Source organism: Zea mays, chromosome 7 (genome assembly GCF_902167145.1).
Source record: "Zea mays cultivar B73 chromosome 7, Zm-B73-REFERENCE-NAM-5.0, whole genome shotgun sequence".
Classification (NCBI taxonomy): Eukaryota; Viridiplantae; Streptophyta; class Magnoliopsida; order Poales; family Poaceae; genus Zea; species Zea mays.
Window position 1 is genome coordinate 128316233 of NC_050102.1, and position 71258 is coordinate 128387490.

Genomic DNA, 71258 nt, shown 5'->3' on the forward strand with positions numbered 1-71258 from the left:
CCGTCGGGGCCGCCCGCACACACGGCGCGCCCACCCAGGCTGTCGGGCCGCGACACACGCGCCCGCACGTATAGCAGCAGGCTTTAGGTCTCTTGGGCCAACATTCCCCCTAAAAAGCTAGCCTCATAGGGGTTGCACCCTCAACCTTATAAACCATGCTTTCACACTCTCACCAGACAATGTGGGACTATTCCCAACAATCTCCCCCTCACACATTGTGAGCCGAGATTTGTCTGAGAATGCACTGGGCCAACCTGGCTCTGATACCAATTGTTGGAACCGGACCGCCGACACACGGCGTGTCCGTCGGGGCCGCCCGCACACACGGCGCGCCCACCTAGGCTGTCGGGCCGCGACACACGCGCCCGCACGTATAGCAGCAGGCTTTAGGTCTCTTGGGCCAACATTCCCCCTCTAAAAAGCTAGCCTCATAGGGGTTGCACCCTCAACCTTATAAACCATGCTTTCACACTCTCACCAGACAATGTGGGACTATTCCCAACATGGTATTGGCGCAAGCGGCGGTGCAGTTTCTTCGCACATGGTAACCAGCACGCCGGTTACATGTCATGTGGGCCTGGGCCCCCGTGTTGGACCGCCAGTAGCGGCGGAGCTAAGCGGGCGCACAGCCGTAAGACGGTTGCACGCTTCTTGCGTGGCGGTTCGCCTCTTTGACCGCTGGATGCGGCGAAGATGAAGGGGCGCCTAACCGTGGGGCGGTTGCATGCCCCTTGCGCGGCGGTTCGCCTTCCTGACTGCTGGTTGCCCCAAAGATGAAGGGGCGCGAAACCGCAGGGCAGTCGCACGCTCCTTCTTAGGGTTAGTTTGCATGGCATGCGGGGTCTGGTCCCCGTGTCATAAGGTGAGATCCTTGGTGCACGTCGGGGGAGACTTCACCCATGACGCTTCAGGGGCGCGAGCGGGGAGATCTGCCTTTAAAAAGGGGTCGATCTCCCGGGCAGTAGTCATGCCTCGCTCCTCTTGCGACCATCGCGCCCTTTCGCCTTCCGGGCCTCCAGATAGGGTGCACCGGTGTTCTCTGGAGGGATCCGCGTCAAGGCCGTCTCTTCCGGTGACTTCACCGTCGGAGAGCGTGCACTCGTGGTGGTGTCGCCGATCTTGTCTTCTTCCTGCTGTTGTTGGAGGGGTGCAACCCCATGGGAGTTGGCATCCTTCCACCACCACTTGGCTTCGAGGATTTTCATCATGCAGCCCGGCTGCAGTCCCCCGCCGGCGGTCACCCAGAAGGATGACCACCAGCCTTGTGGTGGGGAGAAGCAAGCTGGGCTGCGGCCTCTCCCCCACCCTTAGCTTCAAGGATGTTCATCATCCTCGCTGGGGTGGAAGGCGGGTTGAGCCGGGGCCCTACCCTCCATATGGGTTGGTGACCCACTTCTTCCTCCAGCATTCGGAGGAGAAGGGTGTTCACCAATCCTGCGGGGGGGACCTTGGCTACACGGGGCCGGCCGACTGCAGGCTGTCAGCTGCAGCGTGTCTGGCCCTTTGGGGCTGGATGGCTCTGGTGCCGCCTCCGACGTTGCCTCCTGCCGTCTGGTCGGGGCGTGGTTGCCCATCCACCGCACAGGCGACAGTCGCGCCATGCGTGGGTTTGCCACATCCATGCCTTCCCTGCCCGACGGGCGCACTGGGGGACCGTACAAGACGTCGTACGCCGCGGCGGTGGCGGCGGCGTTCTTGGATGGTCTTGTCCTCACTCCTGTTGGTCGAACGAGAGCGAGAACCCCTTCGTGCGTGCTGAGGCAGCCGCCGCCCATCGGTGCAGAGGTGGTCGCCGCCGCTGGTGAGGGCATCAGAGCCATCTGCCGCTGAGTTCCCGACTCTTTGGCTTTAATGGCCTGTTGTCGCCCCCCGTAGGGAGACAGGGGCGAGGTCCTACTCACAGCGGCGCACATGCTGGGATGATTGCCACTGCTGGCGAGTCGTCGGTGCAGAGGCGGTCGTCGCCGTCGGTGCTGATGTGGTTGCCTCTGCTGGTGAGCCGCTCGGGGCTTGTTATCCCGCGGCCCTTACTAGTGTGGAGGTAGTTCATTCCTGTAGAAATGGAGCTTGGGTCCCGCTTGTAAGGGAATGTAATGACATTTGCTTGAGAGCAAAATGTAATAACATATGTACACAGGATTTTAGCCTGGAAAGCCCAGTTATGTGTCCGAACCCCCTAGATGGTGGCTTTAAGTAGTAAGACACCTGCCGCAGGGCGGTGGAGTATGCAGGCTCACGGTACGGGACCAGGCTGAGCGACTACATGGTTTCCGGACCCCCCCCAGGAGACAAGTGCTCGTTCTTCAGAGCCGGACCTCCAGGTTGTTGGATGCACATGACTTTTAGTTTTAAATACTAGGACACCCGCCATGAAGTGGTGGAGTGTGCAGGATTTGGGTACGGAACCAGGCTAATCGGCCACACAGGCTCCGGACCACCCTATGGAACGGGCATCCGTTCTTTAGAACCGGCCCCCAGGCCTTCCCCTATTTTTGTAAAGAAATAAATATTGCCTTCTAAGCAGCATTTAGCACTTATCTGTGTAACGCCTGTTCCAGTAGTGTGCGATGTTGTTGACTCCTCCTTAGTACCTGGCCCCCCGCCTGGGATGCAGGCTTAATGTGTTGAGGTTGGATACCAGCGTTTCTGAAAAGGTTGTCAACAATTCTCGAGGTCTAGATCTGTACACAGCTTTTAGCTAGGGAGCATTAGTAGTACACCTCATAGGGTTCTCCGTCTGACATTAGTCGCCCTTTGATACATGCTCGAGACCTATAGGTTTTAGTCCGGGTGGCCAAGTTGCGTGTCCGGACCCCCTTGGGTCACGGTTCTAGATACTAGGACACTTGTAGCAGGGTGGTGGAGCGTGCAGGCTCACGGCACGGGACCAGGCTGAGCGACTGCACGTGCTCCGGACCACCCCAGGAGACTAATGTCCATTCTCTAGCTCTGGTCCCGAGGTTGTCGGACCCACAGGACTTATAACTCTAGATACTAAGTTCCCGTCACGGGGTGGTGGAGCATGTAGGCCCACGGTACAGGACATGGTTGAGCGGCTACACGGGCTCCGGACTACCCTATGGAACGGGGTCCCGTTTTCTAGAGCCATCCCCCAGGCTGTCGGACCTCCCTACTTTCGTGTCAGGGGCCCTAAACTGCAAGCCTGGCTGTTCAATTCGGATGTCGCCATGTCAGACAAATGGAAACCGTACGGGTGGGTTAGCTGAAAGGTATTATCTGAAAGACTGCAAGGTAGGACCATGGAGCAGCAAGATGGAACTATCACAAGAGCACGACTGAGGGGGGTAGTTCCTTATTAATAACTTGTCGTGCATGTGTGCAGACTAATAGTCCGGGTTTATGGGGGCAGACCCCACCGGGTTGTCATACACGTATGCGTCATCTAGTTACAAAAAAGGAAACAGACTCGACCCCTTAGTCTTGCTCTATGGATAGAACTTATAGAGATATTTGGCATCGGGGTAAGGTACTCCTCCAGTCGTAGCTAGAAGGTTGCCCCGGGGTCGGTGCACTCCTGTTACCTTGAAGGGTCCTTCCCAGCTGGGGGAGAGTTGCGGATCCCCTCTTGGTATGGCACTTATCGCGGGGCTAAGCCCCGACCCAGGGTTCCCGTCTGCATTTGACACAGGAGCCCTCGCCTCTAGCTGTGATCACTTCTGCATGTACCTGTCTGCAGCTCGGACCCGTGGGGGTCCGGAAGGGCCTCCGAAGGAAGGCGTGCTTCAGCTCCGTAGGCCGGGGAACACGGGGTCCCTCCGAGGTCCATCTAGTTGTCTTCACCGGAGTAGGAGCCTCCAGCGAAGATATCCTTCAGGTCCCCCTCGGGCGACTGATACCCAAGGTCCCGCTCAACCGTGGCTACCTCGTCGTCGTCCACCTTCTCTTTGTCGGGCCGTCGGCAAGGCGGGGAGCCGTCTTTGGAGGACTGTTCGCTGACGCATTTTGCGAGGTCAATGATCTCGTGACACTCTGCGGCGCTGTGGCGACCATGCGGGTGCACAGGGCATGAACCGCTGCTACCCTTCCGCGGTCGCGGGCGTTTGTTGCGGTCGCCCTAGCCTCCGGTCGCTGCTGCGACCACCAGAGAGGTGGACCGCGGCTTCTGGTAGTCGCGGTCCTTCTTCTTTTTCTTCTTTCCGTCCCAGAGGACGGCCCCCGAGCCACCCGACTGGGCAGCTCCAGTTTGTGTGGCCGAGTGCCATGCACGGCCCTCGGTGGCTCTAGCGCACTTGTCGGCTAGAGCGAAGAGCGTGGGGACAATTTCCACGTCATGTGTGGCCAACTTCTCCAACATTTTTTCATCACGTACTCCCTGTCGGAAGGCCATGATGATAGAAGCATCAGAAATACGAGGTATCATACCTCGTACCTTGGTGAAGCGGGAGATGAACTTCCGGAGGGTTTCCCCGGGCTCCTGCCTCACTGCATGGAGGTGGGCCTCCACACCGTGCTACTGGTAAGCACTGGCGAAGTTCACCACGAGCCGCGCATAGAGTTCTTCCCAGGAGTAGACTGATCCCGGGGTGAGGTTCATGAGCCAGGTCCGGGCAGGTCCAGACAAGGCCACATGAAAGTATGTTGCCATCACAGTGGTGTTTCCACCTGCTGCCGTGATGGCGGTAACGTACACCTGCAGGAACTCTGACGGGTTTGATGTTTCGTCGTATTTTTGTGGCACGTGCGGCCGGAACTTGGGTGGCCAGGACGCCGCGCAGAGATGATCCGCTAGTGCGGTGCAACCTACGCCGGCCAAGGGGACACCCGTTGGGGACCGGGTGCCCATTGGTGTCTACGGTGCTACCGCAGCGAAGTCCTGATCAAGGTCGCGGCCATCGATGTTTTGGCGGCGCTCTCGCGCCCTTTCCAAGGATACCTGAGCGTCCTCTCCCGCACGCCTGCGATTGAGCTCTGCCTGGAGGTCTTGGTCTGTGCGCCCCTTACTGAGGGCGAGCGCACAGACGTTGACGCCTCATGTTGGCACCGGGATGACCGCGTCTTCGACCTGGTCGAGGTAGAATGCACCATACCGAGCAGTCGGTCGACGTCGTCCCGCCATTGCTTCATGGCCCCTGGTGAAGCCGTGGAGCTTGGAGGGTGTCGTAAAAACTCCCTGGCTGCCGACAACGCCCCCGGAGATGCCCTTGATGGAGTCCGGGATGTTTGCGCTACCGTGTGCTGCCGTGCGGCGTGCGCAGCAGGAGTGGCTGGTGTCGGGTGACTGGGAGCCTGCGGTGTGGAGGAAGCAGCTTCTCCCTCCACCGCAAAGTCTACCGAAGTCTCGGCGCGGTGCTCTACGATCTGCACCATCATGCTTGGGCAAGGGATCAAGCGAAAACCTAATGCCTAGCCCCCTACCTAGCGCGCCAAATGTCGGAGAGGAAATCTCCGGCCGGGTGACGGAGTGCACCCGCCATAAATCCTAAGATGAGGAGGGGCTTAGGCGTTTTGCTTGATCATTGGAGTGAAGGGGAAGAACTCAAGAACACACAAGGGTTTAGAGTGGTTTGGGCTGCCGGAGCGTAATACCCTACTCCACTGTGAGTTGTATTGCTTGAGAGCCTGTATGAGTTAGCGAGTCTAAGATTGCGTGTGTGTGTGTAACGTCGCATGCCTCCCCTTTTATAACTGAAGGGGGGTATGCACAAAGGGATTGGGCCCCGACATGTGGGCCCAGGAACATAAAGAATATAGCACTTGGAGCTACTAATGCCTGTTGTCGAGACAATCTTCTCGTCCCTGACGCCCGAGATCTGCGTATCCTTGGCGTACAGAGGAAGCCTCTTGTAGGAGAGATGTTGAGTACAGTGTGCTGCCTGGCACAGCCGTAGTGTTCGCCAGCAGACCCAGCAGGCGTGCCGCCTACTGGATGACCTTGACACCGCCTGATTGCCTGCCAGCAGATGGGACGGGACGCATTAAATGCTGAGAGGGCACGTCGTCCGTCAGCGCGGTGGCAGGTGGCGTGTCCTTTCTTCAATAAATGCAGGGGCTGCACGACCTCACGTCAGGTTCGACCCAATAGCTTATGTCATGGGCCACAAGCAGCGGGCCTCCGCCTGAGCAGGATGTGAAGGGCAAGGCCCAGACACATGTCAGCACCGGACCCCTGCTCATACCAGGGTTCCCCTCGTTCCGAGACCCTGCTAGGGTTCGGACCTCCCGGGGGCTCTGGACTTATATGTATAGAGGTCCGGAGTCCCTCTGAGGGAGTTCGGACTTACTGAGATGTGTTGTCTCTCCTTGCCACATGGCGTCCTTTGGTCTGCCCATGCGGTGGGGTCACGCGTCGTTCCTTGCGTGGCTAGGGGACGTCGCATGGGTGCGGCGTCTTGATGCTGTAGAATAGGGTACCCCTGATTTAGGGTACCGACAGTCATGGTCATTCTCACATGGGCTTTGGTGTTGCCCTGCATGTCGAATTTTTTTAGATATTCCTCTTTATCTTTGCTTTGTTTATATTCAGTTAAGGAGACGATTGGAAAGTTGTCTTACCCCTACAAGCTGAGTTTTTTAGATAATCCTTTTTTATCTTTTTCTATTAAAAATATAGAATAAATAATGTCTATATTTGAATGGATATAAAGAGATGGTTGGAAAGTTTTCTTCACCAAAAATCTCTATTCCTTTAAATTAGGAATAGAGATGGCAATGGGGCGGGGCCGGAGGAGTGCTCCCCGTCCCCGTCGAAACCTATTCCTTGTCCTAGCCCTGAAATACTTAACGGAGAGGATTTCATCCTTATCGTCGTCCCCACCGAGGACTCAATCCCCACGGTTTTCCCACATGGATCATTGTTGAGTACAAATATTATGATATACGCACATAAACAAAGATTGTCACGTGAGCGAGCGGCAACCAAGTGAAGAAAATGAGGGTTAATGTTAGTGAAACTAGATTTTGCATCTTTATATGAGGTCACAATAAGGCAATTTATTCCGCACGAAGGAACGGTCAGACTCTTAATTCGAGTCCTCATCATATCCCTATGGGGAAAATTTTGTCCTCGTCTTGTACCCAGTCAACCCTGCAGAGGAAATTTCAACCTCATCCCCACTACATTCGGGTCGGGTCCCTGTCGGGATCTGTAAATTGCTATCCTTTGAAATATATTGACAGTCTCTTGAAGTTACTCTTTAAGTGCACCGTTGAGCTAGAGCTTCAGTAATCCGAGGGTTCGGATGAACCCAAGACTTCTTTAAAAGAAGAAAAAGATAATGTCTGATTTAAATTTCATCAATTTCCATTGACATTTTAGGACAGTTTATGGAGCCATTCCTAAACCTTTTGTTGCATGTTATAGTCCTTGTCACGAAGCAGTCAATGTGGCAAACAATTACTCGACTAATTTTAGGACCTTGGTCTCCAAACAAGAGATTTAATAAATTAGCTAATTGTTAGCTAGAAGACTAGCAAATTGTTTGCTCATTATTTATTTGACCTTGCTAATAGATGCTGATAGATTGTAAAAAAGAAAAGGGTATTTATTAGCCAAGACTCCAAACATACCATGGCCGTTCTTGACGATATACAAGAAGGAAGATGTTCCTCCTAAATTTGTAAAACCAATATCTCGATATACAAGAAGGAGGATGTTCCTCCTAAATTTGTGAATGGGAGGTCGTTCTTGACGACGGTGCAACTTTCTAAGTTGTCGACTCTAGAGATTAGAATGCATGAGTGGTACATGGTGGCTAGCAACAAATACAAACTTGAGGACTTCACATTTGTTGTGCCAGAAGATGCATTTTGGAGCAAAGATAATATAGATCCTGTGCGGCATTTATTCTTTGACGATCTCTAGTCGTTGTACCACCGACAAAGGATGGAAACCAACTACTTAACCCTCTTTTGCTTGTAAGTACCTCTAAACTTTCATATTTGTTAGTTTTGTACACGCACACATAATCGAGAGTATAACGATTAACACTTTTACACGTAGGATGCAATACATGGATGATAAGAAGAAACAACTTAAGATAGGGTTTCTTGACCCGTTGATGATATCCCAAGCTCGCTACAAAGAAGTTGCTTGAAGACATGGAGAAGAATACAAAGACTTGGATGATGCTGGATTTGAAAAAGCCGTCAAACAGAATCAGAGAAAGAAAATGAAGGTAATGGCGGCATACATTGGACGAGCCATGTATAATCATGTACAACATGGCAAGGACTTAATAATAGCTCCGCACCACTTTAAGTAAGTTCTCGACATGGTTTTGAACTACAAATTATGGCAATCGTGATATTAACATGTGTTTTCGTTTATGTCTATATAGTGACCACTACATTTGTATCATGATCTTTCCAAAGCATGGTAAAGTCGTGGTCTTCGACTCACTGAGAATGGAAAAGGCTACGTATAATGACTTCTTGAAGATTTTAGAGAAGTATGATTATTATTGCACACTTGTACTTATTACAACTTAACAAATGTATTCTTAATCTCACAATGCTATTCTTATATGCAGTGCATACTGTTTTTATTGGAAAGATCTTGGCGGCGAACATCCAGAGGACAAGCCTAATTTGTCAATATCATTATTTCCATATGGTGACAAACAACCTCCGGGTACTGTCCTGTGTGGTTATTATGTATGCGAATGGTGTCGTGTCACCTTCCATTACATGGTCAATCGTGAGGATGTAAGTTCGCTATCATTGTCTATGTTGCAATTTTCATGTTATATTGTTGCTCATCACATTACTCTTAGCACTGCTTGGTTTTTGCTTTCATTGCAGGTTCCTAAATCCAAGATCAATGCTGAATGGTTAGAAAGAGATATGGTTTCCGTCGGTGTGGCTAAGGTTGTAAAAGACTTGCTTTACTTTATGCGTCGTGAAGTTCTTCATCAACAAGGGCTATTCTACAATACAAATGGAAATTTACAAGACTTCCCAGAACTAAGTTTGTACACGTTATCACACAGTGTTTAGATCTTTAGTTAGGAACTTTAGATGTTTAGTTGTCTATGGAACTTTGAGATGTTGAGTTGTTATGCAACTTGATATGTGTATAAATCTGTGTATGATGGAACTTGATATGTGGATGAATCTGTGTATGGAAATGGTTATGGAACTTGATATGTATAAATCTGTGTATGGAATCTGTGTATGATGAATCTGTGTATGGAATCTGTGTTTGAATCTGTTATTAATTCTGTATATGAATCTGGAATCTGAATATGAATCTGGATTCTGTATATTGAAATACAGTCGGACTTATATTTAAAACCGCCTGTGATGTGTGGCTAACACAAGCGGCTAGGATTAGAAACCGCTTGTGATGTGTGTCTATCACATGCGGTTCCTTTAAACTGGACTGCCTGTAATGTGTATCTATCACAAGCGGTTTTTGATTGACCGCCTATGATGTTGTTTTACATCACAGGCGGTGCACCACAAGCGCTTCTTGGAACCGCCTGTGTAGAGGCTAACCGGACCGCCTGTACATAGGTTTACTGTAGTAGTGCTAATTGTTGCTAACTAATTATTTGTTAGCTAATTATTAACCACTGACAAATAATTAGACAGGAGGATCCCAACAGGACCATAATTGTGATGATAATATGTCATCACATTCTTAGACATAGAGGCTAAGAGCCTAAGACTGACGTTGTTGTGTCATCGTCAAACACTATACTTATCCATGATATCTACTACCTTTTGGAGCATGCATGCAAGCATATATTCAAGCGCATTGTGTGTACCTTTTTTCCTCCTCCCTTTCCTTCCAGCGGACTTTGCCTCCATATATAACTAGTAACTAGATGCCATGGTCAATCACCAAACTGCATTACACCACGATACACTCCACTACACCCTCTCGAGCAACACCAGGAACCATACCAAATCCCAAGTAGAGAAGAGCAAGGGCTGCAGCTGGCAAGAAGCTTTGCTCAGAAATGGAGTTCCTGTCGCAGATGTGGTCGCTCCTGGGCCTGCTCACCATCCTGCAGAACGTCCTCCCCACGCAGCTGCTCTCCTTGCTGCACTCGCTGTGGCAGTCGCTCCAAGACTCTCTCACGCCCTACTCCTACTTCGACGTGCCCGAGTTCCTCGGCTCTGCGGCCGTCGAGCCCAACGCGCTCTACCGCCACATCCAGCTCTACCTCCACCGCTCCCTCCTCCTCTCCTCGCCTCCGCCGCCACGCCTCACGCTCTCGCTGCCGCGCTCCTCCGCCGGCTCCGGCGGCCACGCCCACGGCGCTGCGCCATCCCCGCCGTCGGTGTCGCTCTCCCCAAACCACTCGGTCGCGGACACCTTCAACGGCCACCGCGCCGTGTGGACGCACCACGCCGACACGCTCCAGGACTCGCTCGAGGAGCGCCGGTCCTTCTCGTTGCGCCTCCCGAAGCGGCACGCCGCGGCGGTGCTCCCGGCGTACCTCGCGCACCTGGCCGACGCGGCGGACCACCTGGAGCGCTCGTCGCGGGCGCGGAGGCTGCACACGAACGCGGCGTCCCCGCGTGGCGCCGCGGCGTGGGCGTCGGTGCCGTTCTGCCACCCGGCCACCTTCGACACGCTCGCGCTCGACCCGGGACTCAAGGCGCGCCTCCTTGCCGACCTCACGGCCTTCTCCCAAGGGAGGGAGTTCTACCGCCGGACAGGCAGGCCGTGGAAGCGCGGCTACCTCTTGCACGGCCCGCCCGGCTCGGGAAAGTCTTCGCTCATCGCGGCCATGGCGAACCACCTCCGCTACGACGTGTTCGACCTCGAGCTCACCCGTGTGGCCACCAACGCGGACCTCCGCGCGCTCCTAATCCAGACCACCAACCGGTCGCTCATTGTCATCGAGGACATCGACTGCTCCCTCCACCTCACTGGCGACCGAGGCCTAGCCTCCGAGAGGCTGCACAAGAGACGCAAGCTCCACGCCGCTTCCTACAACGACGACTCATCCGACTCGGACGACGACGCCGGTGCCAATGGCGACGACAACCACCGGGGCAAGGTGACGCTGTCCGGCCTCCTCAACTTCACTGACGGCCTGTGGTCGTGCTGCGGCGAGGAGCGCATCATAGTGTTCACGACGAACCACGTGGACGGCATCGACCCCGCGTTGCTTCGCCCGGGGAGGATGGACGTCCACGTGCGCCTCGACGCGTGCGGCACGCACGCCATGCGCGAGCTGGTGCAGCGCTACGTCGGCGTTGGCGACCATGAGATGGTCGACGCCGCTGAGGACTCCATCAGGGGCGGCGCCGAGATGACGCCGGCCGAGGTCGGAGAGGTGCTTCTTAGGAACAGAGACGAACCGGAGGCGGCGGTGACAGAGCTCGCCGCCGAGCTGAAAGCGAGGAGAAGCGCGGCTGACAATATCCATGAGTGGGACGACTCCGCGGCGGAGCTCTCCGACGGGTCGCCGACCAAGAAGGGGAGGAAGGGGTTGGGATGGGAGGGCAAGATCAGGATCCTGGGAAGGCTGAGAAGCCTCACCAAGTCGGAGTCGGGCCGCCGATGAGTTAGTTTGACTTTGTTTTAGGTCAGGTCTTCGTCCGATCCGCATTTCTGTTTACATCGGAGGGTTATCAGCAAATTAATCAGACGGTCGAGCAGTCGTTGGACGCCCCCCGCGGATCTATTTAAGTCACGTGAACGGTGCCTCGGTCTCCGTTGTCGCCGACGACGCCAAGCGATCAGTTCCTTCCTTCCACCCGCCGGGGCACGGTGCATGACGGGTGACGAGCTCATCGCGTCGGAAACGACCATGGACGCTACACGGCTCGCCGCAGCCTGCGCCAAGATTGACGAGTACGCTGCCGTGGGAGCACCCATGAGCGGCGCCAAAATCGCGGCCATCTGCGCTATAATCGAAGACGGCGCCACCGCTCGCAAGCACCGCAGGAAAAAGAGGAGGAGGAGGCTGTGCGTGGACAGCACCCGCAGCTACAAGCAGATAGGCGAGGTCGGCATTGGTAATTTCGGCGCCGTCATCCTGGCACGCCACCGCAAGACCGGTCAGGCCGTAGCCATAAAGACATTCCGAGGGCGAGACGGCAAGAAATCCCCCGACGTCGGCGAGGTGCTGCGGGAGGCCTGCTTCCTGGCGGCCTCCGCCGGCCACCCCAACCTCGTCGGACTCCACACCGTGGCACGCAGGCCGGGCACCAAGGAGTACTTCGTCGTTATGGAATTCGTCGGGCCGAGCCTGCGCCACGCCCTGAATAAGCACCTGCGTATCCACGACGCCCCGTTCCCTGAAGCCGATGTGCGTCGGATCATGAGGCATATCCTAACCGGTGCCCAGGCGATGCACTCGCTCTGCATCGTCCACCGTGACACAAAGCCCGTAAACATCCTCGTCAAAGAGGACGGCAGGGTCGTGAAGATCTGCGACTACGGGCTGGCGATGTAGTGATGTACACGGCCAAGTCCGGACCACCATACCGGGTAGGCACGGGAGCCTACATGGCACCGGAGGTGCTGATGTGTAGATCCGACTACGACGAGCGCGTGGACCTGTGGTCCATCGGCTGCGTCATGGCGGAGCTGCTCTCCGGCAAGGTGTTGTTCAAGGTGGAGAACGGCGTGCGACAGATCGACAAGATCTTCGACTTGCTCGGCGCACCGGCCGAGGAAACGTTCGAGACATTCATGTCGCCGTTCATGTGCGGCAAGGTGCTGCGACGGCGAGCCCGGCTGCCACCACCGCGCCGCGACAGTCGACTGCGCGAGCTCTTACCCAGTGATGTGCTGTCAGAGGATGGATACGGTGTCTTGAAGGGGCTCCTGACGTGTAACCCTAAGGAGAGGCTCACGGCCGCCACGGCTCTCCAACTCCCGTGGTTCATTGGCACCGCTGGTGTCCCGTAGAGATGGCAATTCTTCCATTAGACGATGAGTGGAAAAGTTTGTAAACGGTGAAAGGGCAATTCTTCCATTAGACGATGAGTGGAAAAGTTTGTCAATGGTGAAAAATTCTCTCGTAATTACATTGTCAAAATATTACTCATGTACAAATATGTTTAGTTTAATGTACACATAGGAAGGACTCGAAATGATTTCACAAAAGCATTTGGCGCTACCAACATACCATGCAAATGTGTTGACGCTCCGGTGGAGCGTGTAAAACAATATGTTGCACTATAAATTATATAGTTCGTAGAGTGAAATTTAAAATAAGTGCTATAGAAAATCTGCTGGCAGAGTGAAGTTTAAAATAAGTGCTATTGAGAATTTGCTGGAGATAACCCATATGCTATTTCGAAATCTCCTGCAAGACCATCACCAAACGTCACATGGTTGCCCCTATAGATGGCCAAAAAGCACGAGGCCCGTGAGCCCGGCACGAAGCCCGCTTTTTTGGCCCGGTCCGAGCCCGGCACGGTAGAATAAGCGGGCGGGCTTGGACAGTAAACTAGGCACGGCGGGCTAGCCCGGCACGGCCCGTTTACCTCTAAGCCCGTTAAGCCCGTTTTTTTACACTAAAACATGTTTACCGGCCCGTTTAGCCCACTTTTCGGCCCGTTTTTTCGTGCTAAACGGGCCGGCTCGGCCCGTTTAGGCCCGATGCGGACCAGACTTGGACAGAAAATTAAGCCTGCTGGCTCAGCAGGCCCAGTCCGGTTTTTGGTCGGGCTTCACCGGGCCCGGACCGGGCTGGGCCGGGCGGCCCGTTTGGCCATCTCTAGTTGCCCCGCCATTTTTAATTTAAAATATCGAAGGTTTCTCGGCTTTACTTAGGCACAGTATGTCTATACTGCTTAGAGAACTAGACCGGCTGTTTAAAAAGTATTTTTTGAGGTTTAGAAAAAATACTAGCTCCATTTCTTTTTATTTGACGCTCAACTGTACAACTTTACACTAAAAACGTCAAATTGAAAAAAAAAATGGAGGGAGTAGTATGGTTTTGTGACATACTTCAGTTTTATAGTGTCATGAAGTGTTCGAACGTAATAAATGGTTTTAAAATTGTTTCATAGTTGAAAAACGGGGTGAACCAGCTAGTAAAACTGAAAAGACGACTCAAGTAATGAGACAAGATTCACACTCAAGCACTGACTATCCACCCCAAGCCCTAAGACTATTCGCAGCGGTTCCTTCTAAATTTCTCCTCTTAGGTTGTGCGCAACGCAACCCCCTCGACATCCCCCTCCCCTTGCATGGCGGCTGTAGGGGGCATCCTACGGCCGCAGCGGTGCCCCCTACAGCACCCCCTACGTGTCGGTCTCCTTCTCTCTCCCTCCAGATCTAGCGTGTCCCTGTTCATCACCCTAAACACTGTGCTGTGGGTCCACGAGTAATTGTTAGTAAATAAAAAATTGATAGTTGATATAGAAAATGATATTTTATAGTTGTAGTGGGGTATAGAGGAGTACTTAGGGGGAACCGCTGCGGGAGATGAAAAAATAGGAGGAAAAATAGGGGAAAAAGTGATATAGAGGAAAAAATTTAGGGGTAACGGTTGCGGATAGCCTTATATCACTTTTTTGGATCACATCATCAACAGTTTATCCCCTACCTTTTCATCTCCCACCTTTTCATCTCCCGCAGTAGTTCCCCTTAAATACTCCCCTTATACCTCACAACTATAAAATATCATTTTCTATATCTACTATTAATTTTTTATCTACTAACAATTACTTGTGAACCCACAGCACAGTGTCGTAGGAGATGAACAGTAAACCGCTGGATTAAGGGAAGGAGAGAAGAGAGCCGGCGCCTAGAGTGGCGTGTAGGAGACAGCGCTGCGGGGTCGGAGGAGGGAGCTGTAGCCGCTACGAAGGGGAGGTGGCTGCTCAACGCTCTCCGCTGCGGCCAGCCTAAGGTATTGCCTTGTGATAGGTGTGCAGATTTCATACATATAGCTTAGCTATTGTTTCCCGGCCACAGCACCACTTGTGTAAATTCTTATACTAGTAATTTAACCCTGATTTACCAGGGTAAATCAAACATGTATGTAGATAACCAATTATCATTACTTCTATATAACTCAGTTTACTAATTGAATACAAAAACCACTAATGGTCCAGAACCATAATTAGACGGGCAAAGTTTCCAATTGACAAACTGTCGAGTTGACGAACATGCGCAGAAAGGGCACCATCTTTAGATTAATATGGTTGAGCAAAGAACTGCAAGCATCAGTGCATCACCGACGGAACAAATTAGAGAAGAAACAAAAAACAGACTTAGATGTAAAACAAAAAAAGTAGCAGCATTTCAGCAGATTATGACAGTCTTAAAGGATAAAATAAGCAGTTATGCTCATGAATAAATTCAGAAGTCACAATAAGATTGAAAGAACAAAGAAAACACATAGCTTGATTATTTAGACAAATATATTGAGATGTGTGCTATGAAAAGCTAATCAGAAAACATGAAAAATGAAGTACTAATTATCCTACTTTTACTGCACAGACTTGTACAACATATTGTTACATTAACCGAACTGGTCAAGCTCCAAATTTCAATGTTCCACATTCTCGCCTTCTATGTACATTGATAGGCCAACGAATTATGAAACATGATTATCACTTCAAAAAAATCCATATGATGCTCTAGTCTCTAGTCACCTCGGAGCTAAAATTATAGGTATACATATCTTCATGATTTCATTAAGTATAATCACTCCTAAACAATGAATTGCAGCTCCTTTGGGCTTCTTATTGCAAAAAGATACAATTCCATGCTGCCAGAGTGAGATGCAGACAAGTATGTTCAATATCATATCCCACGTAGCTTCTAAAGATTGCATGTGTTACGGTTGTTGAGGTGGAAGAGGTAGGGCGGAGGCGCAGGCCCCTCACTGCGCAGATAGTGGTGATCGCCGGAAGGACGCCATCGATCAAATGATCAATGGTGACTAGCAGGAGGGAGACTAGGTAAGCTAGGGTAGAGGATAATAGATTGATTTCAGTGCTTGCCTTTTCTTGCTAACAATAATCTTGAATATATAGGCCTAAGGCCAACCGAATATTCTCCAAATAGGAGATCTAAGTGCTAACACTTATCTAATAACTCGACTGCATATCCTAACAGACTTATTCTATCCAATCTAATAAACTGTATTCAAACTGATTCTATCCATTCTAATAAACTTGAACTGATCTAACTAATCTCTAACCCGTTCTGCTGCTTCTTGGTTCTCCTCTGGTATTAATGTCCCCACATAACAGCATGCCATAAACAAAACAAACATTCTTACGACCCTGTGATACTTCACTGTTGCAGCACTTATACCTGTTACCTTCACAAGTCAGTTGCTTAGTCATTTCTCCGTGACATTGTAAATAGAATGCGGGGAAGACCTAAAATCTATGAATTGGGTTATCGACAAGAATAGATTCTTTGTCACAAGCGAATCATAAAGAATAGCAAGCGAGGTAGCAACTGACTCTACTACAGATTTAACACTAGTACACTCCTGGTGTGCCGCTACAGGATGAAAGAGTATTTGTGATAACTTAGTAGAGTTTTCTCTCTTTTGAATTCAATTTTTTGGCTGTACATGTGGAATTCAAATCTCGCCACAGAATATACTAGTTTGAATGTTCTCGATCCTCAACATTTTCTTCCTCTTCTTTATTTTCATATGCCTATGTTATAAAGAAAATCATAATGTTAAGCATTACAACAGAGTCTGGAACAAGAAAGCTTTTCACAGTTAGGGTCCAACCAGCGATAGGGAGAACCCCCAATCTACTTAAGAAGAGCTGTGGATAAATGTATAACTCTATTTCGGCCAAATCAGGATCTCCTTCTATATCCTTGAGCAAATTAGCAACATTTCGTGCAGTGACATGTGGGTTGTGTTCATTCATTCCAAACAAAGAGAAGACCCCACAAAATCTTATGCTGGATACACATCGGACCATTCAACACCTGAATATTGTTGGTAGGGTAGTGAAGAACTTCTGTAGCTAGCGTTAAACAACAGGTGAACCAAAGCATGCACAATCGTTGTTAATGCTACAGAACTAAAACTGATCCAGACAGTAGCTGGTAGAGTGGTACGGCGTACCATTGGGTGGCGCGAACTTAGGGGAACGGCGGCAGCCGCAGCACGACCTGCTCGGTGACCGCCAGGTCCGAGCGTGATATCTGCAACAACGCCCCCGAAAATCACAGAACCAGAACCCACTAGATCAGCAACTCTGCACGAACAAGAGATGCGACGAGGAGCAGTTCCTAGTTTCCTACTGGCCAGGTGGGATACGAACCGGATCGCGGAGGACGGGCTTTGTGTCGTCCACGGCGGGCCGGAACGGTGGCTTTCGGCTCTTCGTCGGCGCCACGGAGGACGAGCTCCTCCCAGTGCTATCTGTCGCGGCCGTGGTGGGAGCGGAGCCGGAGCCGCGGGAGAAGGGGCCCGGGACCGCCGACGGGGGCGAGAAGGCGTACGGCCTCTCGCTTCCAGCGGACATGGTACCGACGGGGAAGCGGTGGATCACCGATTGGGCGTCTCACTTCCGTTTAGGATTTCAGATCCGAATGTTTTGGTGCCTGAGAGCACAACCGTCTTCAGCAGCTCAGCACTAGCATTACCCGTTTCAGAAGTCGTACACAGCAGTCGCATAATCTCCTTTACATAATCGAGCAAGAGCAACTTCTCAATGTTGCTGTATAACCGAGGGCTGCTAGAGCTAATAATTAGTGTCTAAAATTAGTTAAAAACATCTAAACACGCTTGCTAATAGTTCAGCTATTAATTATTTTTAATAAATTAGTTAATAATTAGCTTATTTATTAGTTAACTAATTCTACTAGTAATTTTTTAACTAACTAACTATTAGGTCTAGTGTATTCAAACATCACTAAATTTTATAGAGTCGTGACTATTAACGACACAAGCTACACCATCTGGTTTTTTTCCAATGATGTCTAAACTCCTAGGAAAGCCTCAGATCCACATCTGGCGTGTTTGTTTCGATTCATAATCGGATTTAAGGTCTCACATCTACACCTGTCGGGGACCATAATTAGGGGTACCCTCAAGACGCCTAATTCTCAGCTGGTAACCCCCATCAGCATAAAGCTGCAAAGGCCTGATGGGCACGATTAAGTCAGGGATCAGTCCACACGAGTGACTCGATCGCGCTTCACCCGAGCCTAGCCTCGGCCGAAGGCAGCCGACCTCGAGAGACTTCCGTCTCGCCCGAGGCCCCCTTTTTATGGCGGACACATCACCGGCTCGCCCAAGGCCTTGGCTTCGCTCAGAAGCAACCTTGACTAAATCACCACACCGACTGACCAAATTGCAGGGGCATTTAACGCAAAGGTGGCCTGACACCTCTATCCTGACACGCGCCCCCGGCAGAGCCGAGGTGACCGCCGTCACTCCACCGCTCCACTGGCCAGTCTGATAGAAGGACAGCGCCGCCTGCGCCACTCCGACTGCAGTGCCACTCGACAGAGTGAGTCTGACAGGCAATTAGGCCTTGCCAAAGGCGCCACGGCGAACTCCGCTCCGCCCGACCCCAGGGCTCGGACTCGGGCTAAGACCCGGAAGACGGCGAACTCCGCTCCGCCCGACCCCAGGGCTCGGACTCGGGCTAAGACCCGGAAGACGGCGAACTCCGCTCCGCCCGACCCCAGGGCTCGGACTCGGGCTAAGACCCGGAAGACGGCGAACTCCGCTCCGCCCGACCCCAGGGCTCGGACTCGGGCTAAGACCCGGAAGACGGCGAACTCCGCTCCGCCCGACCCCAGGGCTCGGACTCGGGCTAAGACCCGGAAGACGGCGAACTCCGCTCCGCCCGACCCCAGGGCTCGGACTCGGGCTAAGACCCGGAAGACGACGAAACTCCGCCTCGCCCGACCCCAGGGCTCGGACTCCGCCCTGGCCTCGGCCGGACGACTTCCGCCTCGCCCGACCCCCTGGCTCGGGCTCGGCCACGGCAACTGAAGGCAAGACTCAACCTCGGCTTCGGAGGAAACCCCACGTCGCCCTGCCTAGAGCACAGACCGCCACGTCAACAGGAAACGTCATCATCATCCTACCCCGAATCGACTCGGGTCACGGAGAACAAGACCGGCGTCTCGTCCGGCCAGCTCCGCCAGAGGGGCAATGATGGCGCTCCACGAGCTCTATGACGACGGCGGCCCCCAGCTCTCTTACGGCAGCAGGACAACGTCAGCAGGGGCTCGACCGCTCCAACAGCTGTCCCTCCATCAGGCTCCGTCGCACCTCCGATAGCCACGACATCACGCCAGCAGGATGCCCAGATCTCTCCGGCTGCCACATCGGCATGTACCTAGGGCACTAGCTCTCCCTCCGCTAGACACGTAGCACTCTGCTACATCCCCATTGTACACCTGGATCCTCTCCTTACAACTATAAAAGGAAGGACCAGGGCCTTCTCAGAGAAGGTTGGCCGCGCGGGACCGAGGACGGGACAGGCGCTCTCTTGGGGCCGCTCGCTTCCCTCACCCGCGTGGACGCTTGTAACCCCCTACTGCAAGCGCACCTGACCTGGGCGCGGGACGAACACGAAGGCCGCGGGACTTCCACCTCTCTCACGCTCGGCTCCGGCCGCCTCGCCTCTCCCCCCTCCGCGCTCGCCCACGCGCTCGACCCATCTGGGCTGGGGCACGCAGCACACTCACTCGTCGGCTTAGGGACCCCCCTGTCTCGAAACGCCGACAGTTGGCGCGCCAGGTAGGGGCCTGCTGCGTGCTGACGAATAGCTCCCCGTCAAGCTCCAGATGGGCAGTCTCCAGCAACCTCTCCGGCCCGGGACGGTGCTTCGTTTCGGGGCTCTCGAGTTCATGTCCTTCGACGGCAGCTACGACATGATACTTCTTCCACCGCCGTGCGACCACGACAATGGCGGCCGACAACCCGCCCGCCGGCGGCGGAATCGACGACGTCTACCCCGCGTGGTGGAAAAGCAACATTCGGGCTCGCTCCGTTCTCTCCCCCGCCAACGGAGGAGGAGGCGGGGCCGTCAAGGCCAGACGGGAGGCCGCGCTTCGCCGGCCGTCGAGCGAATCGACGCCCCCGACGCCCCGACGGAAGGCACGCCGGACATCGACCTCGCGTTCAAGACGGAGGCAAGCGCCGTCCCCCCGCGGCACGACGACCCCGAGCAAGAAGACGACGCCGGCGCGCTCGCGGAAAGCCTGCAGGACGTCGCCCTCGAACCAGAGATGACGGCGCAACCAGTCCCCGATGTGACTACGTCGCTCCTCGTCGACCAAAAGGTAACGACTAACTCCCATCTTGCGTCATTTCGACTCGGCCTCAACCCGCCAAACGACCTCGATTTGGCGGGCGCTCTCATTGAGGCGAGTGCAACCCCACTGAGGTTCTGTATGCGATCGCCTTGGGACCGACTGACGGACGTCTCGACCTACGGGCCCTCTGGGTCCGAGGAAGATGACGACCCCAGCATCGGTTGGGATTTCTCCGGACTTGGCAACCCCAGTGCCGTGCGGGACTTCATGGCCGCATGTGATTACTGTCTGTCCGACTGTTCCGATGCAAGCCGCAGCCTTGGCAACGAGAGCTGCGGCCCAAGCCGCGAATGTTTCCACATCGAGCTAGGGAATCCCACCGAAGGCAACCATCTTGGCATGCCGGAGGATGGTGATCTCCCTAGGCCGGTGCCTCGCGCCGACATCCCACGGGAGCTAGCTGTGGTCCCCGCTCCGGCGGGGGGTTACGACCCACAACTCGAGCAAGTCCGCGAGGCGCAGGCCAGGCTCAACGAGGGAACGGGAGCGCTTGAGCCGATCCGTCGGGACGTCGGACAGGCATGGGTGGGCCAACCCCTGGCCGGAGAAATGCGTCATCTGCCCCAAGGTCTCCAGCACCGCGTCGCCAACGACGTCAGGATCAGGCCGCCGCCCGCATCCAGCGGGGTCGGTCAGAACCTGGCAACCGCAGCAATGCTCATCCGCGCGATGCCGGAGCCGTCAACCACCGAGGGTCGGCGGATCCAGGGAGAACTCAAGAATCTCCTGGAAGGCGCCGCGGCCCGGCGGGCCGAGAGCACTGCATCCCGAAGGCAAGGATATCCCTCGGAACCTCATGCCGCGACTTCCCGATTCATGCGGGAAGCCTCGGTCTACACCGGGCGCACGCGCAACACCGCGCCTGCGGCCCCGGGCCACCTCGGCAACGAGCACCATCGACGCGACCGTCGGGCTCACCTCGACGAAAGGGTGCGCCGAGGCTATCACCCCAGGCGTGGGGGACGTTACGACAGCGGGGAGGATCGGAGTCCTTCGCCCGAACCACCCGGTCCGCAGGCTTTCAGTCGGGCCATCCGACGGGCGCCATTCCCGACCCGGTTCCGACCCCCGACTACTATCGTAAAGTACTCGGGGGAAACGAGACCGGAGCTGTGGCTCGCGGACTACCGCCTTGCCTGCCAACTGGGTGGAACGGACGACGACAACCTCATCATCCGCAACCTCCCCCTGTTCCTCTCCGACACTGCTCGTGCCTGGTTGGAGCACCTGCCTCCGGGGCAGATTTCCAACTGGGACGACTTGGTCCAAGCCTTCGCTGGCAATTTCCAGGGCACATACGTGCGCCCCGGGAATTCCTGGGACCTTCGAAGCTGCCGGCAACAGCCGGGGGAGTCGCTCCGGGACTACATCCGGCGATTCTCGAAGCAGCGCACCGAGCTGCCCAACATCACCGACTCGGATGTCATCGGCGCGTTCCTCGCCGGCACCACTTGCCGCGACCTGGTGAGCAAGCTGGGTCGCAAAACCCCCACCAGGGCGAGCGAGCTGATGGACATCGCCACCAAGTTCGCCTCCGGCCAGGAGGCGGTCGAGGCTATCTTCCGAAAGGACAAGCAGCCCTAGGGCCGCCCGTCGGAAGAAGCTCCCGAGACGTCTGCTCCGCGCGGCGCCAAGAAGAAAGGCAAGAAGAAGTCGCAATCGAAACGCGCCGCCGCAGACGCGGACCTTGTCGCCGCCGCCGAGTATAAGAACCCTCGGAAGCCCCCCGGAGGTGCAAACCTCTTCGACAAGATGCTCAAGGAGCCGTGCCCCTACCATCAGGGGCCCGTCAAGCACACCCTCGAGGAGTGTGTTATGCTTCGGCGTCATTTCCACAGGGCCGGGCCACCCGCCGAGGGTGGCAGGGCCCGCGACGACGACAAGAACGAAGATCACCAAGCAGGAGAATTCCCCGAGGTCCGCGACTGCTTCATGATCTACGGAGGGCATGCGGCGAATGCCTCGGCTCGGCACCGCAAGCAAGAGCGCCGGGAGGTCTGCTCGTTGAAGGTGGCGGCGCCAGTCTACCTAGACTGGTCCGACAAGCCCATCACTTTCGACCGAGCCGACCACCCCGACCATGTGCCGAGCCCGGGGAAATACCCGCTCGTCGTCGACCCCGTTGTCGGCGATGTCAGGCTCACCAAGGTCCTGATGGACGGGGGCAGCTGCCTCAACATCATCTACGCCGAGACCCTCAAGCTCCTGCGCGTCGATCCGTCCACCGTCCGAGCAGGCGCTGCGCCCTTCCACGGGATCATCCCTGGGAAGCGCGTCCAGCCCCTCGGGCGACTCGACCTCCCAGTCTGCTTCGGGACACCCTCCAACTTCCGAAGGGAGACCCTGACGTTCGAAGTGGTCGGGTTCCGAGGAACCTACCACGCCGTGTTAGGGAGGCCATGCTACGCGAAGTTCATGGCCGTCCCCAACTACACCTACCTGAAGCTCAAGATGCCGGGCCCCAACGGGGTCATCACCGTCGGCCCCACGTACAAACACGCGTTCGAATGCGACGTGGAGTGCGTGGAGTACGCCGAGGCCCTCGCCGAGTCCGAGGCCCTCATCGCCGACCTGGAGAACCTCTCCAAGGAGGTCCCAGACGTGAAGCGCCATGCCGGCAACTTCGAGCCAGCGGAGACGGTCAAGGCCGTCCCCCTCGACCCCAGCGGCGACACCACCAAGCAGATCCGGATCGGCTCCGGGCTCGACCCCAAATAGGAAGCAGTGCTCGTCGACTTTCTCCGCGCAAACGCCGACGTCTTTGCGTGGAGTCCCTCGGACATGCCCGGCATACCGAGGGATGTCGCCGAGCACTCGCTGGATATTCGGGCCGGAGCCCGACCCGTCAGACAGCCTCTGCGCCGATTCGACGAGGAGAAGCGCAGAGCGATTGGCGAAGAGATCCACAAGCTAATGGCGGCAGGATTCATCAAAGAGGTATTCCATCCCGAATGGCTTGCCAACCCTGTGCTTGTGAGGAAGAAAGGGGGGAAATGGCGGATGTGTGTAGACTACACTGGTCTCAACAAAGCATGTCCGAAGGTTCCCTACCCTCTGCCTCGCATCGACCAAATCGTGGATTCCACTGCTGGGTGCGAAACCCTGTCCTTCCTCGATGCCTACTCGGGGTATCACCAGATCCGGATGAAAGAGTCCGACCAGCTCGCGACTTCTTTCATCACGCCGTTCGGCATGTACTGCTACGTCACCATGCCGTTCGGCCTGAGGAATGCAGGCGCGACGTACCAGCGGTGCATGAACCATGTGTTCGGCGAACACATCGGTCGCACAGTCGAGGCCTACGTCGATGACATCGTAGTCAAGACACGGAAGGCTCCCAACCTCCTCTCCGACCTTGAAGTGACATTCCGGTGTCTCAAGGCGAAAGGAGTCAAGCTTAATCCTGAGAAGTGTGTCTTCGGGGTGCCCCGAGGCATGCTCCTAGGGTTCATCGTCTCTGAGCGAGGCATCGAGGCCAACCCGGAGAAGATCGCGGCCATCACCAGCATGGGGCCCATCAAGGACTTAAAAGGGGTACAGAGGGTCATGGGATGCCTCGCGGCCCTGAGCTGCTTCATCTCACGCCTCGGCGAAAGAGGTCTGCCCCTGTACCGCCTTTTAAGGAAAGCCGAGTGTTTCGTTTGGACCCCTGAGGCCGAGGAAGCCCTCGGCAACCTAAAGGCGCTCCTTACAAAGGCGCCAGTCTTGGTGCCGCCGGCGGACGGAGAAACCCTCTTGGTCTACGTCGCCGCGACCACTTAGGTGGTTAGCGCCGCGATTGTGGTCGAAAGGCAGGAGGAAGGGCATACATTGCCCGTTCAGAGGCCGGTTTACTTCATCAGCGAAGTGCTGTCCGAGACTAAGATCCGCTACCCACAAGTTCAAAAGCTGTTGTATGCTGTGATCCTGACGAGGCGGAAGCTACGACACTACTTCGAGTCCCATCCGGTGACTGTGGTGTCATCCTTCCCCCTGGGGGAGATCATCCAGTGCCGAGAGGCCTCGGGCAGGATCGCAAAGTGGGCAGTGGAGATCATGGGCGAAACGATCTCGTTCGCCCCTCGGAAGGCCATCAAGTCCCAAGTATTGGCGGATTTCGTGGCTGAATGGGTCGATACCCAACTACCAACGACTCCGATCCAACCGGAGCTCTGGACCATGTTTTTCGACGGGTCGCTGATGAAGACGGGGGCCGGTGCGGGCCTGCTCTTCATCTCGCCCCTCGGAAAGCACTTACGCTACGTGCTGCGCCTCCACTTCCCGGCGTCCAACAATGTGGCCGAGTACGAAGCTCTGGTCAACGGATTGCGGATCGCCATCGAGCTAGGGGTCAGACGCCTCGACGCATGCGGTGATTCGCAGCTCGTCATCGACCAAGTCATGAAGAACTCCCACTGCCGCGACCCGAAGATGGAAGCCTACTGCGACGAGGTTCGGCGCCTGGAAGACAAGTTCTTCGGGCTCGAGCTCAACCACATCGCTCGGCGCTACAACGAAACCGCAGACGAGCTGGCGAAGATAGCCTCGGGGCGAACGACAGTCCCCCCGGACGTCTTCTCCCGGGATCTGCATCAACCCTCCGTCAAGCTCGACGACGCGCCCGAGCCCGAGGTATCCTCGGCTCAGCCCGAGGTACCCTCGGCTCAGCCCGAGGTACCCTCGGCTCAGCCCGAGGTACCCTCGGTTCAGCCCGAGGTACTCTCGGCCCCCGAGGGCGGGGCATTGAACGTCGAGGAAGGGCAGAGCGGGGCCACGCCAGACCAGGATTGGCAGGCCCCGTACCTGCAATATCTCCGTCGAGGAGAGCTACCCCTCGACCAAGTCGAGGCTCGGCGGGTAGCGCGACGCGCCAAGTCATTCGTCTTGCTGGGCGACGAAGAGGAGCTCTACCATCGCAGCCCCTCGGGCATCCTCCAGCGATGCATCTCCATCGCCGAAGGTCGGGAACTGCTGCAAGAAGTACACTCGGGGGCTTGCGGCCACCACGCAGCACCCCGAGCCCTTGTTGGAAATGCTTTCCGGCAAGGCTTCTACTGGCCAACGGCGGTGGCTGACGCCACTAGAATTGTCCGCACCTGCGAAGGGTGCCAATTCTATGCGAAGCGGACACACCTGCCCGCTCAGGCTCTGCAGACAATACCCATCACCTGACCCTTCGCTGTATGGGGTCTGGACCTCGTCGGTCCCTTGCAAAAGGCGCCCGGGGGCTACACGCACCTGCTGGTCGCCATCGACAAATTCTCCAAGTGGATCGAGGTCCGACCTCTGAACAGCATCAGGTCCGAGCAGGCGGTGGCATTCTTCACCAACATCATCCATCGCTTCGGGGTCCCGAACTCCATCATCACCGACAACGGCACCCAGTTCACCGGCAAAAAATTCTTGGATTTTTGCGAGGATCATCATATCCGGGTGGACTGGGCCGCCGTGGCTCATCCCATGTCGAATGGGCAAGTAGAGCGTGCCAACGGCATGATTCTACAAGGGCTCAAGCCTCGGATCTACAACGACCTCAACCAGTTCGGCAGGCGATGGATGAAGGAACTCCCCTCGGTGGTCTGGAGCCTAAGGACGACGCCGAGTCGTGCCACGGGCTTCACGCCGTTTTTCCTGGTCTATGGGGCTGAAGCTATCTTGCCCACTGACCTGGAATACGGCTCCCCAAGGGCGAGGGCCTACACCGAGCAAAGCAACCAAGCCAGCCGAGAGGAATCGCTGGACCAGTTGGAGGAAGCTCGGGACAGGGCCTTACTACACTCGGCGCGGTACCAACAGTCCCTGCGACGTTACCACGCCCGAGGGGTCCGGTCCCGAGAACTCCAGGTGGGCGACCTGGTGCTTCGGCTGTGACAAGACGCCCGAGGGAGGCACAAGCTCACGCCCCCCTGGGAAGGGCCGTTCGTCATCGCCAAAGTTCTGAAGCCCGGAACATACAAGCTGGCCAACAATCAAGGCGAGATCTACGGCAACGCTTGGAACATCAAACAGCTACGTCGCTTCTACCCTTAAGATGTTTTCAAGTTGTTCATATACCTCGCACCTACGCAAAGTTTAGTTGTCAAGGAAGGGTCGGCCTAGCCTCGGCAAGGCCCGACCCTCCCTCGGGGGCTAAAAGGGGGGAGACCCCCTCTGCATCGAATTTTTTCCTCGAAAAAGGACCTCTTTTTAGCAGGATTTCTTCCGTGCTTCTTGACTACTTTGGAAAGCGGATCCTGGAAACGACGAGGTACACGTAAGCAGCCAAGGCTGACCGAGCCGAGGGACTCCTACGCCTCCGGGATACGGATACCTCACTCGTCCCCTTCTGCGATAAGTAACTTGCGCTCGGATAAAGCGACTCCGTGGACCGAACAAGTCATCACGTTCGGAAGCTCTCCTGCCGAAGCAGTCCTTCAAGCTTTCTCGACTAAATCGGGGACAGGGCCTCATGGACGGGTGAAAGTACGCGTAAGCGGCAAGGCCGACCGAGCCGAGGGATTCCCACGCCTCTGGGATACGGTTACCTCACTCGTCCCTTCCGCGAAAAGCAACTCTCGCTCACACAAACATCCCTATTACCGACAGAGTCCAGATGCTCGAAACAAGAGGAAAAAAGGACGCAGCTTCGCAAGCGCGGCGAGGGCGTGTTCTTCTGGCCTCGGCGGCCGCAGAAAGCGCACGCTACAAGATGATCTGATCCTGCAGGCCCGGGTCTTCACGCCGAAGGGAGCCGTAGCACCCTCGGCATCGACGACGTCTACAGCAAAGCCCGACCCAGCCTCGGGCGGCGCCGAGGTCCAGGGGCTCCTCCAGGAATCCGGCCCGAGCAGGCGGCTCAACCGGTTACCCCTAGGGCCTCGGGCAACCGGCTTCCAAGGGCGCTAGCCCGATCCGAGGCCTCGACTAACCGACTTGGGCGTCGGCACCGCTGACGGGCGACACGGCTAGGCTCCGGCCGACCAGGTTCCCCATTCTCGAGCCAACTCCGCCTCTGTTCATACTGATATCGCTACCCCCGGCCTCGATCCACCAAAGGGCGGCCGAGGGGTCCCTTCAACTAAGCTAGAGGAGCCTCACGTAACAAGGCCGAACGGGCCGAGGGATTCCTACGCCTCCGGGATACGGATACCTCACCCGTCACCTTGACACGGGGCAACTCATGCTTGGTAAAGCGGTTCAGATAATAAAACAGGCGAGACTTAGTGCTCGGAAATGAGGAAAAAACACGGCTCCGTGCCAAAATTACATACACGTTCAGGCCTCGACAGCCACAATGAACGAACTCACTGGCATTCGAAGTGCCATTGCAAACGAGACTCCGGTTCCGTCCCCGAGGATACAAGCGACCTCGGGCCTGCGGGGCAACGACCTCTGCAGCGGCAGCCATGGCCCCAGGTGAACGCAGTCACCGGAAGGCTTTTGTTCGCGGTCCCACTCAAGGGATGCGAACAAGCCATCAAAGCCAAAGAGCGGGCCACCGCCCACGCAGGGGCCGACCCCAACTCGGCACTCTCCCCTCCCCAGCCTTGGTGATGAAAATCCTTGAGGCTGAGGAAGGGGCAGAGGCCGCAGCCCGGCTCGCTTTCCCCCACCATCAAGCTGGAGGTCGCCATCTCGGGTGACCGCCGGTGAAGGGGTGCGACCGGGCTGCGTGATGAAAATCCTTGAAGCCGAACGATGGCTGAGAGGTACCAACTCCCATGGAGTTGTGTTCCTCCAACGAGGAGGCGGAAAGGCGGCGGATATCCCCCATCCGGGGGCTTGGAAGACGGGAAGACCCGGCGCTTAAGGGAGGAAGAAGACATGGTTGCCTTACGAAGGGAGCCTCCCTCCTTTTAAAGGCAACTCCCCCTACGTGCGCCCCCAGGCGCCGCGGGCCGAGTCTTCTCCAACACGCTCCAAGGCCCTCCCCTGCGACTCGGGGGCTGGGTCCCGCATGTCATGCAAGCCGGCTCGGGGCAGAAGAAGCCAAACCGCCGTGCATTGTGCGCACGACCGTCCAGCGGTTACAGGCGACCCCCCATTTCCGCCCAGACCAACGGACAGAAGGGGCGAGCAGCCATGCAGGCGGCATGCAACCGCGCCAGATGGACGCGCTTCTCCAACTTCTGACACGCCAGCCTGGGGCCCAGGCCCACGCGTCGAGCAACTGGCACGCCAGTTGCTGCATGCAAGCAACCGCACCGCCACTTGTGCCACCATCGCGCCTCTTCGGTTGCGAAGCCTATGCCACGACTCGAGGCGACCCAACAGCGCCAGACTGGCGCGTCGGTCAAAGCGACCGAAAGTGGGCCGGCAGTAATAGCGGTGGCAGGCGGGCGGGCGCAGCGGTCACGTCGTCAGCCAGGCTCACGTCCCATCCTGAGACAGCAAGAGAGCCTCCTCTCACGGCGTGAAGACGGTGCACCCGTGACCCGTTCCTCGAACGGATCACCCGCGCGCAACGGCCGCCCCGCCAACCACTCGCCCCGTCGCATTAACTCCGCGGCGGGACACGCGGCGCTTCTGGCAGGAGGAGCGCGCGACGCTTCACCTTCGCCTTAATAACCGCGTCAGAAAAGGTACGCCACGTCGTCTGATTTCGTATCCTTTTCCGTTTTCCTCTTTCTCTATCTCTTGCAACAGGGACCGGGGAAGGGGGATACCCCGAGAGGGATCCTTCTCCGCGAAGGAACCGGGCTCCGCGCCCCCCATTACTGATCAGGGGTTCGAAGGCTGGCCCCCCGAGGGTTCAACAGCCGCCTCAGATCGCGTGGGCCCGACACCCACTACTGGTCAGGGGTTCGAAGGCCAGCCCCCCGAAGGGCTCCATGGCCGCCTCAGGCTACTCGGGCTCCGCGCCCATTACTGATCAGGGGTTCGAAGGCTGGCCCCCGAAGGGTTCACAGTCGCCTCAGACACCGAGCGAGGGATGACCAGGGGTACGTTCGATACATAACCGAGGCTCGGGCTGCGCTCCCGAGGTACCCTAGGACATATCCGAGACCAGCGGGAACGATCTTGTAACGGAATCCCATCGGAGGGAGGCATCGAGCCCTCGGACCCCGTCGCCAGGGGACCGGGTCCGGCAAGTCACCCGCAGGTACTTTTGGGCGTGCCTCTGGGCCCCTAGCCGACCCCCAACGAACGGGGCACGGACGTCCACTCGGATTACCCGCTTGCAGCTCACCGGAGACACCATGTTCGGTGCCCATCGAGGGTAACATGGCGCACTCCCCCCCTCCTCCTTGCGGAAAGGCGACGTAGGGGCGTATGTAAAAAGCCGAGTCTGTCCCTGATCGTCCTCTCGCCCTGTGCAGAGGCTCGGGGGCTGCTCTCGCAAAAACCGGCTCCGGCCAAATCGTTGACAGCGTCAACCTACCAGCCCGAGAGCTTGGGCCCCGACCGTGCACCCGGGCTACGGCCAGTTCGCATGAGGGAACGACCAGACCAGCCGAAGCGTTAAGCGAAGTATTAAGACCTCGAAGGAGTGTAACCACTCCTCCGAGGCCTCGGGGGCTACACCCGGCGGGTGCGCTCGCGCGCACCCACCGGAACGAAATGCAACCGAGAAAGGCTGGTCCCCTTGCAAAAAAGTGCGACAAAAGCCTCCAAGCGAGTGCTAACACTCCCTTCGAGGCTCGGGGGCTACTGTCGGGGACCATAATTAGGGGTACCCTCAAGACGCCTAATTCTCAGCTGGTAACCCCCATCAGCATAAAGCTGCAAAGGCCTGATGGGCACGATTAAGTCAGGGATCAGTCCACACGAGTGACTCGATCGCGCTTCACCCGAGCCTAGCCTCGGCCGAAGGCAGCCGACCTCGAGAGACTTCCGTCTCGCCCGAGGCCCCCTTTTTATGGCGGACACATCACCGGCTCGCCCAAGGCCTTGGCTTCGCTCAGAAGCAACCTTGACTAAATCACCACACCGACTGACCAAATTGCAGGGGCATTTAACGCAAAGGTGGCCTGACACCTCTATCCTGACACGCGCCCCCGGCAGAGCCGAGGTGACCGCCGTCACTCCACCGCTCCACTGGCCAGTCTGACAGAAGGACAGCGCCGCCTGTGCCACTCCGACTGCAGTGCCACTCGACAGAGTGAGTCTGACAGGCAATTAGGCCTTGCCAAAGGCGCCACGGCGAACTCCGCTCCGCCCGACCCCAGGGCTCGGACTCGGGCTAAGACCCGGAAGACGGCGAACTCCGCTCCGCCCGACCCCAGGGCTCGGACTCGGGCTAAGACCCGGAAGACGGCGAACTCCGCTCCGCCCGACCCCAGGGCTCGGACTCGGGCTAAGACCCGGAAGACGGCGAACTCCGCTCCGCCCGACCCCAGGGCTCGGACTCGGGCTAAGACCCGGAAGACGGCGAACTCCGCTCCGCCCGACCCCAGGGCTCGGACTCGGGCTAAGACCCGGAAGACGGCGAACTCCGCTCCGCCCGACCCCAGGGCTCGGACTCGGGCTAAGACCCGGAAGACGACGAAACTCCGCCTCGCCCGACCCCAGGGCTTGGACTCCGCCCTGGCCTCGGCCGGACGACTTCCGCCTCGCCCGACCCCCTGGCTCGGGCTCGGCCACGGCAACTGAAGGCAAGACTCAACCTCGGCTTCGGAGGAAACCCCACGTCGCCCTGCCTAGAGCACAGACCGCCACGTCAACAGGAAACGTCATCATCATCCTACCCCGAATCGACTCGGGTCACGGAGAACAAGACCGGCGTCTCGTCCGGCCAGCTCCGCCAGAGGGGCAATGATGGCGCTCCACGAGCTCTATGACGACGGCGGCCCCCAGCTCTCTTACGGCAGCAGGACAACGTCAGCAGGGGCTCGACCGCTCCAACAGCTGTCCCTCCATCAGGCTCCGTCGCACCTCCGATAGCCACGACATCACGCCAGCAGGATGCCCAGATCTCTCCGGCTGCCACATCGGCATGTACCTAGGGCACTAGCTCTCCCTCCGCTAGACACGTAGCACTCTGCTACATCCCCATTGTACACCTGGATCCTCTCCTTACAACTATAAAAGGAAGGACCAGGGCCTTCTCAGAGAAGGTTGGCCGCGCGGGACCGAGGACGGGACAGGCGCTCTCTTGGGGCCGCTCGCTTCCCTCACCCGCGTGGACGCTTGTAACCCCCCTACTGCAAGCGCACCTGACCTGGGCGCGGGACGAACACGAAGGCCGCGGGACTTCCACCTCTCTCACGCTCGGCTCCGGCCGCCTCGCCTCTCCCCCCTCCGCGCTCGCCCACGCGCTCGACCCATCTGGGCTGGGGCACGCAGCACACTCACTCGTCGGCTTAGGGACCCCCCTGTCTCGAAACGCCGACAACACCCGTGATATGTTTGTTTCACTTTGGATTTAGAAAATATCCTATGCAATCACTTGTATTGTACTAATGCAAACGTACAATCAAATGGTGACTATTATTTTATATTTAACCTTTTCCACCTAAAATATCATATGCATTCAATCTACATCTAATGGTGACTATTATTTTATATTTAATCTTTTTTCATCTAAAACCTAGTGTCTATTTAACGTTTAACCACTTCCATATAAAACGATGGATATAAATTAGATGCTCTTAATAGTTTAATTACAGGCTTCCTCCAAATAAGTGATTGCACGGTATATGTCTTTCATTTTGACATGAGGATCGAAATTATCCCACCAAACATCTCTCAAGAAACGTTGATTATTTTCACTCACTGCGCCATAATCTTTAACAAATTATATGTCATCTGAACTGGTACCAAATACCATAATTACATTACTTTGGTTCGTAGGGTACACAAAAAAAAACTGGTCGGTGTGAAAATGTGCTGCATATTTACGAAGGTAGCAGCACCACAGCATAAGAACTGCGAACACACCTGCACTCTTCAGATGTACTACTGATTCCTTTACAAAATGAACACATTTCCCATTCTTCTGAATCCAAACAAGAAACAGAACATAAAGGAAACCTCGTTCATTTATTTGCTTCTGAATCCAAGGCGATTTCAAATTCTCAATCTTCAGCAGTACATGTTCTGCCTACCTCAATGGTTCCATCTCTTGGTATTGTAGTTTACAGTAAGATTTTGAACAGAAATGATCGCTAATGCCATAATGTGACATAAGCGCAAACAAAACACTTGCACAAATCCCCTCGACTATCAAGATTCATCGGACCTGGGAGGAAGCTGAGCAGAACCTGGCAGTGGTGACATCATCACAGCATGCTTGTACATCCGCCACCAATTCTCCGATGCCTCATCGACCGTCCGGTAGGTCCAGATATGTGGTTTGGCCTTCTCCCGCGCGATGAGGATCTCCTCCACCTCTGCCTTCCGCTTTGTCTTGAGAGCGAGGCAGCCCATAAGATCGCCCCACTTGCCGAAGCAGGTGTCGAACTCCCCATACCGGTAATAATTCTGCATCTGGTGGAATGGTGAGTAACAGAACCAGAGCATATCAAAGCATTTTATGCAGTCCAGCCGTGGTGTTGGTGGACTGCTCGATACATTTGGCTTCTCTTTCGGATCCATAATCCTTGCTGCATAATAAGAGGCCAGCAATGTAAGATTTATACACATTGGTACAGGAAAAGGCACACCAGAAACTCTATCTACAAACTTCTCGTGTACTCCGCAGGAAGAAACAACACAGCAAGCTAAAGACAAACTTTTGCAACTTGCAGTCAGCAGTCTTTGGAGAAGACAAGATGTTTTCACCACCTCTGCATCAACTGAAGCTCGATATCACAGGACCATTTTGATTGATATATATGATAAATGAATACTATATAACACAAAATGAACGTTCATGCAATGATAAATGTAAGATTCTAGACAAATCTAGGAAATACAAAAAAATATGGAGCGATTACAGATGTCTGTTGTCTGGTACAAATGGATTAGCTAGCAGCCTAGCATGTAACAGAACTATCAAGTTGCTTCCATAAACGCAATATTCTTTGGATCTTTTCTTTGCTCATTCCATTGCAAAGGACTAAGTTACAGTCCTTTGCCAGAGTGAGGTAGCATGGCTTCACAAGTCTATCCCCTATAAGGCGATAAACCTATTAACAACTGTTGACCACAATAAGTAGTAGATTATATTTGAGTGTTGCAAGCTTCTGACTACATTTCAAAACCACTGGTGATAAGACCATTATAACTAGAAATGTCACTAAAGCTTAGATCTCAATCTCGGACAGAGAGTAGAATCAATAAAGAGGATTTATAACAACACACATGTAAGCATACACGTGTATTATTCTCACTAAAGCCTTGTTCGGTTATTCCAATTCCATGTGGATTAGAGTGTATTGGGATGGATTGAGATGAATTTTAACCTATTATGGATTTAAACCGACTCAATACCACCCAATCCACATGGATTAACGGCGAAATGAACAAGCCTAAAATGTAAAAAATAATAATTAGCTTCTCGAGGAAAACAACCATTTCCGCCTGTTTTGGTACTAGGTGACCAAATATCATCAGAATCACATAGGTCTGTAATACAATCCAGTGATTGGGATCAGTGCGGATTTTGCATGCCACCAGAAATGTTTACGATTAGTTAGGCAGATTTTGCATGCGGCCAGAAATGAAGTAGAATTAATTGACGGTGACAAGCTAAACAAGGACTCCAAAGTTCAACTGATTTAAGTCCACAGGATGCTAGGAACAAATCGATCCCCCCACACAGATATTTTTTTAAAAAAAAGTTTTCCCTTTGCTGACCGGATCGAATTGTTCAAATAGCTCACACGGTTTCACACAAGTGAGAAACACTCCACGAGTAATCCAACATGTTTGATAAGAAATTATACGAGATCCGAAGCCCACGTATTTGCAATTGAATAACACCAAAAAATCAGAAAGCCAAAACACGCTTCATGAATGAACATGTCGGAACCTAAGTACCCGACGACGCCAGCGGTCTGGAATTATGACCTGGATCGATAAAAGAGAGAAATGGCACGGAATCACTGGCGGTTGCAGGCGCTCATTTCGATCAAACACGTCCCCAAAATCAAGAAATTTAGCGAGTCCGGACTAGCACCGCCCGCTGTGGCTCCCGTCGAACGACATTCATCACAGGCCGAGGAGCTGGCGCGGGGACTCACCGGCGGGACGGATCCGGGCGCTCACGGGCAGAGAACGGCCACAGCGCCGCCTCCCCCCTCCTGCGGCGGCGTAGATCCGACGTCCGGGCGCGTCGCCGGCGCAGATCCGGCGGCTGGGCGGTGCGCTGTACGGGTCCCACGATGGTGCGATTCCCTGTGCCTTTGGGTGATGTGTCCTTTTTCCCTCCAGGCTTGTTAACGAAACTGAATTGTTAATGAGCCAACTCGATCACCCCGAGCTAGCTCATTAGCTCGAACAAGCTATCATTTATAAGCAAAACAAAGCTTGCATTTGTGTTGGATAAACTAATAAATGATGACTTATATTAATTTGTTGTTGAATTGATGTGGTATATGAAATTGTGAGTATTATTACTCTTTTTAGTGTTAAATTAGTCTAAAATTAACTAATAATTGATTATGTTGTTGTATATATATTTATATATTGTCGTTTGTTTCCAATCGCGAGCTAAATGAGTCAGCTCGAGCTTATAAACGAGTTGAGTTGAGATAATTCTCTAGCTCGGTTCCTTAACGAGCCGAGACAGCTCGTTAGGTTAACAAGTCAGCTCTGAAAGGGAATTAGGCTTACACATAGTCCCTAATTAAATTTTGGTGGTTGAATTGCCCAACACAAATAACTGGACTAACTAGTTTGCTCTAGTGTATAAGTTATACAGGTGCCAAATGTTCACACTTAGCCAATAAAAAGACCAAGTATTGGGTTCAACAAAAGAGCAAAGGGACAACCGAAGGCACCTCTGGTCTGGCGCACCAGACTGTCCGGTGTGTCACCGGACATGTCCGGTGCACCAGAGGACTCCAACTCCAACTCGTCACCTTCGGGAAATTCCAGAGGCAACTCCGCTATAATTCACCGGACTGTCCGGTGTACACCGGACTGTCCGGTGTACACCGGACAGTGTCCGGTGTTCCAAGGAAGAGCGGCCTCAGGAACTCGCCAGCCTCGGGAATTCGCTTCGGCTGCTTCGCTATAATTCACCGGACATGTCCGGTGTACACCGGACTGTCCGGTGTAACAGCGGGGCAACAGCTACTTCAGGCGCCAACGGTTACCTGCAGCGCATTTATTGCGCGCCAGCGCGCGCAGAGGTCAGGCACGCCCATCCTGGCGCACCGGACACTCTACAGTACATGTCCGGTGCGCCACCGGACATCCAGGCAGGCCCAGAAGACAGAGCTCCAACGGTCGGAACCCAACGGCTTTGGTGACGTGGCTGGCGCACCGGACTGTCCGGTGCACCATTCGACAGACAGCCTCCACCAAACGACTAGTTTGGTGGTTGGGGCTATAAATACCCCCAACCACCCCACATTCAAGTCATCCAAGTTTTCCACTTCCCAACTACTTACAAGAGCTCTAGCATTCAATTTTAGACACACCAAAGTGATCAAATCCTCTCCAGACTCCACACAACGCCCTAGTGATTAGTGAGAGAGATTTGCTTGTGTTCTTTCGAGCTCTTGCGCTTGGATTGCTTTCCTCTTTCTTTGATTCTTCATTGCGATCAAACTCACTTGTAATTGAGGCAAGAGACACCAATCTTGTGGTGGTCCTTGTGGGAACTTTGTGTTCCAAGTGATTGAGAAGAAAACCTCACTCGGTCCGAGGGACCGTTTGAGAGAGGGTAAGGGTTGAAAGAGACCCGGCCTTTGTGGCCTCCTCAACAGGGAGTAGGTTTGAGAGAACCGAACCTCGGTAAAACAAATCTGTGTGTCTCACTTCATCATTCGCTTGCGATTTGTTTTGCACCCTCTCTCGCGGACTCATTATTATTTCTAACGCTAACCCGTCTCGTAGTTGTGTTTATATTTGTAAATTTCAGTTTCGCCCTATTCACCCCCCTCTAGGCGACTTTCAAGCTCGAACGAGCCAGCTCGAGCTGAGAAGAGCTGGCTCGATATCCAACCCTACGCGAGGATACTTTCTTCCTTGCCTATGTTCTGTTATTTTTTGGGGCCCTATCCCGTTAACTCCGTGGAAAGAAGTCTTCCCCATACTCGTTCCGAATCCGAATGGGTCGGAATCCCGTGGGCCTTCGCCTCTACAAAGAATTTTGTCATTCCTAAGGGCTAGTTTGGCAGCCAAGAGTAATTAATCCAGGGATAAAACGCCCACACCGTAGGATTCCATGGACAACTAGAGTTGCCATTAGTGGCTAAGTCGGTTAATCCCAAGGGGTAGAACAGCTGGCCATAATCCCTACTACTCTATAAGATATGAACGTGGGCGTCCACATCTCCCTTCGTGAAGCATGCCCCCGCCTCTGGCCTATGCGTGCACGCGCGCTCGCACCCTCACCTGCGCCTCCCCACCATAATCCCAGCCGACAACCTCGCGCAATGTCAATCTCCACGCGATCGGCGATCCTATCCCATCCGAAACCAACGTCCGCTCACCTCGCCTTGCCTGACAAACGCATCACCCACGTCAAAGCTGCAGCCACTGAGCCCTTCTTCTCCCCCTCCCCTCCCTTTCTCTCTCCGTCTGACTCGCACGCGCCCCCGCCGTCCGACTCCCCGTGTGGGCCCGAGCCCCGCCATACGCGCGTGCGTCGGGGGAGACAAGGCACGATGGATGCTCCACCTCGCCGCCTAGGAGCTCGTCGCCGTCGTCCGGGCCAGTGTAACCCCATCGACGACCTCGCCCTTGGATCCGCTCCCTACCCCTGGAAGCATCCGAAGGCACGTCACCCGTAGCCGCCAGCACCTCCTCCTCACATTGATATAAACCTTCCCAATATTGCACCAACATTTCTCTACTAGATTCTTAATCCGTTTATACTTAAAACGTCCTCTGTTTCTAGCTTTATGGATAGCCTGGTTTATTGCTGCTATTATTGCAAGTTCATGTGAATATTGAAGGGTGGATGTTTGCTTATGGTTTATTCGTCGTTTTTTTGTTCTGATTAATCTGATATCATCATATTGGTGCGAAGATTGGCACTGGAGTTGCTTTAAGATTGATTGGAAATGCTGATGCCTGGATCTGCGGGGCAATAGAGTTTTGGAAGTAGATTGAAGCGTTGACTGGACTAGAGTTTGTAGTATTGTCGAGAATCGTTTGGATATAATTACCTATCGCTCTTTATATTCTTAAATTTCTATCCGCAACAATTTTAATTCCTTATATTGGGGTGGTGCTTTCCTCCAGCAACTTGATTATATGGATGGATGGGTTGGAGGCGAGTTGATCCTGCTTGTGCTTGTGCAATCAGAAGTTCTGTACTGTTTAGAGTTCCTTATATTTGTTCACTAACCACCCTCCTGTCAATGCTCTGCGAAAATTAACTTCACACATAGGCTCCCTTTGATGCTTTATTAGTGAATTTGCAGTTTTAGGAGACAAGCTTTACGGATAGCCTGGCTTATTGCTGCTATTATTGCAAGTTCATGTGAATATTGAAGGGTGGATGTCTGTTTATGGTTTATTCGTCGTTTTTTGTTCTGATATCATCATATTGGTGCGAAGATTGGCACTGGACTTGCTCTAAGCTTGATTGGAAATGCTGATGCCTGGATCTGCAGGGGAAATAAAGTTTTGGAAGTAGATTGAAGCGTTGACTGGACTGCAGTTTGTAGTATTGACGAGAATCATTTGGGTATAATTACCTATCGCTCTTTAGTTTCTTAAATTTCTATCCGCAACAATTTAAATTTCTTTTATTGGGGTGGTGCTTTTCTCCAGCAACTCGATTATATGGATGGATGGGGTTGGAGGCGAGTTTGATCCTGCTTCTGCTTGTGCAATCAGAAGTTCTGAACTATTCAGAGTTCCTTATATTTTTTCACTAACCACCCTCCTGCCAATGTTCTTCGAAAATTAATTTCGCACATAGGCTCCCTTTAATGCTTTATTAGTGAATCTGCAATTTTGGGAGACATCACTCCAGTTGCCCCCTAGAATGATCACTACTTGGCTGAGTGGCTCATCGAATGATCACTGCTAGCACATTAGCCACCAGCACCACAACTCAGACAACTTCTTTAGCTATTGAAGCAAGCAGCATAGGGTTGTACAAGTTCCCGAGGCCTATTTCTACTACTAATTCTTGTTTTTTGAACTGGTTTTTTAATTTTCTTTATGCAGTATAACTACTACATCTATCACTCCAGCAGCATCCCAAGCACCTAAGCTACCATCAGAAATTATTGGCAAAATCATTGAGGAGGTACCTCTCTTAAGTCTTAACTATTTATATTGTAGTCAGCTGATTTTCACTTTGGCAATTACTTTTTTTATCGGCAACATGCTGGAGGCTAGAGAACGTGCGTCCTGATATATGCAGTTCTTTTTCTCTTAGAAAAAAATAATGGAACTTTATACTTGAGACACAATTGATCAATCAAGGAAATTAAGCAACTAAACCTTTAGATGCGCATACTGCATCTTGATGAAAATTAAGCAACATTTGTGGGATTAAGAGTGTACGTATCAGTTGCAATCTGCATTTTCTATCATATTTGCAATTTATGGATGGTAGAACTTCATAACTTCTCATAGCTAATAAATAGATTCTCTAAGTTATTTTTTCAGTTTTGGTGTAGCGTGTAGATTGTCTTTCAAAGCGATATTGAAAGAGATCTTCATTCATATTCATCATCTAGGAGCTGATCCAGTTGGAGATGATTTCTAGCACCAAAGATCGATCAAGGGAGACACATCTCCTTTCCGAATTATAAGGTGTTTTGACTTTTTTAGATCCATAGTCTTTGTTGACACATCAGTTTTCAGTTTTACCATTATCCCAGAAGGAGCATTTACTGTCCGATTTCCATTGAGATGGTTTAGCACTTATTACCATTCATCTTGTATGCTTATGTTCATTTGAATGAAATTACTGAAATTTATGTTGGCAAGTGATAGAGCAGGTAATTTTTTTGGTAAAGTTATCATGTCATTCCCCCACCGTCATAGCCTGAAATGTGAGGATCCATACATGCATATAGGGGTGACAATGTGCTCTAAATTTTACACTATATAATATAAGGATCAGACGAGTTAGGATTGGACCCTATTTCTATTTATTTTTGAACTAAAAATAATTTAGGGCTCTAGCAATTTGTGAAGAAACATTTGGATCGCAATTCATTACCACCCCTACATGCGTATGGTTTATGCTTGTGAGTTTTCTCATTGCCTTGCCTTGCACATCGTTCGGTGCCATATTATGGTTGACTGAGTTGTTAATCATTTTTTAGGTACATGGGTTGTTATCACCATCTAGAACTACCATCTATCATGAGATCTAAAATAGGTTAGCTGGATAGCACAACACACTTCTGTATCTGCAGGTATGCTATGCAACCTGATCCTAGCTACAATCATGCACCAGGTTCCTTGAGGCACTTCGCTTGAGCAAAATGTCACGATCCAATAACTGGTGAGGGAAAGAGTAGATCATACACACTTGAAATGATCGTAAAAAGAGAGAGAGAGAGAGTGTGTGTGTTCTTTTCTAAAACTAGATAATTTATAGCCATTTTCAGTACATCTATACCAGAAGCCTGTGTGCGGGTTCTGTCTTAATTTCATGTTCGTCCCGGCTACTCAAAACTTTGATTCAGAAAAGACATGCTAAACAAAGAAATGAGCAAACGTTACTAGGAAGGTGAACTCACTATCAAACTAATGCCTACACTAGGGGACGAAGCGCGAAAGAAAAACCTGTTCCAGCTGAAATAGGATGTTCTGCCGATGTTTTTTATTGCGTCTTTTGCTTCTGTCGTTGGTGTTGCTCGATTCATGTGTGCTTAAAGCAAAAACTTGTTGGTACACAACAATCATAACATTAGATGAGCCCAGTCGTTCTTTGGGATCTTAATTGACTGGTTGGCAGTTACATTTCTATGTGTAGGCGTAAATAATTTTTAACCAATCAGCCATGGTACTCCGGGAGTCTATCCTCAAGACCGAGAAGGAGTGGCTGAACTTCATCACTATTTTTTGTGATATTCACATTGTATAATTTGACTTGTATCAGTTTAGTTTTGTATTGGTTACTGGTAAAAAATTTGTAACAAATTGAGGTCGATAGTAATATTTATGTTCGTTTTCATAATAACCGTTGTTCATTAATATTTCATCGAATAATTTGTGACCCGTTGCAACGCACGGGTATTTACCTAGTGGCTATATAAGCATGTAATCGGTGGAAGTGAAGGGCAGAAAAGAAATAGAGAAACACCATCACCACATACCTGAGTCCTTGTGAAGTTTATCCGGGATGATTAGGGTTCCTCTTCCCTAGATCTGGTGGGGAAGAACCCTACCTCACGTCCCAGAGCTCTGCCGACAGCCAGGGGAGTTACACGACGCTGTGGACGACAGTGCAGCGGACGTCAGCGCAGAGGGTGGCACCATGGTGGATGGTGGCGTGTAGATGGTGGTGGCGCAATCGATCCGTCGTGGTCACCTCCTCGGCTCACTCGCTCGCATTCGCCTTTCGTCCGCGGTCATCTCCCCTCGACCCGTGGGGAAAGTTGCCCGATGTCACGGGGACGAGGGAGCGTTCCCTAGATGATTTGCCGGGTCAAGGGTGGAGCTGGCCCGGGGGATCGTGCTCCAAACATGCCAGAAAATTTCTCGGGCCCATTCTCACACCGGGTTCCCTCCCCGGGAAAGAGGTCAGATTCCCCTGGAATAGGGATGAAAACGGGTCGGGTTCGGATCGGATATGGTAAATATCCGCCCGCGACAATACCCGTGGGCATTAGTTATACCCGCCCGTGACTATACCCACGGGTAGGATTTTGTACCCGTGCCAGTACCTATCGGGTATCGAGCGGATATCGTATACTCGCGGGTAGGATTATACTCGCGGGTATAATTACACTTCACACAAATAAATCAAACTGCTACACAGGGACACATAACTCTTTGTTGACACTCATATATAGCTATATAAAATCAAATTTCACATTATCACATAGAGTTTAGACTTTAGACAAATCACAAATATATCATATAGAAATAATAGTAGTAACACAACCACACTTGAATCCACACTTGAACCAAACTTGAAAGTATTCAACAAAACAGCAAGGGATGCAACGGCGCTGGAGGGCTGCTTCACCTTCACGTCGACGTGCTTCGGTGTTTGGCTAGCAGTGCCGGTGGGCGGGGCACCGGGCGGATAGGGGCTCCTCCGCTGCGGGCTGGCTGTCCGTGCGGCTGGCTGGCTGGGTGCCGTCTAGCTGGCCATGCTGCGGGCTGGCTGGCCGTGCGGCTAGCTGGCTGGCCGTTCGACGGTTCGAGGCTGGCGGCGGTGGGTGGGCAGGTGACAGGTCGAGGGACGGAGGGAGTGCGGCTGAGCCTAAGGTGTGGCCGATCCGCCGCCGCCGATGGCCTAGGTTAGAGCATCTCCAAGAGATTAGTCAAATGGCTCAGCAAGCTAAATTTTTGCTACTCAATAGCAAAATAACTCTCCAACAGACTAGTCATCCAACTTGCCAAGCTATCCGGCTCTTCAAATTGGCTCCCTCTCTAGCCAAATTTGGCTAGCCGCTGACTAGCCGAACTAAATAGAGTCTGTTGGAGTGAGATGCTACATATAGAATGTAATCTTTATGAAGAGGTAAATAGAGTGTCATATAGAGAGTCAAAAATGGAGTGTCTCTTGGAGATGCTCTTATAGAGTAGAGACGGAGTGTGGTGTGCGGCTGACCAGCTGTGCCTATGCGGGGTTGGGTTAGTTGAAGACTTGAAGTTGGGCCTGCAGTTGGGCCACAGTTGACTCCTATTTGCATAAAGTACAGTATCCGAATCCGACCCGATGTTACCTTGGGTACGGGTACAGGTAAGATCCACAGGTGAAATATTGTATCTGAAACCGAACCCGACGGGTCGGATATCCGGCGGATATCCAAACTCACGGGCAAAATTGTCATCCCTACCCTGGAAAGTCGACTTCCAAACTAGGCCTAAAAGTGGATTTGAACAGAGGCTGTCGGGCTGCAGTCCCGGTTAAGGCCTGTTCGTTTAGCTTGTTCCTCGTCGGGTTCAGGGCCAGAACCCCGTGGCCCACCTCCGGTGGAAAAAAACCCAACCTAGAAAAAAAAGTGTGTTCGGTTAAGCCCTGAGTGGGTCGTATCCAGGACTTTTCTCATCGGCCCGGCCTTGGAACCGGACCCAGTCTGTTGGGGGTGGAAAATATCACGGGACAGCACACGCGAAGGGCAACACAGCGGAGGGCAAAGCGGCGGCGGACACACGCAAAGGGAAGCGACGGTGGTGGCACGGACGCAAGATTCTCTCTAGCGTCGATATTCTCCGGCCGCCTTCTCACCGGTATTCTTCCTCCCTATCTCAACTAGTGTATTTAGGGTTCTTCGTTCTTGTGTCCCTTCTTAGATCCGGTAGAATGGAGTAGTCGTGGTCTATGGCCATGCAGACAGGGTGGCTCTCCAAGATGTAGCGGACGGAGGTGGTGGCAGAGACCTGCAGACGAAGGCGAATGGAGTATCTGGGTCTATTGCCATGGCTGAAGACGCTAGTGAGAGGAATTCCGAAGGTAGCTGCAATGAAGCACACCGTCGGCCGATCGACTCCCTATGTGGATCCTGTTCATACAGTCTACAGATCATGTTCATGCAGTCCATCCCCGTGTGGTATAGATAATGGGTAGCAGCCATTATATTGGTGATGTCACGTTTTGTGCTAGCTCCAGCCATTATGCAGGTCTCTGTCAAACGATTCTTGATGAGGATTCTTGAAGTACTTGAAGTCCTACTCGTCTCTAGACATTTTTTATCTGTTGGTGAAGATTCTTGAAGTCCTTGATAAAAGTTGTCTGTGTAGAACATACAATTTGTCTATATATGTACTCCACATGAAGTTCTTGAAGTTCTTGAAATCATTGGTTATTTTTTACTTTTCTAAATACTATATGTACTCCTATTAGACATAGTGTATTTTAGCCACATATAACAAACTAAACAACTTACAATTTGGAAAAAATGTAAGTTATAGATGTCATATTCTTTTATACCTCATTCTTTAACAAATTACAATTTTTTTACCATCACATATAGATGTCATATTCTTTTATACCTCATGGCTCATGCCAATCTGGGCCAACGCAGGGTTTGCTAGATACCTTTTCCTTTTATATGTTGTGCTGACTATCAGACTTGCTACATGCAGTTATTTGTTGTTTAGTGAATGGCCTAATTATGACATTGAACTCACATGGTTCTGTTGTTTGAAATGTAATTTTTCTGATGCACCTTATTTTTGTAGCCAGAGGAAATGAATATGCATAGTTTAGTAAGAAATAAAGAGCTATTGATGCTTAGAATCTACACTAGTTTGGCCATATATAACATTGTTTCAGTGAGAGAGAAAAATTTTCACTCTGATGTTGTACATTTGGCCTAATTTTTCTTGTGTGTTTATTATCAACATATTTATTAGTGTCTGTCCAATAAATCCATAACTTGCTATTAAAAATGCAGTCAACTGTTGGTGGTCCTATTTTTGCTGGTGCATATTTGTCACCCACTGTAACACCCTGAATTTGGAGGTATAAAATTTCTTTCCTAATATCCATCTAATTCAGGTGTTACTCTCTCTTTTCCTTACTTTTCTTTTCTTTTTCCAAAATAGTGAAGGATTATTTTATTTTATATCGACTTGTGAGCCCCATAAAGTAAAACCCCTAGGTGGTGCTTAATTGTCGCATCATACCGGAGTGCATTTATTTTATGTTTAATGTATTGTCTTGGTGTGTATCCATTTAATTTGTAGCTCTTTCTGTGTATAAATATGATTAGAGAGAATAGAAACAAAAGAAAGAGAGAAAGAAGAAGAAGAAGAAATAAATAAAAAGGGAAAAGCCTCCCTAAGTCCCCCTTGCCAGCTTTTCCCGCAGCCCAGCTCAACTTTTCCCCTGCACCTCCTCGGACCAGCCGTGGCCTACCCCTCCCCTAGCCGGCCCAAGCCGCGGGCGCGCCCCAGCCAGCTGTCGTGGCCCAGTTCGCAGTCTCGCTCCCCACGGCCCAGCTGCCCCGCGCCTGGACGACCCCAGCACGCGGCGCCTGCGCTCGCCAGCGCACGCACAGCCTAGTGCCCCCCCAAACCCTAATCGCGTGGCGTCCCTACCCCAGCTGTCGGGGACCATAATTAGGGGTACCCTCAAGACGCCTAATTCTCAGCTGGTAACCCCCATCAGCATAAAGCTGCAAAGGCCTGATGGGCACGATTAAGTCGGGGATCAGTCCACACGAGTGACTCGATCGCGCTTCACCCGAGCCTAGCCTCGGCCGAAGGCAGCCGACCTCGAGAGACTTCCGTCTCGCCCGAGGCCCCCTTTTTATGGCGGACACATCACCGGCTCGCCCAAGGCCTTGGCTTCGCTCAGAAGCAACCTTGACTAAATCACCACACCGACTGACCAAATTGCAGGGGCATTTAACGCAAAGGTGGCCTAACACCTCTATCCTGACACGCGCCCCCGGCAGAGCCGAGGTGACCGCCGTCACTCCACCGCTCCACTGGCCAGTCTGACAGAAGGACAGCGCCGCCTGCGCCACTCCGACTGCAGTGCCACTCGACAGAGCGAGTCTGACAGGCAATTAGGCCTTGCCAAAGGCGCCACGGCGAACTCCGCCCCGCCCGACCCCAGGGCTCGGACTCGGGCTAAGACCCGGAAGACGGCGAACTCCGCTCCGCCCGACCCCAGGGCTCAGACTCGGGCTAAGACCCGGAAGACGGCGAACTCCGCTCCGCCCGACCCCAGGGCTCGGACTCGGGCTAAGACCCGGAAGACGGCGAACTCCGCTCCGCCCGACCCCAGGGCTCGGACTCGGGCTAAGACCCGGAAGACGGCGAACTCCGCTCCGCCCGACCCCAGGGCTCGGACTCGGGCTAAGACCCGGAAGACGGCGAACTCCGCTCCGCCCGACCCCAGGGCTCGGACTCGGGCTAAGACCCGGAAGACGACGAAACTCCGCTCCGCCCGACCCCAGGGCTCGGACTCGGGCAAAGACCCGGAAGACGACGAAACTCCGCCTCGCCCGACCCCAGGGCTCGGACTCCGCCCTGGCCTCGGCCGGACGACTTCCGCCTCGCCCGACCCCCTGGCTCGGGCTCGGCCACGGCAACTGAAGGCAAGACTCAACCTCGGCTTCGGAGGAAACCCCACGTCGCCCTGCCTAGAGCATAGACCGCCACGTCAACAGGAAACGTCATCATCATCCTACCCCGAATCGACTCGGGTCACGGAGAACAAGACCGGCGTCTCGTCCGGCCAGCTCCGCCAGAGGGGCAATGATGGCGCTCCACGAGCTCTATGACGACGGCGGCCCCCAGCTCTCTTACGGCAGCAGGACAACGTCAGCAGGGACTCGACCGCTCCAACAGCTGTCCCTCCATCAGGCTCCGTCGCACCTCCGATAGCCACGACATCACGCCAGCAGGATGCCCAGATCTCTCCGGCTGCCACATCGGCATGTACCTAGGGCACTAGCTCTCCCTCCGCTAGACACGTAGCACTCTGCTACATCCCCATTGTACACCTGGATCCTCTCCTTACAACTATAAAAGGAAGGACCAGGGCCTTCTCAGAGGAGGTTGGCCGCGCGGGACCGAGGACGGGACAGGCGCTCTCTTGGGGCCGCTCGCTTCCCTCACCCGCGTGGACGCTTGTAACCCCCCTACTGCAAGCGCACCTGACCTGGGCGCGGGACGAACACGAAGGCCGCGGGACTTCCACCTCTCTCACGCTCGGCTCCGGCCGCCTCGCCTCTCCCCCCTCCGCGCTCGCCCACGCGCTCGACCCATCTGGGCTGGGGCACGCAACACACTCACTCGTCGGCTTAGGGACCCCCCTGTCTCGAAACGCCGACAGTTGGCGCGCCAGGTAGGGGCCTGCTGCGTGCTGACGAATAGCTCCCCGTCAAGCTCCAGATGGGCAGTCTCCAGCAACCTCTCCGGCCCGGGACGGTGCTTCGTTTCGGGGCTCTCGAGTTCATGTCCTTCGACGGCAGCTACGACATGATACTTCTTCCACCGCCGTGCGACCACGACAATGGCGGCCGACAACCCGCCCGCCGGCGGCGGAATCGACGACGTCTACCCCGCGTGGTGGAAAAGCAACATTCGGGCTCGCTCCGTTCTCTCCCCCGCCAACGGAGGAGGAGGCGGGGCCGTCAAGGCCAGACGGGAGGCCGCGCTTCGCCGGCCGTCGAGCGAATCGACGCCCCCGACGCCCCGACGGAAGGCACGCCGGACATCGACCTCGCGTTCAAGACGGAGGCAAGCGCCGTCCCCCCGCGGCACGACGACCCCGAGCAAGAAGACGACGCCGGCGCGCTCGCGGAAAGCCTGCAGGACGTCGCCCTCGAACCAGAGATGACGGCGCAACCAGTCCCCGATGTGACTACGTCGCTCCTCGTCGACCAAAAGGTAACGACTAACTCCCATCTTGCGTCATTTCGACTCGGCCTCAACCCGCCAAACGACCTCGATTTGGCGGGCGCTCTCATTGAGGCGAGTGCAACCCCACTGAGGTTCTGTATGCGGTCGCCTTGGGACCGACTGACGGACGTCTCGACCTACGGGCCCTCTGGGTCCGAGGAAGATGACGACCCCAACATCGGTTGGGATTTCTCCGGACTTGGCAACCCCAGTGCCGTGCGGGACTTCATGACCGCATGTGACTACTGTCTGTCCGACTGTTCCGATGGAAGCCGCAGCCTTGGCGACGAGAGCTGCGGCTCAAGCCGCGAATGTTTCCACATCGAGCTAGGGAATCCCACCGAAGGCAACCATCTTGGCATGCCGGAGGATGGTGATCTCCCTAGGCCGGTGCCTCGCACCGACATCCCACGGGAGCTAGCTGTGGTCCCCGCTCCGGCGGGGGGTTACGACCCACAACTCGAGCAAGTCCGCGAGGCGCAGGCCAGGCTCAACGAGGGAACGGGAGCGCTTGAGCCGATCCGTCGGGACGTCGGACAGGCATGGGTGGGCCAACCCCTGGCCGGAGAAATGCGTCATCTGCCCCAAGGTCTCCAGCACCGCGTCGCCAACGACGTCAGGATCAGGCCGCCGCCCGCATCCAGCGGGGTCGGTCAGAACCTGGCAACCGCAGCAATGCTCATCCGCGCGATGCCGGAGCCGTCAACCACCGAGGGTCGGCGGATCCAGGGAGAACTCAAGAATCTCCTGGAAGGCGCCGCGGCCCGGCGGGCCGAGAGCACTGCATCCCGAAGACAAGGATATCCCTCGGAACCTCATGCCGCGACTTCCCGATTCATGCGGGAAGCCTCGGTCTACACCGGGCGCACGCGCAACACCGCGCCTGCGGCCCCGGGCCACCTCGGCAACGAGCACCATCGACGCGACCGTCGGGCTCACCTCGACGAAAGGGTGCGCCGAGGCTATCACCCCAGGCGTGGGGGACGTTACGACAGCGGGGAGAATCGGAGTCCTTCGCCCGAACCACCCGGTCCGCAGGCTTTCAGTCGGGCCATCCGACGGGCGCCATTCCCGACCCGGTTCCGACCCCCGACTACTATCGTAAAGTACTCGGGGGAAACGAGACCGGAGCTGTGGCTCGCGGACTACCGCCTTGCCTGCCAACTGGGTGGAACGGACGACGACAACCTCATCATCCGCAACCTCCCCCTGTTCCTCTCCGACACTGCTCGTGCCTGGTTGGAGCACCTGCCTCCGGGGCAGATTTCCAACTGGGACGACTTGGTCCAAGCCTTCGCTGGCAATTTCCAGGGCACATACGTGCGCCCCGGGAATTCCTGGGACCTTCGAAGCTGCCGGCAACAGCCGGGGGAGTCGCTCCGGGACTACATCCGGCGATTCTCGAAGCAGCGCACCGAGCTGCCCAACATCACCGACTCGGATGTCATCGGCGCGTTCCTCGCCGGCACCACTTGCCGCGACCTGGTGAGCAAGCTGGGTCGCAAAACCCCCACCAGGGCGAGCGAGCTGATGGACATCGCCACCAAGTTCGCCTCTGGCCAGGAGGCGGTCGAGGCTATCTTCCGAAAGGACAAGCAGCCCCAGGGCCGCCCGTCGGAAGAAGCTCCCGAGACGTCTGCTCCGCGCGGCGCCAAGAAGAAAGGCAAGAAGAAGTCGCAATCGAAACGCGACGCCGCAGACGCGGACCTTGTCGCCGCAGCCGAGTATAAGAACCCTCGGAAGCCCCCCGGAGGTGCAAACCTCTTCGACAAGATGCTCAAGGAGCCGTGCCCCTACCATCAGGGGCCCGTCAAGCACACCCTCGAGGAGTGTGTTATGCTTCGGCGTCATTTCCACAGGGCCGGGCCACCCGCCGAGGGTGGCAGGGCCCGCGACGACGACAAGAACGAAGATCACCAAGCAGGAGAATTCCCCGAGGTCCGCGACTGCTTCATGATCTACGGAGGGCATGCGGCGAATGCCTCGGCTCGGCACCGCAAGCAAGAGCGCCGGGAGGTCTGCTCGTTGAAGGTGGCGGCGCCAGTCTACCTAGACTGGTCCGACAAGCCCATCACTTTCGACCGAGCCGACCACCCCGACCATGTGCCGAGCCCGGGGAAATACCCGCTCGACGTCGACCCCATTGTCGGCGATGTCAGGCTCACCAAGGTCCTGATGGACGGGGGCAGCTGCCTCAACATCATCTACGCCGAGACCCTCAAGCTCCTGCGCGTCGATCCGTCCACCGTCCGAGCAGGCGCTGCGCCCTTCCACGGGATCATCCCTGGGAAGCGCGTCCAGCCCCTCGGGCGACTCGACCTCCCAGTCTGCTTCGGGACACCCTCCAACTTCCGAAGGGAGACCCTGACGTTCGAAGTGGTCGGGTTCCGAGGAACCTACCACGCCGTGTTAGGGAGGCCATGCTACGCGAAGTTCATGGCCGTCCCCAACTACACCTACCTGAAGCTCAAGATGCCGGGCCCCAACGGGGTCATCACCGTCGGCCCCACGTACAAACACGCGTTCGAATGCGACGTGGAGTGCGTGGAGTACGCCGAGGCCCTCGCCGAGTCCGAGGCCCTCATCGCCGACCTGGAGAACCTCTCCAAGGAGGTCCCAGACGTGAAGCGCCATGCCGGCAACTTCGAGCCAGCGGAGACGGTCAAGGCCGTCCCCCTCGACCCCAGCGGCGACACCACCAAGCAGATCCGGATCGGTTCCGGGCTCGACCCCAAATAGGAAGCAGTGCTCGTCGACTTTCTCCGCGCAAACGCCGACGTCTTTGCGTGGAGTCCCTCGGACATGCCCGGCATACCGAGGGATGTCGCCGAGCACTCGCTGGATATTCGGGCCGGAGCCCGACCCGTCAGACAGCCTCTGCGCCGATTCGACGAGGAGAAGCGCAGAGCGATTGGCGAAGAGATCCACAAGCTAATGGCGGCAGGGTTCATCAAAGAGGTATTCCATCCCGAATGGCTTGCCAACCCTGTGCTTGTGAGGAAGAAAGGGGGGAAATGGCGGATGTGTGTAGACTACACTGGTCTCAACAAAGCATGTCCGAAGGTTCCCTACCCTCTGCCTCGCATCGACCAAATCGTGGATTCCACTGCTGGGTGCGAAACCCTGTCCTTCCTCGATGCCTACTCGGGGTATCACCAGATCCGGATGAAAGAGTCCGACCAGCTCGCGACTTCTTTCATCACGCCGTTCGGCATGTACTGCTACGTCACCATGCCGTTCGGCCTGAGGAATGCAGGCGCGACGTACCAGCGGTGCATGAACCATGTGTTCGGCGAACACATCGGTCGCACAGTCGAGGCCTACGTCGATGACATCGTAGTCAAGACACGGAAGGCTCCCAACCTCCTCTCCGACCTTGAAGTGACATTCCGGTGTCTCAAGGCGAAAGGAGTCAAGCTTAATCCTGAGAAGTGTGTCTTCGGGGTGCCCCGAGGCATGCTCCTAGGGTTCATCGTCTCTGAGCGAGGCATCGAGGCCAACCCGGAGAAGATCGCGGCCATCACCAGCATGGGGCCCATCAAGGACTTAAAAGGGGTACAGAGGGTCATGGGATGCCTCGCGGCCCTGAGCCGCTTCATCTCACGCCTCGGCGAAAGAGGTCTGCCCCTGTACCGCCTTTTAAGGAAAGCCGAGTGTTTCGTTTGGACCCCTGAGGCCGAGGAAGCCCTCGGCAACCTAAAGGCACTCCTTACAAAGGCGCCAGTCTTGGTGCCGCCGGCGGACGGAGAAACCCTTTTGGTCTACGTCGCCGCGACCACTCAGGTGGTTAGCGCCGCGATTGTGGTCGAAAGGCAGGAGGAAGGGCATACATTGCCCGTTCAGAGGCCGGTTTACTTCATCAGCGAAGTGCTGTCCGAGACTAAGATCCGCTACCCACAAGTTCAAAAGCTGCTGTATGCTGTGATCCTGACGAGGCGGAAGCTACGACACTACTTCGAGTCCCATCCGGTGACTGTGGTGTCATCCTTCCCCCTGGGGGAGATCATCCAGTGCCGAGAGGCCTCGGGCAGGATCGCAAAGTGGGCAGTGGAGATCATGGGCGAAACGATCTCGTTCGCCCCTCGGAAGGCCATCAAGTCCCAAGTGTTGGCGGATTTCGTGGCTGAATGGGTCGATACCCAACTACCAACGACTCCGATCCAACCGGAGCTCTGGACCATGTTTTTCGACGGGTCGCTGATGAAGACGGGGGCCGGTGCGGGCCTGCTCTTCATCTCGCCCCTCGGAAAGCACTTACGCTACGTGCTGCGCCTCCACTTCCCGGCGTCCAACAATGTGGCCGAGTACGAAGCTCTGGTCAACGGATTGCGGATCGCCATCGAGCTAGGGGTCAGACGCCTCGACGCACGCGGTGATTCGCAGCTCGTCATCGACCAAGTCATGAAGAACTCCCACTGCCGCGACCCGAAGATGGAAGCCTACTGCGACGAGGTTCGGCGCCTGGAAGACAAGTTCTTCGGGCTCGAGCTCAACCACATCGCTCGGCGCTACAACGAAACCGCAGACGAGCTGGCGAAGATAGCCTCGGGGCGAACGACAGTCCCCCCGGACGTCTTCTCCCGGGATCTGCACCAACCCTCCGTCAAGCTCGACGACGCGCCCGAGCCCGAGGTACCCTCGGCTCAGCCCGAGGTACCCTCGGTTCAGCCCGAGGTACTCTCGGCCCCCGAGGGCGGGGCATTGAACGTCGAGGAAGGGCAGAGCGGGGCCACGCCAGACCAGGATTGGCAGGCCCCGTACCTGCAATATCTCCGTCAAGGAGAGTTACCCCTCGACCAAGTCGAGGCTCGGCGGGTAGCGCGACGCGCCAAGTCATTCGTCTTGCTGGGCGACGAAGAGGAGCTCTACCATCGCAGCCCCTCGGGCATCCTCCAGCGATGCATCTCCATCGCCGAAGGTCGGGAACTGCTGCAAGAAGTACACTCGGGGGCTTGCGGCCACCACGCAGCACCCCGAGCCCTTGTTGGAAATGCTTTCCGGCAAGGCTTCTACTGGCCAACGGCGGTGGCTGACGCCACTAGAATTGTCCGCACCTGCGAAGGGTGCCAATTCTATGCGAAGCGGACACACCTGCCCGCTCAGGCTCTGCAGACAATACCCATCACCTGACCCTTCGCTGTATGGGGTCTGGACCTCGTCGGTCCCTTGCAAAAGGCGCCCGGGGGCTACACGCACCTGCTGGTCGCCATCGACAAATTCTCCAAGTGGATCGAGGTCCGACCTCTGAACAGCATCAGGTCCGAGCAGGCGGTGGCATTCTTCACCAACATCATCCATCGCTTCGGGGTCCCGAACTCCATCATCACCGACAACGGCACCCAGTTCACCGGCAAAAAATTCTTGGATTTTTGCGAGGATCATCATATCCGGGTGGACTGGGCCGCCGTGGCTCATCCCATGTCGAATGGGCAAGTAGAGCGTGCCAACGGCATGATTCTACAAGGGCTCAAGCCTCGGATCTACAACGACCTCAACCAGTTCGGCAGGCGATGGATGAAGGAACTCCCCTCGGTGGTCTGGAGCCTAAGGACGACGCCGAGTCGTGCCACGGGCTTCACGCCGTTTTTCCTGGTCTATGGGGCTGAAGCTATCCTGCCCACTGACCTGGAATACGGCTCCCCAAGGGCGAGGGCCTACACCGAGCAAAGCAACCAAGCCAGCCGAGAGGAATCGCTGGACCAGTTGGAGGAAGCTCGGGACAGGGCCTTACTACACTCGGCGCGGTACCAACAGTCCCTGCGACGTTACCACGCCCGAGGGGTCCGGTCCCGAGAACTCCAGGTGGGCGACCTGGTGCTTCGGCTGCGACAAGACGCCCGAGGGAGGCACAAGCTCACGCCCCCCTGGGAAGGGCCGTTCGTCATCGCCAAAGTTCTGAAGCCCGGAACATACAAGCTGGCCAACAATCAAGGCGAGATCTACGGCAACGCTTGGAACATCAAACAGCTACGTCGCTTCTACCCTTAAGATGTTTTCAAGTTGTTCATATACCTCGCACCTACGCAAAGTTTAGTTGTCAAGGAAGGGTCGGCCTAGCCTCGGCAAGGCCCGACCCTCCCTCGGGGGCTAAAAGGGGGGAGACCCCCTCTGCGTCGAATTTTTTCCTCGAAAAAGGACCTCTTTTTAGCAGGATTTCTTCCGTGCTTCTTGACTACTTTGGAAAGCGGATCCTGGAAACGACGAGGTACACGTAAGCAGCCAAGGCTGACTGAGCCGAGGGACTCCTACGCCTCCGGGATACGGATACCTCACTCGTCCCCTTCTGCGATAAGTAACTTGCGCTCGGATAAAGCGACTCCGTGGACCGAACGAGTCATCACGTTCAGAAGCTCTCCTGCCGAAGCAGTCCTTCAAGCTTTCTCGACTAAATCGGGGACAGGGCCTCATGGACGGGTGAAAGTACGCGTAAGCGGCAAGGCCGACCGAGCCGAGGGATTCCCACGCCTCTGGGATACGGATACCTCACTCGTCCCTTCCGCGAAAAGCAACTCTCGCTCACACAAACATCCCTATTACCGACAGAGTCCAGATGCTCGAAACAAGAGGAAAAAAGGACGCAGCTTCGCAAGCGCGGCGAGGGCGTGTTCTTCTGGCCTCGGCGGCCGCAGAAAGCGCACGCTACAAGATGATCTGATCCTGCAGGCCCGGGTCTTCACGCCGAAGGGAGCCGTAGCACCCTCGGCATCGACGACGTCTACAGCAAAGCCCGACCCAGCCTCGGGCGGCGCCGAGGTCCAGGGGCTCCTCCAGGAATCCGGCCCGAGCAGGCGGCTCAGCCGGTTACCCCTGGGGCCTCGGGCAACCGGCTTCCAAGGGCGCTAGCCCGATCCGAGGCCTCGACTGACCGACTTGGGCGTCGGCACCGCTGACGGGCGACACGGCTAGGCTCCGGCCAACCAGGTTCCCCATTCTCGAGCCAACTCCGCCTCTGTTCATACTGACATCGCTACCCCCGGCCTCGATCCACCAAAGGGCGGCCGAGGGGTCCCTTCAACTAAGCTAGAGGAGCCTCACGTAACAAGGCCGAACGGGCCGAGGGATTCCTACGCCTCTGGGATACGGATACCTCACCCGTCACCTTGACACGGGGCAACTCATGCTTGGTAAAGCGGTTCAGATAATAAGACAGGCGAGACTTAGTGCTCGGAAATGAAGAAAAAACACGGCTCCGTGCCAAAATTACATACACGTTCAGGCCTCGACAGCCACAATGAACGAACTCACTGGCATACGAGATGCCACTACCAACGGAACTCCGGTTCCCCCCTCCGCAGGTACGAACGACCCCACTCCATGGGGAAGGCCTGCGGAGCCACAGAAGACCGATGGCTGGCTCGCCGCCGCCCGTCCTGACTGCGGCAACAGTGGGTCGGTGCTGCTGCGGTCTTGTCCCTGCCCCCGCCGACGCTCGAGGGGCGAGGACAAGCACGCCGGCGCGGTGGCCCGGGGCGCGGGCGGTGGCAGTGATCCCGTCGGTGACGAGGACTTCTCGAGCCGCCTCCGCACCGGCGCCGATGGCAGGGGGCACCAGCCCCCCGGCAGATCCCCACTCAAATCCTCCCGGACGAGTGGGGGCGCCGGCCACTGCACAAGGCCGCCGTCCCAGTGCAAAAGCAGGACCACCCCAGAACACGAACGCCGCCCTAAAGGCACGCGGAATCCTGGGTGGTCCTCCTATGCACGCGATGCGGCGCCCACCCTCCGGCAGGAGGGGTCGCCGGAAGCCCGGCCGACAACTCCGACACGCTGGAGGTGACGACGCCCGCCGTCGTTCAGCCCCTCGTTATCGAAGTCCGCGCCGTCCGCAGGGCCAGCGAGCGCCTCCACCCCCAAACGCCGTGGGAAGGGGCGACCCGCGGACCCGCGCGGAAGGTAGAGCGCCGGCTCGGCATGACTCCCGCCCCAGCGGGGATGATGAACATCCTTGAAGCTGAGGGTGGGACCAAGATTGCAGCCTGGCTTGCTCTTCCCCACCTAGAAACCGGCGGTCACCATCCTGGGTGATCGTCGGCATGGGGGTACGGCCGGGCCGGCTGATGAAAATCCTTGAAGCCGAACGATGGCTGAGAGGTACCAACTCCCATGGAGTTGCGTTCCTCCAACAAGGAGGCGGAAAGGCGGCGGATATCCCCCATCCGGGGGCTTGGAAGACGGGAAGACCCAACGCTTAAGGGAGGAAGAAGACATGGTTGCCTTACGAAAGGAGCCTCCCTCCTTTTAAAGGCAACTCCCCCTACGTGCGCCCCCAGGCGCCGCGGGCCGAGTCTTCTCCAACACGCTCCAAGGCCCTCCCCTGCGACTCGGGGGCTGGGTCCCGCATGTCATACAAGCCGGCTCAGGGCAGAAGAAGCCAAACCGCCGCGCATGGTGCGCACGACCGTCCAGCGGTTACAGGCGACCCCCCATTTTCGCCCAGACCAACGGGCAGAAGGGGCGAGCAGCCATGCAGGCGGCATGCAACCGTGCCAGATGGACGCGCTTCTCCAACTTCTGACACGCCAGCCTGGGGCCCAGGCCCACGCGTCGAGCAAATGGCACGCCAGTTGTTGCATGCAAGCAACCGCACCGCCACTTGTGCCACCATCGCGCCTCTTCGGTTGCGAAGCCTATGCCACGACTCGAGGCGACCCAACAGCGCCAGACTGGCGCGTCGGTCAAAGCAACCGAGAGTGGGACGGCAGTAATAGCGGTGGCAGGCGGGCGGGCGCAGCGGTCACGTCGTCAGCCAGGCTCACGTCCCATCCTGAGACAGCAAGAGAGCCTCCTCTCACGGCGTGAAGACGGTGCACCCGTGACCCGTTCCTCGAACGGATCACCCGCGCGCAACGGCCGCCCCGCCAACCACTCGCCCCGTCGCATTAACTCCGCGGCGGGACACGCGGCGCTTCTGGCAGGAGGAGCGCGCGACGCTTCACCTTCGCCTTAATAACCGCGTCAGAAAAGGTACGCCACGTCGTCTGATTTCGTATCCTTTTCCGTTTTCCTCTTTCTCTATCTCTTGCAGCAGGGACCGGGGAAGGGGGATACCCCGAGAGGGATCCTTCTCCGCGAAGGAACCGGGCTCCGCGCCCCTCGTTACTGATCAGGGGTTCGAAGGCTGGCCCCCCGAGGGTTCAACAACCGCCTCAGATCGCGTGGGCCCGACACCCACTACTGGTCAGGGGTTCGAAGGCCAGCCCCCCGAAGGGCTCCATGGCCGCCTCAGGCTACTCGGGCTCCGCGCCCATTACTGATCAGGGGTTCGAAGGCTGGCCCCCGAAGGGTTCACAGTCGCCTCAGACACCGAGCGAGGGATGACCAGGGGTACGTTCGATACATAACCGAGGCTCGGGCTGCGCTCCCGAGGTACCCTAGGACATATCCGAGACCAGTGGGAACGATCTTGTAACGGAATCCCATCGGAGGGAGGCATCGAGCCCTCGGACCCCGTCGCCAGGGGACCGGGTCCGGCAAGTCACCCGCAGGTACTTTTGGGCGTGCCTCTGGGCCCCTAGCCGACCCCAACGAACGGGGCACGGACGTCCACTCGGATTACCCGCTTGCAGCTCACCGGAGACACCATGTTCGGTGCCCATCGAGGGTAGCATGGCGCACTCCCCCCCTCCTCCTTGCGGAAAGGCGACGTAGGGGCGTATGTAAAAAGCCGAGTCTGTCCCTGATTGTCCTCTCGCCCTGTGCAGAGGCTCGGGGGCTGCTCTCGCAAAAACCGGCTCCGGCCAAATCGTTGACAGCGTCAACCTACCAGCCCGAGAGCTTGGGCCCCGACCGTGCACCCGGGCTACGACCAGTTCGCATGAGGGAACGACCAGACCAGCCGAAGCGTTAAGCGAAGTATTAAGACCTCGAAGGAGTGTAACCACTCCTCCGAGGCCTCGGGGGCTACACCCGGCGGGTGCGCTCGCGCGCACCCACCGGAACGAAATGCGACCGAGAAAGGCTGGTCCCCTTGCAAAAAAGTGCGACAAAAGCCTCCAAGCGAGTGCTAACACTCCCTTCGAGGCTCGGGGGCTACTGTCGGGGACCATAATTAGGGGTACCCTCAAGACGCCTAATTCTCAGCTGGTAACCCCCATCAGCATAAAGCTGCAAAGGCCTGATGGGCACGATTAAGTCGGGGATCAGTCCACACGAGTGACTCGATCGCGCTTCACCCGAGCCTAGCCTCGGCCGAAGGCAGCCGACCTCGAGAGACTTCCGTCTCGCCCGAGGCCCCCTTTTTATGGCGGACACATCACCGGCTCGCCCAAGGCCTTGGCTTCGCTCAGAAGCAACCTTGACTAAATCACCACACCGACTGACCAAATTGCAGGGGCATTTAACGCAAAGGTGGCCTGACACCTCTATCCTGACACGCGCCCCCGGCAGAGCCGAGGTGACCGCCGTCACTCCACCGCTCCACTGGCCAGTCTGACAGAAGGACAGCGCCGCCTGCGCCACTCCGACTGCAGTGCCACTCGACAGAGCGAGTCTGACAGGCAATTAGGCCTTGCCAAAGGCGCCACGGCGAACTCCGCCCCGCCCGACCCCAGGGCTCGGACTCGGGCTAAGACCCGGAAGACGGCGAACTCCGCTCCGCCCGACCCCAGGGCTCAGACTCGGGCTAAGACCCGGAAGACGGCGAACTCCGCTCCGCCCGACCCCAGGGCTCGGACTCGGGCTAAGACCCGGAAGACGGCGAACTCCGCTCCGCCCGACCCCAGGGCTCGGACTCGGGCTAAGACCCGGAAGACGGCGAACTCCGCTCCGCCCGACCCCAGGGCTCGGACTCGGGCTAAGACCCGGAAGACGGCGAACTCCGCTCCGCCCGACCCCAGGGCTCGGACTCGGGCTAAGACCCGGAAGACGACGAAACTCCGCTCCGCCCGACCCCAGGGCTCGGACTCGGGCAAAGACCCGGAAGACGACGAAACTCCGCCTCGCCCGACCCCAGGGCTCGGACTCCGCCCTGGCCTCGGCCGGACGACTTCCGCCTCGCCCGACCCCCTGGCTCGGGCTCGGCCACGGCAACTGAAGGCAAGACTCAATCTCGGCTTCGGAGGAAACCCCACGTCGCCCTGCCTAGAGCACAGACCGCCACGTCAACAGGAAACGTCATCATCATCCTACCCCGAATCGACTCGGGTCACGGAGAACAAGACCGGCGTCTCGTCCGGCCAGCTCCGCCAGAGGGGCAATGATGGCGCTCCACGAGCTCTATGACGACGGCGGCCCCCAGCTCTCTTACGGCAGCAGGACAACGTCAGCAGGGACTCGACCGCTCCAACAGCTGTCCCTCCATCAGGCTCCGTCGCACCTCCGATAGCCACGACATCACGCCAGCAGGATGCCCAGATCTCTCCGGCTGCCACATCGGCATGTACCTAGGGCACTAGCTCTCCCTCCGCTAGACACGTAGCACTCTGCTACATCCCCATTGTACACCTGGATCCTCTCCTTACAACTATAAAAGGAAGGACCAGGGCCTTCTCAGAGGAGGTTGGCCGCGCGGGACCGAGGACGGGACAGGCGCTCTCTTGGGGCCGCTCGCTTCCCTCACCCGCGTGGACGCTTGTAACCCCCCTACTGCAAGCGCACCTGACCTGGGCGCGGGACGAACACGAAGGCCGCGGGACTTCCACCTCTCTCACGCTCGGCTCCGGCCGCCTCGCCTCTCCCCCCTCCGCGCTCGCCCACGCGCTCGACCCATCTGGGCTGGGGTACGCAGCACACTCACTCGTCGGCTTAGGGACCCCCCTGTCTCGAAACGCCGACACCAGCCACCGGGCCCACCTATTAGTAGCGCCCCCGCCCACTGTTTCTCTTCCCCAACCTCTCCCTCCCGTCTGAGATGCCCACGTCGCGAAAACCCCGTCAAACCGTCCCCCCACGCCGCCCATATCCGTGTCCGCCATGGCCGAGGCTTGGCCAAACCAGCCCAGCTGCTCCACCGTGTCACGCCCCGGCGCGGTTCCTTTTCCCCATGGCGCGGCGACCTGCCGCGGCGAGCCTCCCCAGCCAGCCTCGGCGGCCTGGCGTGGCAGTGCATCGCGGCGTGGCAGCCGGCCCAGCCCCCTACTCTCTGCGCAAGCTCCGGTGAGTGCCGGCCTTGACGATGGTTGTTGTCGTGTGTAGCAGCAAGGAGAAAGAAAACCGCCTTCGTTTTGTTTATTTTTATTTCAGTTTATTTTATTTAATTCCTTTTCATGCATGCGTCCACAAGAAAAACTGCCACCATATTAGATCATGTGATCCTCTGTGATTGTAGTCCTTGTAGCCATCTGTGTGGTTTTGATCTGTCCAATCATATCTAGCCACGTCGTAAATAAGTCACGGTTTATTAAATACGTGTTAACTTTTGTGTAATCAGACCGATTTGCTCCATTCGTGTCGTGTTAGCTTCCTTTTAACTTCATCTACGCGTTAAAAATATTATTTACCATGTCGTATGTTTTAAATAATTAAGTAAGCATTTGTTTAATTAATGTTAATTAATTTAGCTTGCTAGGTAAACCTAGTTATAGTTTTTAACTACTGCTTTTACAAATATAAATGTTGACAGGATTTATACTAACTTAAATGCTTGTAGTTTGATACATATTTAGTATAAGCACGACGTAACTTAATAATTCTCTTATGCTGTGTCGTTCGGTGTCAAGTCGCCGCGCGTCGTTCGCGCATCGTTTCGCGCATGTCGTGCGCGTAGACGCGCTGACTCGCGCGCTGTCGTGCGTGTTGTTTCGCGTGTCGTCCACGCCCTATTTCGTATAGTATCGCGTGTCGTCACACGTCATATGCGTGCATCGCGTGTGCCATTCACGCGTTGTCACGCGCCTTTCGCGTGTGTCGCGCGACGTCTGCTCGTGATGATAAATTGCTTCCGCTTATAATCACTTAGGTTAAATAACGTTAATTCGTCAGGTCATATATTTTAAATAATTTATTTAATGTTGCTCGACTAATGTTTATTAGATTAATATTCTAACTAGATTAAATGTGTAGTGTTCCACTTGAGCTTTATAATAAATATTAATATGACAAATATTAACTTAACTACTTTATATATATTTAACATTGGTTTAGTATAAATGTGTCACATATTTAGTTTTCTCACCTGTCGCGCGTGCTGTTCCGCACGTGGTGGCGTTTCTAGTTCACGCTGGTCGTGCGCACTGTGTCGTGTGTCGTCGGCGTGCTATGTCGTGCGTATCCGCGCGTCGTTTGCACGCTGTCGTGTTGGGTTCGTCGTCGTCACGTTGTCTGCGCGTGCCGCACATGGTGTGCGCTAGGTCGCGTGCGGTCATGCTGTTTCACGTGTTACGTATTTCGTCTCGCTCCGTTAATTCGTCCCGCTTAGAGTCGCTGATGTTATTTAAATTACTTATTTAACTAAGAATTGTTAGTGCGGTCAGCTAATTAAGCCTGTGCGATAGCTCTAGTTTCGTTTTAAATAAATATCGATTAATATAGTCAGATCAAACTAAATGTTATGATTAATACTCCTTTAGTGTAGACGCGATAGCTTCTCGATCGTAGCTCCGCCTGTCGCGTTTCTTTTTCCTCGCGTGACCATAGTAGCGCGCTCTATTTCTATTTCGTTTTACATGCTTTATTATGTTTTTCCTTGAATGGTGTAATGTTCTTATGCGCGCGCGCGCGCGCGCGCGCACACACACATATATATATATATATATATATATATATATATATATATATATATATATATATATATATATATATATATGTTTGTTTGTTTGCTTGTGCCTATTCGTCGTCACTTCGCGTTGTGATCAGATCGCTATTCATTTTCGAACTCCGAGGAATCGACGGTCAAGCTTCAGCGACCAAAAGATCCAGTTCTTCAAGTTCTATGAGGCTGAAGACCCTGAGCATCTGTTTGGTAAAGGCAAGTGTCCTCTGACCCATTATGTCCCATTTACTTTATAATTCACTGTCCTGTATACCATGATCAACTTAAGGATTGACTAGCTTTGTATTTACCTTGTTCTTGATTACCTTTTGGGTTACTATGGTTAGCTTCATGCTATTGCTTTACTTTAATCAATGAACATGATGTGAACACTTATGATATGATGTTGTCATTATGATTATGATGTTGGACTGGTTATACTTTAGAGGGCTCGAGCGGTTTCTCGAGTGCCTCTCCGTAAGGACCTGTTCGTTGGATGACCGCCCGGAAAAACAGTGCAACCATGAGGGTGGTATGGGACGCCCTTAGCTAATTAATTAGAGGAACTGAAGTGTAGTTTGCTTCGCCGTCGTACCGACAATGAGGCTCGGTGTATGCAGCTCGCTCTGCCGGGGGTGGACTGCCCCTTGGGGAGGAGTGCAGTATATTTAGGAAACCTAACGGGTGGCTACAGCCTCAGGGAATATTTGTAAAGGCTTCGTAGTGAATCTCTGGCCATTCACCTCGGGAGTGAACAAGGGTCTTGCAAGCCCGGGCTAGAGAGGGAATCACGGCTCGTGGGTGAAGTGCGCAACCTCGCAGAGTGTTATGAAACTGATATATCAGTCGTGCTCGCGGTTATGAGCGACCAAGGGAGCTCCATTGATTAGAGACACATTGATTAGGGTACTTTGTTTACAGATGATGATGAGGATAAGGCTGGTTTCTATTGTGATTATGATTATGATTATGGTTTCTAGTATTCTTTTCATTTGGAAAAGAGTACTTTTGGGTTAACAACTTGGGTTAATGTTAAAACCTGGCTTACTACTAGTAATGAATACCTGATCAACTAAAAGCAACTGCTTGACCTTAACCCCACATAAAGCTAGTCCACTACAGCCAAACGAGACATTTGCTGAGTACGTTGATGTGTACTCACCCTTGCTTTCACAAAACACCAGGTTGCCTTTGATGCAATCTATGCTCAGGTAAAGAAGAAGGTGTTGAGGCGGATCTCCAGGAGTTCTAGGACTTCGACGAGTTCGAGGATTAGGCTAGCGACCTCCCCCAGTCAGCTGCCTGTGGTGGGTTTATTTATGTTGGCTACGTTTCGATTCTGTGTACTTTGATTTATGTTATGTAAATGGCTCTAGTTTGTAATATTATTACTTACTCCTTATTGTTATTCGAAGCATTGTGCTATGATGAGTCATTTATGTAATTGCTGTGTACGTGAATTTCTGATCCTGGCACGTACATGGTTCGCATTCGGTTTACCTTCAAAACTGGGTGTGACACCCACCCTCCCTCATTAGGTACTTGCTTGTGCTCAACTACATTGGTAACTGGATGTGATCCATGTTTGGAGGAAACTAAGCAAATCTTCCGCACTATGCCATTGACAGGTGCTTATACCTTCCTGTGATGTCAATTTGTACTCTTTTGATACTATAGTTTGATTTAATTGTACCATTTAACTTAGTGATTAATCAATCATGCATGATTAAGAGTTTGCTTCGTGTTGCTAGCCTATGTTTTTAATAAGGTGCCTCCAAAATTTAGTTTGTGGTATATGTATTGCTCCTGCTTCTCAGATGCTAACTTGGCCCTTCCTGGTAATAGTTTTCAAAAACAGTCACAACTCTTAGCCAATTAAGTTGTGCCTATGGCACTTTTAAATAACCGCTAGAAAATGGTTATCTTCACAATGAGTATTACCTAGAAATTTAAATTAATTTTGGTTCGGTCCTATAAGTAGGGGTGGAAACGAGCCAAGCCAAACTCGTCTCGCTGTGGCTTGCTCACGCAACGAGCCGAGCTCGGCTCGGCTCGCCCATCTAGCGAGCTCGGAAAAGCGGCTCGGCTCGTTCCGGGCTCGCGAGCCGGCTCGTCGAGCCAACGAGCCTAGCCATAAATATAAATCTGCTCTCTAAATTATAATATAAAATCTTAAAAATATTTTAAATAACATATTTTAAATTAGTAAAATAGATATATCACTAATATAATATAGAAAATAGATTATTTTTGTATAGTAATCTCAAATAACATAAATTATTGTCTACTCGGTATTAATATTATATGCTAATTAAGATTTTATGTAACAAATTGTTGTTGGGTCGAGCCACGAGTCAGCTCGCGAGCTGCACCGAGCCGAGCCAAGCTGGCTCGCTCTTTTCACGAGCCACAAAAACAGGCTCGGCTCAGGCTCATTCTGAGCGTCGAGCCGAGCCAAGCTGCTGCGAGCCCGAGCCGGCTTATCGAGCTCGAGCTTTTTTTCCAGTCCTACCTATAAGAATAACAATTTTCACAGTGATATTCAAGTTGTTGATGAGAGTGATGCAAAAATGGTTCCCTTTCTTGCATTTTGGTAGAAATCTATTGTGTGAAGTGATATTTTTCCATTTACAAATTAGTAGCATAAACTCTTAATATCATTGTTGTAGGTTTCTGGTGCCCTTCTTTGGGTATACAAGGTTGGGGATCCAATTACTACATCCGCTTTTGTTGATGAGCTGTTAACATCAGAGTCATTTGGACCATCTGAGAGGTACTGGACTTACTGGTAGAGTAGTCATTAACTGTTAGATGTAAAAGGAAATTGTTGGTCCTTGTTCTTGGATGCTATACACCAAGAACAAAGCAATACAATTGTTAATGATTAAAGACCTTCGTCCTTCGAAGCATTATCTCCCTTGGAATATAATGATCTTCAGACGAAGGTCATGAATGACATACCTTCATCATTTCAGTAAGTAAAGATATGAATAAAAACATACGAAACACAAAAAGAATATAAACAATCATTCCAAATCATTAGATTATTCATCTCCTTATTTTATAAACATGAATAAACATCAATAGTAATTATATTACATTTATACCTTCGGCTTGACAGAAGGTAAAAGAGCGAGAGTGACGCAGGAGTGATTATAAGTCAGCATGAACAATACGGTGTTACTATTCATCTACTTATATGCACAGGACGCAGCCTAGATGAAATTACATTCATGTCCTTGGTATTTACTATTGACCATAAGGCAAGCTGTCGAGGACTAAGCAGTCTTTTCCCCTTTAAGTCGGTTTCTCCTTTCACCGTCGTCAACGTGCTGAGCCAAAGCTCCTTCAGCCACAGCTTCAGAGCTAGCTTGTCCTTCTTTTAGACTGCACCTTCATACTACGCACACCTTCATCTCAAAGTCGAAGCCTCCTATAACAGTCTATGCTATACTGAAAAACATGTTGGTTAAGTTTTTTTAGGACCTTCAGAAGAGGAAGAGCCCCAACAGTAGCCTCTCGCAGTATTAATTTGTTTTTGCATTTAACAAATTCAGACTGTGACGTGAACGAAGGCCTTTAGCCGAAGGTTCGAAAAACACTTTCCCTTCGCTAGAATAGCGAAAGTCAATGACATGTAGGGCCCGTCAAGTTGCAATGCTCTTGGGCATATAAATAGGAACCCGCAGCGATAGCATTTGCTGCGCCATCTCAATCGCTTGTGCTATTTTTCAAGTTTTAATTTTCTTGCTCTGTCAGATTTGGCTTGTTTTGTGAGCTTCGGCATTTGTTCAAGTGCCCATCAAATGGCTGACGATAAGAAGGTTGTTGATCCTGCACTAGCTGGTTTTTACGAGGCTATGGAGAAGACAAACACAGAGAAGATTACAAACGGAATGCTAGCTGATTTGTCTGAAGATTTTGATGATATCGGAAGCTTTGATATGGAAAGTGAAGACGAAGATGCTAAAAATCGGCCCTGGCGACCAAGTCACACCATCTTCGGAAAATCATCCATTAAGCAGAGTCAAATTGATGCTATGAAAGGGAGATATTTTCGAGATATTTCCATTGTGAGAGCTAGAGGGGATAGTGCCGCCCCTGCTCCTGAAGAAGATGAAGTGGTTGTTTACAGGAGCTTCATGAAGGCAGGGCTTTGGTTCCCGTTAAGCAAATTCCAGGTTGAAGTGCTGAAGACCTTCGAAATTTTCCTTCATCAGATTACCCCTGAAGCCATTATCAGGATGGGGGTTTTTGTTTGGGCCGTGAGAAGCCAAGGGCTAGAGCCAAGCGCAAAATGCTTCTGCAACATGCACGAGCTACTATATGAGACGAAGGCTACTGGCAAGGAGCAGTATCACAACAACTTTGGTTGTTATGGCTTCGTGCCTCACTCTGATGTAAGTTATCCAGTTCCAACATTTCGGAAAAGGTGGCTAGGAGCCTGGATGGAAAAATGGTTTTATGTGAAGAATAACTTAGTTGAGAGGGAAGATATAAAAGGGATTATTCAACGCCCCATTTGGTCTCGCTTCGGCATCAGGAGGCCAACCACTACTCTTGGGAATGATATAGAAGCATGCCAGAGAAGCTTCAACACTGTGTGCACTTTTATTGGCACAAGAGAGTTAGTTCAAGAGCACATCGTCTATAGAGTATGGCCGCTCGTGAGTGAGTGGGAGATGCCGAAGGAAGCTGCTGCCGGGTCTAGTCAGGGTGGCCTAGTCTATCTAAAATATATCTTCAGATATATAGGCGAGTTTGATGAGCCAAACGATGAGTGGTTGAGTAGTATTGAGGCAACCAATGACGAATTGCTTGGGGCCTATACAAGGGTCAAAGATGATGCAATGACCTTGGCCTTCGAAGGTCGAGGCAAGAAAAGGTTGAATAGAGTTTTTGACGTCATTGGTTTCGTATACCCAGATTATAGCTATCCCTCACGAAAGCAGGGAAAGAAAAGAAAAGCTGCTACTTCGGCCATTTCTGTTGTGCCGAAGGGCAAAAAGATCAAGGTTTTAACGCATCGGCCTAGATACATTGAAACGCCATAGTGACGAAGCTTGGTGAAGGGACATCTTCCACTTCTGAGGCAGAACAGCCTGCTCCTGCCAGCCCCAGGGAAGAACTGGCTGAATTGCCGAAGGTTCCTGCAACTGGGTCAGTCAAAACACCAAAACATGGTGCCGAAGCCAAAGGAAAGGCGGCCAAAGAGCCAGAGCTAGGGGAAACGGTAGGGCTGCCAAAAATCTTGAGCCCGCCAGTGGAGCCAGAATTGCCGAAGGTATCAAAGGCTCCTGCAATAACTCCCAAGAGAAGGATGACTAGCGTGCTAGATGTCGTCCTGGAATCGACAAGGGCATCGACTCCTGCCCCTGCTAAAGTGACTCCTGAAGCTGCTACAGTTCGCGTTGAAACCGAAGCTGGGCCCTCAGTGTCCACTGAAGCAGAGCCTGCTGGAACTGAGCAGAGAACAGAACAAGGATCTTCAGATGCTGGTTTGGCTCTGGAGAAGAAAGACGCGCCTGAAAAAGTTAAATCTCCTACTCCCGAAGCACCTTCTGAAGATCTTGACTTTATTATTCGACATGCTTCAGGTAAAAGGTTGTCTGAAGAAGAAATCGTAGAAGCCAAACACTATGCCCGGGAACTAAAGTACTCAAAGGGGGCCTTGGTGTACAATGGCATCGATGAAGATGTTTTTCTATACTGTCTCCTGGACAACAAGGAAATATCTGTTTGCTGGGAGATGGCAGGAAACTTGGGATTTCCGAAGCTTGAAGTTGGCCTTTCTGCCATGTCAAAGGATGACCTCGTAGACAACCTTGCGTACAATAGTCTGAAGGTACGGAAGTTATGGACCTATAAATAGATTATCTTTTGTCTTTTATTCTCATTCTAATTCTTTGTCTCCCTTCTTTTTGCAGGGTTTAATTCTTAGCAACGCTTTGAGAGCACAGAAGAATGTTGAAGATGAAAGTTGCCAGATAGCCCTCGGTAACCTTCAGTCGGAGGTTATCAAACTGAGAAATGAAGCCTTAGAGAAAGAAAAAATTCTGCTTTCATTGGTGGATAGAGTGAAGAAAAACGAAGCAAAATTTAATGCTCAATCCAAAGCCCATAAAGCCGAAGTTGAGAACCTTCAGAAAAACTTGCCGAAGCTAATGAAAATTTTGAACTTGCAAAAGTAAAGCAAGAAATAAGTGAATGGTCGAATGCTAGGCTGGAAAAGAATGTTGAGGAGCTTCGTGAATCCAAGGAAAGATGCTTTGAGAAATCCTTGGATTGCGTAAGAAAACTGAAAATTAGCTTTGCCAAGGTGGGTGCATACTCTTCGGAAGAAAAGTTCATTCAAGGTGACCCCGAGGGAGTCATCGATTGGATAGGTGAAGAGGCCAAAGCTTTTGAAGAGATCCTTAGTGATCGTGGGGATATTTGTGTCTTCACCGGCGCTCGAGGGGTTGCAACAATTCTAGAGAAGGCTGGCTGTGGCCATGTTAAAGCTGTGGCCCAAGCCGAAGCCGTCTTCTCCAAAGACGACACGAAGGACCCCTCGACCGAAGTCACTTTGATAGGCGGAAAATTTTATTCCGATGTCTGGATGAAAGGCAGCCGAGAATGGCCGACGAAATTATAAAGAAAAATGAAAAAAAAATCCCATGATGCCCGAGAAGAAGCTAAGCGAGCCGAAGAAGCTGCCGAGCGCGCAAGGCGTATAGGTATTATTATTGAATTTTAGCTTCGGTGTTTGTTTTCTGGCTTCGGACTAACGATTTGTTTACTACAACTGAACTTTCACCGCTACCCGAGCCATATGACCCCCAGGCCGATCCCATTATGAAAGAGGCACTGGATGTGGTGAGTGTTGCCAATACCATCGTCGACCAAGTCGTCGATACACTGCTGAATGAGGTCGCCGAGAAAATTCTCAAAGAAGACTAGGCTTTTGTTGTGATGATACAATGTAACATTTGTGTATGAAACAATTATCAAACATGTATATTAATGTAATATATTTCTTTGCGATGCATGAAATTTACGCACATACCATTTTTGAGCATTCGGCGAAAAAACAACTTCCCTTCTTTTCATGCTTCGTAAAGAAAAGAGCCCTTTTACAGCAAAGCTATTGTGTGATACTGTTGTCAACAGACTTTCCTAGTAAGATTGTATTTGCCGAAGGTTTGCTTCGTGCCTCAGTACACTTTCATTCATCAAGTTATTGCCAAAGATTTGCTTTGTGCTCAATCTTTGCTGTTGATGCGATATGATGTATGATGTAATGCTATGCGGAATGATGCAATGATATGATGCAACATGATGTTTATGCCAAAGACACACGCCCACACTGAAACACTCAAGACTCTGCATCCCCTTAGGGACGTCTTTGGAGTCTTTAAGCTCTACATCCCCTTAGGAACGACTTTGGAGCTTCTTCACCTTATATTTCGGTGGTATAAGCTCCGCATCCCCTTAGGAACGACTTTAGAGCTTCTTCACCTTATATTTCGGTGGTATTTTGGCTCTGCATTCCCTTAGGAATGACTTTTGAGCTTTGGAACTTACTCTGCGCTCTCTTAGGAACGACTTTTGTAGCTTCAAAACTTACTCTACGCTCCCTTAAGAACGACTTTTATAGCTTCAGAAGTTTGTTAAGAGGAAGCATTTCACTCAGTGATATGAGCACTATTATTACATGAAATTAGAATTCAGTCCTTCGTGACTTGTTTTTCATACAAGAAAAATAAAATGATAGAAAAGATAAAGATACACCAAGGGTACGATATTCTTTAGTAGATGTGCTTGGATTCAGGCACAATACTATTGACTGTGCGAGCTTCGGACTCCTCCTGAAAATCACGCTGCTGTTGAGCGTGCCGATGCCCTTCTGGCTGCTAGCTTTGGGCCAAAGTAGGTGGTTGAAAGTGCATTCATCCCTTTTGTGAGTTTTGGTGATTTGGATAACAACACATTTAAAAGACTAACAAGTTTGCTAAGTGTTGAACAGGAAATTTAGTATGATGAACATACTTGAATAATGTATAATGATCAGTGAACAAAGGTTCAACACGAGGTTAAATAACCAATGGGACAATGTAAATGGATATGATATGATCTCTATATTGGTTTGAATATATGGACAAGACCTGAGAAATCACTACATACATATGATCAGAATAGAGGATAAAGTGATTAAGAGGATTGGTTAAGCCAAAGTGGATATGATATGAGGAATCGTGAATTGGCTTGACCATATTACTACCAGTCCATATATGCCTCTATGAGAATCAAACTAGAGCTTGATTGTTTTTAACAGTTATATCTAGAAGACATTCAAGCAAGGTTCACAACTGAAGAAATGATTCTCTGAATGGATGCTCAATATGATGTGACTCAAGAATGGCTTGATAGGGTGAAGATAGCAAGGAAAGGGCTTCGAGGAACTAAGCGAAGGTGAAGGCCAAGCGACGGCTTGTGGACCGAGGTACCATGGCTAAGGTGAAGAAGGGAGTACTTGCACTAAGTCGATGAACTAATCAGCTATGAAGAGTTATAACATGATGCATCAGTAAGGTGACTTGAAACCATTATTTGAACTCATATATGGTGATATGGTACAAGTCACAGGGTTTGATTTGTGTTTGCTTCAAAAGGTGAGACAAAGATGTTTGTGATCCTTATGAAGCAATGCCATGGAGAAATCACACATGAGACACCAATGACTCAAGGAGTTTACTTAATTAATTTTATTTAATTTGAGTATAGGAATTGTCGTACTATAAAGGGGGATCCAAAAAGAAGGTTGGTGTTTGCCAAAGCTCAAACCTCTATATTCAAAAGCTATTTTTGAAAAACAAAAATCTCTCTAACATTCTATGGTAGACCATGGTTAGGTTTGAGAAACCTAGAGTGTTCTTGTTGAAAAGCAGCTGGACTTCTTCAGCTGCAGCTGAGCTGAAGTTCAGCTGAGTTGAGCTTCTTCAGCTGCAGCTGAGCTGAACTTCAGCTGTGTTGAACTTTCTCAACTCCAGCTGAACTTCAACTTCAACTGGGGTCCACGCAGGTTCAACCGGGGTCCAGGGCAAGTTCAACCGGGGTCCAGAGAGGTTCAACCGGTGTCAGGACCTGTTTTTGCAGTCTGACCTGCAGTCTGCCAATCTGATTGGTAGACTGACTGTCAGCCTGCCCCAGGCGGTTGAACCGGTCCTAGAGGCGGTTCAACAGGTCCTCCACAGCCAAAATTAGCCCAACGGCTAGTTTTGAAGCCCCGCCTATATATACTCACTTCTACCTCTCTCCCCACAGAAGAGCACGACCCAAACTCCATTTCTAACTTGAAGAACACCTCCCACTCTCTCTCACACAATTCTTGCCTCTCCCTTTTCAAATCTCTGGAGAGAAATCTTTGAGTGAGTTTGAGAGCTATGGTTTTTGTGCTTCATCTCCAAATCTCTCTTGCTCTTCTTCATTCGAGCTTTGGTACTACATCGAGTTCTTTGTGGATTCATTACTCTTGGAGCTTCTAGCTCCTAGACGACTAGGTGTCTCTTGTGAGTCTCCAAATCTTGTGGAAGACCACAAGAAAGTTTGTATTACCCGCTCGTTTGAGCAAATATTAGTGTGTGAGCTTGACCTTTGTGGTCGTCAAAGGGAGGATTAGGGTTGAAAGAGACCCGACTCTTTGTGGGCGCCTCAACGAGGAAGTAGGGCACCTTGGTGGTGTGACCGAACCTCGGGATAAATCTTGTGTATCTTGTGTTCTTGTTCATTGTGTTTGTTTGTGTTCTTCGTTCTCTTACCCTTCCGTGAAAGATTTGTTTATATCTTTTTGGTGTGTGGATTTTGAGAAGTGCCCTTCTCAGTTCTACTACTTTGAACCCTGTGGATCATTTAGAACATCTCATTTCCAAAGTTAACTGGGTGAATTTTGAGATCAATTCAGTTTTACCCAGTTTGCTTCTAGTTTTTGTTGAAAAAGTTTTAACTTTCCTATTCACCCCCCTCTAGGCAACTTTCAATTGGTATCAGTGCCTAATCCTCGTTCTAACGCTTGACCACGTGAGGAAAAGATCATGTCGGGGGGACTAAGAAACGAAAGTGCTTCTAAGCTTGAAAAAGTTGAGGTTGCCTCGACTTTATCTTTTGGTGCAGATGTTGATCCTAGGGCAATAGATCTTGCCATGAGAATCGCCGAAAGGATGTTCATGAAAATGAAGGAAGATGAGGTGAAGAACAAGATTGAAGAAGAAGAAAATGATCGATGGAGACCAAACGACGTATCCACCTCTTCACAAGGTTCGTCTTTCAAATCCACTTCTCATATGTGCTTTGTCGCTAATGGGAGTGACAGTGAAAGCGAAAGTGAGGATGAGGAGGAGCAAGAAAGTGATAGTGAAGATGAGGATGATCTTCAACAATTCTTCGCTCAGCTAAGCAAGAAACATCGGATGAGCTTGCTCAAACTCGTGAAAAGAGCGGAAGAACAAAAAGAAATGCTTCATAAGCAAGAAGACTTCCTCATCAGAAAAATCGAAGACTTAGAGAAGTTGACCAAAGAGCATGAGAAGCTAAAGTGCTCTCATGATGATTTGGTCCAAAGGTATGAACACATTTCAATTGAGCAAACAAAAGCTGTTAACCATTCATCATATATTGCTCAATTGGAAAATAAAAATGCTATGCTCAAGAACACAATAGAAAAGCTAAATATTGAAAATCTAGATTTGCAAGAAAAACATAATATGCTTGTGTGCTCTCATAATAAATTTATGGATTCACATATCATGTTAGAAATGACTCATGAGGTTGTGTTAACTAATTTGAAATCATACCAACCTCACATATGCA

The 71258-nt window shown here is 53.2% G+C and overlaps 3 protein-coding genes and 1 long non-coding RNA gene across 4 annotated transcripts; 2 read left to right on the top strand and 2 right to left on the bottom strand.

The window, feature by feature from the left end:
- Positions 1-9819: 9819 nt before the first annotated feature.
- Positions 9820-11611, top strand: LOC100278733 (AAA-ATPase). Its single transcript, NM_001151913.2, has one exon. It carries the CDS (start codon positions 9924-9926, stop codon positions 11481-11483), a length of 1560 nt encoding a protein of 519 aa, NP_001145385.1. The 5' UTR covers positions 9820-9923; the 3' UTR covers positions 11484-11611.
- A 740-nt stretch (positions 11612-12351) lies between these two features.
- LOC111589762 (putative cyclin-dependent kinase F-2) lies at positions 12352-12905 on the top strand. Its single transcript, XM_023300658.2, has one exon. It carries the CDS (start codon positions 12380-12382, stop codon positions 12833-12835), a length of 456 nt encoding a protein of 151 aa, XP_023156426.1. The 5' UTR covers positions 12352-12379; the 3' UTR covers positions 12836-12905.
- A 1955-nt stretch (positions 12906-14860) lies between these two features.
- Positions 14861-17600, bottom strand: LOC103632832 (uncharacterized). Its single transcript, XR_004851514.1, has 3 exons — positions 17185-17600; positions 16986-17065; positions 14861-15096 (listed from the first exon to the last, which is right to left on the bottom strand). It is a non-coding gene; the product is annotated as an uncharacterized lncRNA (long non-coding RNA).
- A 14521-nt stretch (positions 17601-32121) lies between these two features.
- LOC100276618 (uncharacterized) lies at positions 32122-34515 on the bottom strand. Its single transcript, NM_001150364.1, has 2 exons — positions 34285-34515; positions 32122-32703 (listed from the first exon to the last, which is right to left on the bottom strand). The coding sequence occupies exon 2, from the start codon at positions 32693-32695 to the stop codon at positions 32324-32326; it is 372 nt and encodes a 123-aa protein (NP_001143836.1). The 5' UTR covers positions 32696-32703; positions 34285-34515; the 3' UTR covers positions 32122-32323.
- Between the last annotated feature and the right edge of the window lie 36743 nt (positions 34516-71258).

What these genes read in the sequence shown, in the direction of transcription:
- LOC100278733 (NM_001151913.2), top strand. Translation starts at nt 9,924, where the DNA reads ATGGAGTTCCTGTCGCAGATGTGGTCGCTCCTGGGCCTGCTCACCATC.
- LOC100276618 (NM_001150364.1), bottom strand. Translation starts at nt 32,695, where the DNA reads ATGGATCCGAAAGAGAAGCCAAATGTATCGAGCAGTCCACCAACACCA.
- LOC111589762 (XM_023300658.2), top strand. Translation starts at nt 12,380, where the DNA reads ATGTACACGGCCAAGTCCGGACCACCATACCGGGTAGGCACGGGAGCC.